The sequence below is a fragment of the Aegilops tauschii genome, chromosome 5 (genome assembly GCF_002575655.3).
Source record: "Aegilops tauschii subsp. strangulata cultivar AL8/78 chromosome 5, Aet v6.0, whole genome shotgun sequence".
Taxonomy (NCBI): Eukaryota; Viridiplantae; Streptophyta; class Magnoliopsida; order Poales; family Poaceae; genus Aegilops; species Aegilops tauschii.
This window is the reverse complement of record NC_053039.3, coordinates 349,332,142-349,404,230: the sequence shown is the minus strand read 5'-3', so window position 1 is coordinate 349,404,230 and position 72,089 is coordinate 349,332,142. Positions and strand designations below refer to the sequence as shown.

The 72,089-nt window shown below is 45.9% G+C and overlaps 1 protein-coding gene and 1 pseudogene across 1 annotated transcript; one reads left to right on the top strand and one right to left on the bottom strand.

The window, feature by feature from the left end:
- Positions 1–18,471: 18,471 nt before the first annotated feature.
- LOC120965709 (small nucleolar RNA Z247) lies at positions 18,472–18,603 on the bottom strand (annotated as a pseudogene).
- Positions 18,604–47,300: 28,697 nt separating this feature from the next.
- Positions 47,301–48,921, top strand: LOC141022855 (uncharacterized). The gene is made up of 3 exons (XM_073499128.1): positions 47,301–47,698; positions 48,095–48,371; positions 48,464–48,921. Exons 1-3 carry the CDS (start codon positions 47,669–47,671, stop codon positions 48,919–48,921), a joined length of 765 nt encoding a protein of 254 aa, XP_073355229.1. The 5' UTR covers positions 47,301–47,668.
- Positions 48,922–72,089: the final 23,168 nt, after the last annotated feature.

Below are 72,089 nucleotides of genomic sequence, written 5' to 3'. Positions count from 1 at the left end.
CAGCAACACCGTTTTGTTGAGGAGTATAAGGAACGGTGTAGTGTCTGACAATGCATTCAGACTTGCAATAATTCTTAAATTGCTTAGAACAGAATTCCATACCATTATCAGTGCGAAGTATCTTTACCTTCTTTTCAGTTTGTCTCTCAATCATAATCTTCCACTCCTTAAATGCTGAGAATGCTTCATATTTATGCTTCAAGAAATAAGGCCAAACTTTTCTCGAATAATCATCAATAATAGTCAGCATGTAACTTGCACCACCTAGTGACTTCTTGCGAGATGGTCCCCATAAATCAGAATGCACATAATCAAGAATACCTTCAGTTGTATGGGTCGAAGTATTGAACTTCACCCTCTTGTGCTTGCCGAAGATACAATGCTCACAAAATTTCAATTTACCAGGTTCATATCCATCAAGAAGACCTCTCTTATTTAACTCTGCTAAACCAAGTTCACTCATATGTCCAAGACGCATATGCCAAAGGTTAGCAGCATCACAATCAGAATTCTTTGAAATAGCTGGAGTAGCGTTACCTGAAACGGTAGAACATTGAAGGTAATAAAGACCATTGGTCGAACTCAAATCACCTTTCATCACAATATGGGAACCTTTGGTGACTTTCAAAACACTATCTCCACCTGAATACTTGTATCCCTTTGCATCAAGGGCACTCATAGAAATAAGATTTCTCTTCATCTTCGGAATATACCGAACATCTGTCAAAGTTCTGATTATGCCATCAAACATCTTGATTCGAATAGAACCTATGCCTTCAATCTTGTATGGTGAATTATCAAAACCCAAAACGGAACCAGCAGAAGTAGTGGAATCAAAAGTATTAAACCAATCTCTATGCGGGCACATATGAAAAGTACATGCAGTATCAAGTACCCACTCATCATTGGTCTCAGCACATCCAGCAATAACGACAAGAGCATCATCGGAACTATCATCACGAGCAACGTTAGCAGAATTTTCACCTTGTTTGTTACCTTTCCTCTTTTCCTTGTTCTGCAACTTGAAACACTCAGAGATGTCATGCCCGTCTCTCTTGCAATACCTGAAATACTTCTTGTCTCTGGATTGCGACCGGCCCCTGTAACCGTTTTTACTTTTGCCTCTGTTTCCATTATGTGAGTTCTTCTCCTTTGTCCTGCCACGAACAGACAATCCCTCGGCTTGGGATGAACTCGAACCATCATGAGGCACCATTAATTTCATCTTCTCCTTAGAGTTCAAAGCTTCATAAACTTCATTAAGCGTGAGAGTATCGCGATTGTATAATATGGTGTCTCGAAAATTGGTATAAGAACTTGGCAGTGAACAAAGTAACATTAAAGCAGTATCTTCCTCTTCATACTTAACCTCCATTGCAGTTAGATCGGATATGGTCTCTTTAAATTCTGAAATATGATTCAAAACATTACCTCCCTCGGGTAACCCGTGCAAGAATAATTTTTGCTTCAAATGCATCTTGCTGGTGAGATCTTTAGTCATGCAGAACCCTTCCAGCTTTATCCATAGAGCGGCGGCAGTTTTCTCGCTCAAAACTTCCTGCAAAATATTATTATGCAAATGGAGTTGAATTTGTGAGAAAGCCTTACAATCAATTCTTTTCTCCTCATCAGTCCAGTCCTCAATTCGGTTCTTCCCGAAACTATCCAGTGCTATCATAGTCGGCATGTGCCAACAACGCCCGTATCTTGACTTGCCATAGGGTAAACCTTGTGTCACGATCCAGCAGCGGAAAATCGTACTTCATGGATGCCATAAGTAGGTAAATCTATGTACACAAAGTAGTACAAGCCGATAGAAAATTCTTGACAGAATTAATATGCGGAGCAAAAAATCTGAGTAAAACAGATAGCACTAGTAGCTCTGGTAGACGTAGCAGTTGCCCAAGAAAAAAAGTATCCTTGTAGCCTTCACGTGACAGGAACATGAGTACTAGTAGAAACCAATTGATAAATCACCACGTACTAGAAGTAGTACTAGTTGATCAGGAAGTAGCAACTTTCTTCACGGGAGTAGCAGCGGATGGCTGCCTCGGGACTTGAATCGAGCAGGCCAGCAACCCGGTGGAACGGTTGCAAATTGATCTGACCGCGTGATCAGATGAGCAGTACTCGATGGAAGCGGCTATCATACAGCAGCTCGCACCGGAAACAGTCTTCAATCCGGAGATCGCAGGACGGCGGCGGCGCGCACAGCCGTAACCCTAATCTCCGTCGCAAATCTCGTATCTAAACCTCAGCTCTGTATACCACTTGTTAGATAATAACGAGAAATAAACGAGACAAAGAGACACGGATGTTTATGTGGAAACCCTTGCGGGAGAAAACCACGGACGCACGAAGGCGCAATCACTATGAGGAGGAGTATTACAAGCACGAGACGACAGGCCGTCTTAGGTGCGACTACATGGGGTATATATGAGGGCAATACATGAGAGTCCTTGGAGGATAAGTAAACGAGTTGTACCCGTACGCGTCGACGCCAATGCAATGGCCCACACTGGTTGTACTATGTCTAGTCCAACACGGTACTAGAATTTGGATCACAATTTAACAGAAGGGAAGGAAGGGAGAGAGGAGGAGAAGGAAAAAGGGGGGCGCCGCCCCCTCCTTGTCCAATTCGGACTAGAGGGGGAGGGGGTGCGTGGCTGCCCTAGCCGCCCCTCCTCTTCTCCCACTAAGGCCCATGAGGCCCAATTAACTCCCCGGGGGGTTCCGGTAACCCCCCGGTACTCCGGTAAATGTCCGAAACCTCGCGAAACACTTCCGGTGTTCGAACATAGTCATCCAATATATCAATCTTTATGTCTCGACCATTTCGAGACTCCTCGTCATGTCCGTGATCACATCCGGGACTCCAAACTACCTTCGGTACATCAAAACACTAAAACTCATAATACCGGTCGTCACCAAACTTTAAGCGTGCGGACCCTACGGGTTCGAGAACAATGTAGACATGACCGAGACATGTCTCCGGTCAATAACCAATAGAGGAACCTGGATGCTCATATTGGCTCCTACATATTCTACGAAGGTCTTTATCGGTCAAACAACATAACAACATACGTTGTTCCCTTTGTCATCGGTATGTTACTTGCCCGAGATTCGATCGTCGGTATCTCAATACCTAGTTCAATCTCGTTACCGGCAAGTCTCTTTACTCATTCCGTAATACATCATCCTGCAACTAACTCATTAGTTACAATGCTTGCAAGGCTTATAGTGATATGTATTGGCGAGTGGGCCCAGAGATACCTCTCCGACAATCGGAGTGACAAATCCTAATCTCGAAATACGCCAACTCAACAAGTACCTTCGGAGACACCTGTAGAGCACCTTTATAATCACCCAGTTACGTTGTGACGTTTGGTAGCACACAAAGTGTTCCTCCGGTAAACGGGAGTTGCATAATCTCATAGTCATAGGAACATGTATAAGTCATGAAGAAAGCAATAGCAACATACTAAACGATCAAGTGCTAAGCTAACGGAATGGGTCAAGTCAATCGCATCATTCTCCTAATGATGTGATCCCGTTAATCAAATGACAACTCATGTCTATGGCTAGGAAACATAACCATCTTTGATCAACGAGCTAGTCAAGTAGAGGCATACTAGTGACACTCTGTTTGTCTATGTATTCACACATGTATCATGTTTCCGGTTAATACAATTCTAGCATGATGATATAAGGAAATAAATAATAACTTTATTATTGCCTCTCGGGCATATTCCCTTCAGTATCGGGGGGTATGAACCATAGAGAAGTTGGAATACAGTAGGTTTAACACTGATATAAATAAATAATGAGTTCATTATAGTACCTTATGGTGGTGATTTGTTTTCTTATACTAACGGAGCTCATGAGATTTTCTGTTGAGTTTTGTGTTGTGAAGTTTTCAAGTTTTGGGTAAAGATTTGATGGATTATGGAATAAGGAGTGGCAAGAGCCTAAGCTTGGGGATGCCCAAGGCACCCCAAGGTAAAATTAAAGGACAACCAAAAGCCTAAGCTTGGGGATGCCCCGGAAGGCATCCCCTCTTTCGTCTTCGTCTATCGGTAACTTTACTTGAGGCTATATTTTTATTCACCACATGATATGTGTTTTGCTTGGAGCGTCTTGTATGATTTGATTCTTTCTTTTTAGTTTACCACAATCATCCTTGCTGTACACACCTTTTGGGAGAGACACACATGAATCGGAATTTATTAGAATACTCTATATGCTTCACTTATATCTTTTGAGTTAGATAATTTTGCTCTAGTGCTTCACTTATATCTTTTTAGAGCACGGTGGTGGTTTTGTTTTATAGAAACAATTAATCTCTCATGCTTCACTTATATTATTTTGAGAGTCTTTTAGAACAGCATGGTAGTTTGCTTTGGCAATAAAATTAGTCCTAATATGATGAACATCCAAGTTGGGTATAATAGAAACTATCATATAAAGTGCATCGAATACTATGAAAAGTTTGATACTTGATAATTGTTTTGAGATATGAAGATGGTGATATTAGGGTCATGCTAGTTGAGTAGTTGTGAATTTGAGAAATACTTGTTCTAAAGTTTGTGATTCCCGTAGCATGCACGTATGGTGAACCGTTATGTGATGAAGTCGGAGCATGATTTATTTATTGATTGTCTTCTTTATGAGTGGCGGTCGGGGACGAGCGATAGTCTTTTCCTAGCAATCTATCCCCCTAGGAGCATGCGCGTAGTACTTTGTTTCGATAACTAACAAATTTTTGCAACAAGTATGTGAGTTCTTTATGACTAATGTTGAGTCCATGGATTATACGCACTCTCACCCTTCCACCATTGCTAGCCTCTCTAATACCGCGCACCTTTCGCCGGTATCATACACCCACCATATACCTCCCTCAAAACAGCCACCATACCTACCTATTATGGCATTTCCATAGCCATTCCGAGATATATTGCCATGCAACTTACCACCGTTCAGTTTATTATGACACGTTCCATCATTGTCATTTTGCTTTGCATGATCATGTCGTTGACATCGTATTTGTGGCAAAGCCACCTTTATTATTTTTTCATACATGTCACTCTTGGTTCATTGCATATCCCGGTACACCGCTGGAGGCATTCACATAGAGTCATATTTTGTTCTAAGTATTGAGTTGTAAGTAAATAAAAGTGTGATGATTATCACTATTAGAGCATTGTTCCAAGTGAGGAAAGGATGATGGAGACTATGATTCCCCCACAAGTCGGGATGAGACTCCGGACGAAAAAAAAGAGGCCATAAAAAAACAGAAAAAGGCCCAAATGAAAAAAATGAGAGAAAAAAGAGAGAAGGGACAATGTTACTATCCTTTTACCACACTTGTGCTTCAAAGTAGCACCATGATCTTCATAATAGAGAGTCTCCTATGTTGTCACTTTCATATACTAGTGGGAATTTTACATTATAGAACTTGGCTTGTATATTCCAATGATGGGCTTCCTCAAAATGCCCCAGGTCTTCGTGAGCAAGCGGGTTGGATGCACACCCACTTAGTTTCTTTTGTTGAGCTTTCATACACTTATAGCTCTAGTGCATCCGTTGCATGGCAATCCCTACTCACTCACATTGATATCTATTGATGGGCATCTCCATAGCCCGTTGATACGCCTAGTTGATCTGAGACTATCTTCTCCTTTTTGTCTTCTCCACAACCACCCTTTTATTCCACATATAGTGCTATGTCCATGGCTCATGCTCATGTATTGCATGAAGATTGAAAAAGTTTGAGAACATCAAAAGTATGAAACAATTGCTTGGCTTGTCATCAGGATTGTACATGATTAAATACATTGTGTGATGAAGATAGAGCATAGCCAGACTATATGATTTTGTAGGGATAACTTTCTTTGGCCATGTTATTTTGAGAAGACATGATTGCTTTGTTAGTATGCTTGAAGTATTATTATTTTTATGTCAATATTAAACTTTTGACTTGAATCTCTCGGATTTAAACATTCATGCCACAATACATAAAAAATACATTGAGAAATATGCTAGGTAGCATTCCACATCAAAAATTCTGTTTTTATCATTTACCTACTCGAGGACGAGCAGGAATTAAGCTTGGGGATGCGTATACGTCTCCAACGTATCTATTTTGATTGTTCCATGCTATTATATTATCTGTTTTGGATGTTTAATGGGCTTTACTATGCACTTTTATATTATTTTGGGACTAACCTATTAACCGAAGGCCCAGTGCAAATTGTTGTTTTTTGCCTATTTCAATGTTTCGCAGAAAAGGAATATCAAACGGAGTCCAACCGGAATGAAACCTTTGGGAGAGTTATTTTTGGAACAAACGCAATCCAGGAGACTTGGAGTGGACGTCAAGAAAGAAATGAGGAGGCCACGAGGCAGGAGGGCGCGCCCCCCACCCTCGTGGGCCCCTCGTGGCTCCACCGATCTACTTCTTTTGCCTATATATATACTCATATACCCTGAAAACATCCAAGAGCACCACGAAACCCTATTTCTACCGCCACAACCTTCTGTACCCGTGATATCCCATCTTGGAGCCTTTTTCAGCGCTCCGCCGGAGGGGGAATCGATCACGGAGGGCTTCTACATCAATACCATAGCCTCTCCGATGATGTGTGAGTAGTTTACCACATACCTTCGGGTCCATAGTTATTAGCTAGATGGCTTCTTCTCTCTCTTTGGATCTCAATACAAAGTTCTCCTCGATCTTCTTGGAGTCTATTCAATGTAACTCTTTTTGCGGTGTGTTTGTCGAGATCCGATGAATTGTGGGTTTATGATCAAGATTATCTATGAACAATATTTGAATCTTCTCTGAATTCTTTTGTGCATGATTTAATTATCTTTGCAAGTCTCTTCGAATTATCAGTTTGGTTTGGCCTACTAGATTGATCTTTCTTGCAATGGGAGAAGTGCTTAGCTTTGGGTTCAATCTTGCGGTGTCCTTTCCTAGTGACAGCAGGGGCAGCAAGGCACGTATTGTATTGTTGCCCTCGAGGATAAAAAGATGGGGTTTATATCATATTGCTTGAGTTTATCCCTCTACATCATGTCTTCTTGCCTAATGCGTTACTCTGTTCTTATGAACTTAATACTCTAGATGCATGCTGGATAGCGGTCGATGTGTGGAGTAATAGTAGTAGATGCAGAATCATTTCGGTCTACTTGTCACGGACATGATCCCTATATACATGATCATGCCTAGATATTCTCATAACTTTGCGCTTTGCTATCAATTGCTCGACAGTAATTCATTCACCCACCGTAAATTATGCTATCTTGAGAGAAGCCACTAGTGAAACCTATGGCCCCCGGGTCTATCTTCCATCATATTATTTTCCCGTTAACTAGCCAATTTCTGCCACCGTTTATTTTGCAATCTTTACTTTCCAATCTATATCATAAAAATACCAAAAATATTTATCTTATTATCTCTATAAGATCTCACTTTTGCAAGTGGCCGTGAAGGGATTGACACCCCCTTTATCGCGTTGGTTGCAAGGTTCTTATTTGTTTGTGCAGGTACAAGGGACTTGCGTGTAGTCTCCTACTGGATTGATACCCTGGTTCTCAAAAACTGAGGGAAATACTTACGCTACTTTGCTGCAGCACCCTTTCCTCTTCAAGGGAAAACCAACGCATGCTCAAGAGGTAGCAGGCCCGCAGAGACGTGGCGGCGGGCGACTGGGCCTCTCCCGCATCTGGGTTGGCGGGCCTGTTATCACATGGGCGCGTGGATGCGGTAGGACCGGTGGGGTCCACCCGGTCGGAGCTGTCGGCCACTAGCCCACATGTGGCCACGCGCACGGGTGGAGGATCCGCCTGGGATCGCGCGCCGTCAGAGGAGGCAGGCCGAGCGGGCGAATTTTCCTGGGATCTGGCGCTGTTAGCCGGATCAGCAGGATTTTCTGCGCCTGCTTTGTTTGTTTCCTCATACATAAAATGACACCCTAAATTAGCATATATATCAACAGAATCAGAATTTTCTTTGGATTTTTGCACATGATCAGGTTCAGTTAATGCGCCCCCGTGATCAAGAAGCGAAACATAGTCTGGTAGAAGAGCGATTTCAGCACGAAGCAAGGCTACTGCGTTGGGATGAAGATTGGAAAATGGAAAGATAATTTCATCAAAAACAACATCTCGAGATATATAGATGCGTCCAGTAGCAATTTCAAGACACTTATAGCCTTTGTGAAGGTTGCTATACCCTAGGAAGACACATTGGGTGGACCAAAACTCAAGCTTGTGACAATTGTAAGGACGCAGATTAGGATAGCAAGCACATCCAAAAGTTTTGAGATAGTTGTAATCAGGTTTTTGATTGTACAATCGCTCTAAAGGAGTAGATTTGCCAATGACTCTACTGGGAAGACGATTAATAAGATAAGTGGCGGTGCTAAACACTTCATCCCAATATTTGAGAGGCATGGATGCATGAGCTAAAAGAGAGAGGCCAACTTCAACAATGTGGTGATGTTTGCGCTCAGCAGAGCCATTCTGTTGATGGGCATGAGGACAAGATGAAGGAAATATGCCCTAGAGGCAATAATAACATTATTATTTATTACCTTATATCATGATAAATGTTTATTATTCATGCTAGAATTGTATTAACCGGAAACATAATACTTGTGTGAATACATAGACAACCAGAGTGTCACTAGTATGCCTCTACTTGACTAGCTTGTTGATCAAAGATGGTTATGTTTCCTAGCCATAGACATGAGTTGTCATTTGATTAACGGGATCACATCATTAGGAGAATGATGTGATTGACTTGACCCATTCCGTTAGCTTAGCACTCGATCATTTAGTATGTTGCTATTGCTTTCTTCATGACTTATACATGTTCCTATGACTATGAGATTATGCAACTCCCGTTTACCAGAGGAACACTTTGTGTGCTACCAAACGTCACAACGTAACTGGGTGATTATAAAGGTGCTCTAAAGGTGTCTCCGAAGGTACTTGTTGGGATGGCGTATTTCGAGATTAGGATTTGTCACTCCGATTGTCGGAGAGGTATCTCTGGGCCCTCTCGGTAATGCACATCACTTAAGCCTTGCAAGCATTGCAACTAATGAGTTAGTTGTGGGATGATGTATTACGGAACGAATAAAGAGACTTGCCGGTAACGAGATTGAACTAGGTATTGAGATACCGACAATCGAATCTCAGGCAAGTAACATACCGATGACAAAGGGAACAACGTATGTGTTATGCGGTCTGACCGATAAAGATCTTTGTAGAATATGTGGGAGCCAATATGAGCATCCAGGTTCCGCTATTGGTTATTGACCGGAGACGTGTCTCGGTCATGTCTACATAGTTCTCAAACCCGTAGGGTCCGCACGCTTAACGTTTCGATGACAGTTATATTGTGAGTTTATATGTTTTGATGTACCGAAGGTTGTTCGGAGTCCCGGATGTGATCACGGACATGACGAGGAGTCTCGAAATGGTCGAGACATGAATATTGATATATTGGAAGCCTATATTTGGATATCGGAAGTGTTCAGGGTGGAATCGGGATTTTACCGGAGTACCGAGGGGTTACCGGAACCCCCCGGGGGCTTAATGGGCCATAGTGGGCCTTTGTGGAGAAGAGGAGAGGCGGCTAGGGCAGGGCCGCACGCCCCTCCCCCCTAGTCCGAATAGGACAAGGAGAGGGGGCGGCGCCCCCCTTTCCTTCCTCTCTCGCTCCTCTTTCCCCTCCACTCCTAATCTAACTAGGAAAAGGGAAGGAGTGGGAGTAGGACTCCAGCTGGCGCGCCCCTCCTGGCCGGCCGCACCTCCCCCCCTTGCTCCTTTATATACAGGGGCAGGGGGCACCCTAGAGACACAACAATTGATCGTTTGATCTTTTAGCCGTGTGCGGTGCCCCCCTCGACCATAGTCCTCCTCGATAATACTGTAGCGGTGCTTAGGCGAAGCCCTGCGTCGGTAGAACATCATCATCGTCACCACGCCGTCGTGCTGACGGAACTCTCCCTCAACACTCGGCTGGATCGGAGTTCGAGGGACGTCATCGGGCTGAACGTGTGCTGAACTCGGAGGTGCCGTGCGTTCGGTACTTGATCGATCGGATCGTGAAGACGTACGACTACATCAACCGCGTTGTGCTAACGCTTCCGCTTTCGGTCTACGATGGTACATGGACAACACTCTCCCCTGTCGTTGCTATGCATCATCATGATCCTGCGTGCGCGTAGGAATTTTTTTGAAATTACTGCATTCCCCAACAGTGGCATCTGAGCCAGGTTTTATGCGTTGATGTTATATGCACGAGTAGAACAAAAGTGAGTTGTGGGCGATATAAGTCATACTGCTTACCAGCATGTCATACTTTGGTTCAGCGGTATTGTTGGATGAACCGGCCCGGACCGACATTACGCGTACGCTTACGCGAGACTGGTTCTACCGACGTGCTTTGCACACAGGTGGCTGGCGGGTGTCAGTTTCTCCAAACTTTAGTTGAACCGAGTGTGGCTACGCCCGGTCCTCGCGAAGGTTAAAACAGCACCAACTTGACAAACTATCGTTGTGGTTTTGATGCGTAGGTAAGAACGGTTCTTTCTAAGCCCGTAGCAGCCACGTAAAATTTGCAACAACAAAGTAGAGGACGTCTAACTTGTTTTTGCAGGGCATGTTGTGATGTGATATGGTCAAGACATGATGCCAAATTTTATTGTATGAGATGATCAAGTTTTGTAACCGAGTTATCGGCAACTGGTAGGAGCCATATGGTTGTCGCTTTATTGTATGCAAAATAATCGCCCTGTAATGCTTTACTTTATCACTAAGCGGTAGCGATAGTCGTAGAAGCATAAGATTGGCGAGACGACAACGATGCTACGATGAAGATCAAGGTGTCGCGCCGGCGACGATGGTGATCATGATGGTGCTTCGGAGATGGAGATCACAAGCACAAGATGATGATGGCCATATCATATCACTTATATTGATTGCATGTGATGTTTATCTTTTATGCATCTTATCTTGCTTTGATTGACGGTAGCATTATAAGATGATCCCTCACTAAATTATCAAAGTATAAGTGTTCTCCCTGAGTATGCACCGTTGCGAAAGTTCTTCGTGCTGAGACACCACGTGATGATCGGGTGTGATAGGCTCTACGTTCAAATACAACGGGTGCAAAACAGTTGCACACGCGGAATACTCAAGTTAAGCTTGACGAGCCTAGCATATAACATATATGGCCTCAGAACACGGAGACCGAAAGGTCGAGCGTGAATCATATAGTAGATATGATCAACAGTGATGTTCACCGTTGAAACTACTCCATCTCATGTGATGATCGGACATGGTTTAGTTGATATGGATCACGTGATCACTTAGAGGATTAGAGGAATGTCTATCTAAGTGGGAGTTCTTAAAGTAATATGATTAATTGAACTTAAATTTATCATGAACTTAGTACCTGATAGTATCTTGCTTGTCTATGTTGATTGTAGATAGATGGCCCGTGCTGTTGTTCCGTTGAATTTTAATGCGTTCCTTGAGAAAGGAAAGTTGCAAGATGATGGTAGCAATTACACGGACTGGGTCCGTAACTTGAGGATTATCCTCATTGCTGCACAGAAGAATTACGTCCTGGAAGCACCGCTAGGTGTACCACCTGCGCCAGCAACTGCAGACATTGTGAATGTGTGGCAGTCACGTGTTGATGACTACTCGATAGTTCAATGTGCCATGCTTTACGGCTTAGAACCGGGACTTCAGTGACGTTTTGAACGTCATGGAGCATATGAGATGTTCCAGGAGTTGAAGTTAATATTTCAAAAGAATGCCCGGATTGAGAGATATGAAGTCTCCAATAAGTTCTACAACTGCAAGATGGAGGAGAATAGTTCTGTCAGTGAGCATATACTCAAAATGTCTGGGGTATAATAATCACATGATTCAACTGGGAGTAAATCTTCCGGATGATAGCGTCATTGACATAATTCTCCAATCACTGCCACCAAGCTACAAGAGCTTCGTGATGAACTATAACATGCAAGGGATGGATAAGACGATTCCCGAGCTCTTCGCAATGCTAAAGGCTGCGGAGGTAGAAATCAAAAAGGAGCATCAAATGTTGATGGTCAATAAGACCACCAGTTTCAAGAAAAAGGGCAAAGGGAAGAAGAAGGGGAACTTCAAGAAGAACAGCAAGCAAGTTGCTGTTCAGGAGAAGAAACCCAAGTCTGAACCTAAGCCTGAGACTGAGTGCTTCTACTGCAAGCAGACTGGTCACTGGAAGAGGAACTGCCCCAAGTATTTGGCGGATAAGAAGGATGGCGAGGTGAACAAAGGTATATGTGATATACATGTTATTGATGTGTACCTTACTAATGCTCGCAGTAGCACCTGGGTATTTGATACTGGTTCTGTTGCTAATATTTGCAACTCGAAACAGGGGCTACGGATTAAGCGAAGATTGGCTAAGGACGAGGTGACGATGCGCGTGGGAAATGGTTCCAAAGTCGATGTGATCGCGGTCGGCACGCTACCTCTACATCTACCTTCGGGATTAGTTTTAGACCTAAATAATTGTTATTTGGTGCCAGTGTTAAGCATGAACATTATATCTGCGTCTTGTTTGATGCGAGACGGTTATTCATTTAAATCAGAGAATAATGGTAGTTCTATTTGAGTAATATCTTTTATGGTCATGCACCCTTGAAGAGTGGTCTATTTTTGTTGAATCTCGATAGTAGTGACACACATATTCATAATATTGAAGCCAAAAGATGCAGAGTTGATAATGATAGTGCAACTTAGTTGTGGCACTGTCGTTTAGGTCATATCGGTGTAAAGCGCATGAAGAAACTCCATACTGATGGACTTCTGGAACCACTTGATTATGAATCACTTGGTACTTGCGAACCGTGCCTCATGGGCAAGATGACTAAAACGCCGTTCTCCGGAACTATGGAGAGAGCAACAGATTTGTTGGAAATCATACATACAGATGTATGTGGTCCGATGAATATTGAGGCCCGTGGCGGATATCGTTATTTTCTCACCTTCACAGATGATTTGAGCAGATATGGGTATTTCTACTTAATGAAACATAAGTCTGAAACATTTGAAAAGTTCAAAGAATTTCAGAGTGAAGTTGAAAATCATCGTAACAAGAAAATAAAGTTTCTACGATCTGATCGTGGAGGAGAATATTTGAGTTATGAGTTTGGTCTTCATTTGAAACAATGCGGAATAGTTCTGCAACTCACGCCACCCGGAACACCACAGCGTAATGGTGTGTCTGAACGTCGTAATCGTACTCTACTAGATATGGTGCGATCTATGATGTCTCTTACTGATTTACCGCTATCGTTTTGGGGTTATGCTTTAGAGACGGCCGCATTCACGTCAAATAGGGCACCATCAAAATCCGTTGAGACGACGCCTTATGAACTGTGGTTTGGTAAGAAACCAAAGTTGTCGTTTCTTAAAGTTTGGGGCTGCGATGCTTATGTGAAAAAGCTTCAACCTGATAAGCTCGAACCCAAATCGGAGAAATGTGTCTTCATAGGATACCCAAAGGAGACTGTTGGGTACACCTTCTATCACAGATCCGAAGGCAAGACTTTTGTTGCTAATTTCAGAATCTTTCTGGAGAAGGAGTTTCTCTCGAAAGAAGTGAGTGGGAGGAAAGTAGAACTTGATGAGGTAATTGTACCTGCTCCCTTATTGGAAAGTAGTTCATCGCAAAAACCGGTTTCTGCGACACCTACACCAATTAGTGAGGAAGTTAATGATGATGATCATGAAACTTCAGATCAAGTTATTACTGAACCTCGTAGGTCAACCAGAGTAAGATCCGCACCAGAGTGGTATGGTAATCCTGTTCTGGAAGTTATGTTACTAGACCATGACGAACCTACGAACTATGAAGAAGCAATGGTGAGCCCAGATTCCGCGAAATGGCTTGAGGCCATGAAATCTGAGATGGGATCCATGTATGAGAACAAAGTGTGGACTTTGGTTGCCTTGCCCGATGACCGGCAAGCAATTGAGAATAAATGGATCTTCAAGAAGAAGACTGACGCTGACGGTAATGTTACTGTCTATAAAGCTCGACTTGTTGCAAAAGGTTTTCGACAAGTTCAAGGGATTGACTACGATGAGACCTTCTCACCCGTAGCGATGCTTAAGTCTGTCCGAATCATGTTAACAATTGCCGCATTTTATGATCATGAAATTTGGCAAATGGATGTCAAAACTGCATTCCTGAATGGATTTCTGGAATAAGAGTTGTATATGATGCAACCGGAAGGTTTTGTCGATCCAAAGGGAGCTAACAAAGTGTGCAAGCTCCAGCGATCTATTTATGGACTGGTGCAAGCCTCTCGGAGTTGGAATAAACGCTTTGATAGTGTGATCAAAGCATTTGGTTTTGTACAGACTTTTGGAGAAGCCTGTATTTACAAGAAAGTGAGTGGGAGCTCTGTAGCATTTCTAATATTATATGTGGATGACATATTGCTGATTGGAAATGATATAGAATTTTTGAATAGCATAAAGGGATACTTGAATAAGAGTTTTTCAATGAAAGACCTCGGTGAAGCTGCGTATATATTGGGCATCAAGATCTATAGAGATAGATCAAGACGCTTAATTGGACTTTCACAAAGCACATACCTTGACAAAGTTTTGAAGAAGTTCAAAATGGATCAAGCAAATAAAGGGTTCTTGCCTATGGGTGAAGTTGAGTAAGACTCAATGCCCGACCACTGCAGAAGATAGAGAGAAAATGAAAGATGTTCCCTATGCTTCAGCCATAGGCTCTATCATGTATGCAATGCTGTGTACCAGACCTGATGTGTGCCTTGCTATTAGTTTAGCAGGGAGGTACCAAAGTAATCCAGGAGTGGATCACTGGACAGCGGTCAAGAACATCCTGAAATACCTGAAAAGGACTAAGGATATGTTTCTCATTTATGGAGGTGACAAAGAGCTCATCGTAAATGGTTACGTTGATGCAAGCTTTGACACTGATCCGGACGATTCTAAATCGCAAACCGGATACGTGTTTACATTGAACAGTGGAGCTGTCGGTTGGTGCAGTTCTAAACAAAGCGTCGTGGCGGGATCTACGTGTGAAGCGGAGTATATAGCTGCTTCAGAAGCAGCAAATGAAGGAGTCTGGATGAAGGAGTTCATATCCGATCTAGGTGTCATACCTAGTGCATCGGGTCCAATGAAAATCTTTTGTGACAATACTGGTGCAATTGCCTTGGCGAAGGAATCCAGATTTCACAAGAGAACCAAGCACATCAAGAGACGCTTCAATTCCATCGGGATTTAGTCTAGGTGGGAGACGTAGAAATTTGCAAGATACATACGGATCTGAATGTTGCAGACCGGTTGACTAGGCCTCTTCCACGAGCAAAACATGATCAGCACCAAGGCTCCATGGGTGTTAGAATCATTACTGTGTAATCTAGATTATTGACTCTAGTGCAAGTGGGAGACTGAAGGAAATATGCCCTAGAGGCAATAATAAAGTTATTATTTATTTCCTTATATCATGATAAATGTTTATTATTCATGCTAGAATTGTATTAACCGGAAACATAATACTTGTGTGAATACATAGACAAACAGAGTGTCACTAGTATGCCTCTACTTGACTAGCTCGTTGATCAAAGATGGTTATGTTTTCTAGCCATAGACATGAGTTGTCATTTGATTAACGGGATCACATTATTAGGAGAATGATGTGATTGACTTGACCCATTCCGTTAGCTTAGCACTCGATCGTTTAGTATGTTGCTATTGCTTTCTTCATGACTTATACATGTTCCTATGACTATGAGATTATGCAACTCCCGTTTACCGGAGGAACACTTTGTGTGCTACCAAACGTCACAACGTAACTGGGTGATTATAAAGGTGCTCTACAGGTGTCTCCGAAGGTACTTGTTGGGTTGGCGTATTTCGAGATTAGGATTTGTCACTCCGATTGTCGGAGAGGTATCTCTGGGCCCTCTCGGTAATGCACATCACTTAAGCCTTGCAAGCATTGCAACTAATGAGTTAGTTGTGGGATGATGTATTACGGAACGAGTAAAGAGACTTGCCGGTAACGAGATTGAACTAGGTATTGAGATACTGACGATCGAATCTCGGGCAAGTAACATACCGATGACAAAGGGAACAACGTATGTTGTTATGCGGTCTGACCGGTAAAGATGTTCATAGAATATGTGGGAGCCAATATGAGCATCCAGGTTCCGCTATTGGTTATTGACCGGAGACGTGTCTCGGTCATGTCTACATAGTTCTCGAACCCGTAGGGTCCGCACGCTTAACGTTTCGATGACAGTTATATTGTGAGTTCATATGTTTTGATGTACCGAAGGTTGTTCGGAGTCCCGGATGTGATCACAGACATGACGAGGAGTCTCGAAATGGTCGAGACATGAAGATTGATATATTGGAAGCCTGCATTTGGATATCGGAAGTGTTCCGGGTGAAATCAGGATTTTACCGGAGTACCGAGGGGTTACCGGAACCCCCCGGGGGCTTAATGGGCCATAGTGGGCCTCTGTGGAGAAGAGGAGAGGCGGCCAGGGTAGGGCCGCGCGCCCCTCCCCCCTAGTCCGAATAGGACAAGGAGAGGGGGGCGGCGCCCCCCCTTTCCTTCCTTTCCCCTCCACTCCTTATCCAACTAGGAAAAGGGAGGGAGTCCTACTCCCGGTGGGAGTAGGACTCCACCTGGCGCGCCCCTCCTGGCCGGCCGCACCTCCCCCCTTGCTCCTTTATATACGGGGGCAGGGGGCACCCTAGAGACACAACAATTGATCGTTTGATCTTTTAGCCGTGTGCGGTGCCCCCCTCCACCATAGTCCACCTCGATAATACTGTAGCGGTGCTTAGGCGAAGCCCTGCGTCGGTAGAACATCATCATCGTCACCACGCCGTCGTGCTGACGAAACTCTCCCTCAACACTCGGCTGGATCGGAGTTCGAGGGACGTCATCGGGTTGAACGTGTGCTGAACTCGGAGGTGCCGTGCGTTCGGTACTTGATCGGTCAGATCGTGAAGACATACGACTACATCAACCGCGTTGTGCTAACGCTTCCGCTTTCTGTCTACGAGGGTACGTGGACAACACTCTCCCCTCTCGTTGGTATGCATCATCATGATCATGCGTGTGCGTAGGAATTTTTTTGAAATTACTGCGTTCCCCAACACAAGATACATGATGGGCTATCCCAATGCTACGGAAAAAGGAGTTGAGTTTCTCATACTCCCCTCCCCAGTCACTTTGGACTGAAAGGATTTTTCTATCAAATTGTCGCTCAACAAGTTTCTGAAATTCTTGGAAGATAGAGAAAACCTCAAATTTATATCTAAGCAAATATATCCAAGTGAACTTGCTATAATCATCAATAAAACTGACATAATATTTTTTCTTCCAAAAGAATCTCTGTCATGACCCCATACATCACTGAAAATAAGTTCTAACGGAGCATGAGACACACTAGTTGACTTGGGATAAGGAAGCTGATTGCTCTTGGCACATTGACAAGCTTTACAAACAGACTCACTAATTTGACTATGAGACAAAGGAAGATTGTCTTAATTAACTACTTGTTTGACGATGATCGAAGATGGATGTCCTAATCGTTGATGCCACCGGGCCAAAGAGGGCTTGATGACGGAGTAGACTTGACGACGCTTGCAACCTAGTGCTCCAGATGGAGTGGGGTAGAGCCCTCCAACGCATCTACCGTGATGAAGGAGTTCCCTCGTTGCCCAATCCTTGATGAAAAAAATAACGAGGGTGAGTTTTAAAGAAGACATTATTGTCGGTGGCTAAACGAGACATGGATGCAAGGTTCTTGTCAGCTTGTGGAACATGAAGCACATCTCTAAGAACTAGATCACGTTTAAGTGTAGGGGGATTAATAGAACCTTGACCTATGTGACAAATATCCATACCTCCACCACTTGCGGTGTGAATCTAGTCGTTGTCGTGGTACTGCTCACGAAGGGCAAGCTGCTCGAGCTCATTGGTCACGTGGTCCGTAGCGCCAGAGTCAACGTACCAGACACCATCGCCGCCCTATTCACGCATGGCAGCAGCAACATGGCGGGCGTCGGGCACGTAGTCCTCGTCGAACCGATGCCAGCAATCGATAACCTCATGGCCAGACTTCTTGCAAAGCTGGCAGCGAGGGCGACCACAAGAAGGAGGGCGACGGCTGTTGTTGTTGTTGAAGCCGCCGCCACCGCTGGTGTTGTATCCGCCCCCGCCATTGGAGCCAGAGCCCCCACCAGAGCGAGCGCCATCGCCCTGGGGAGCACTGCATCCGCGCCCACCGCCGCGTTGCCCCTGGTGACAGCGCCCACGGCCGCGGCCACGGTAGGCAGAGTTGACGGAGGATTGCCGAAGGTCGCCGCCATGGAGGAGGGTGAGGCGGGCATCAAAACTCAGCAGCTGGCTGTAGAGCTCCTGGACGGTGATAGGCTCCACCCGGGCAGCGAGCGTAGAGACCACCGGGTTGTACTCCATGTCCAGTCCGGCGAGGATTTTGGAGACGATCTCTGGATCAGAGAGCACCGCAGCAGTGCTTGCAACTTCATCGGTGAGGCTTTTGATCCTGCCAAGGTAGTCAGCCATGGTCATATTACCTTTCTTGAGGTTGGTGAGCTCGATGCGAGTGTTGATCGCTTGGGCTTGGCTCTGAGCAGCAAACATGGCGTGGATGGTGCGCCACACCTCGGCCGGCATCTGGAGCGTGGCGACCTGTGCAAGAAAGGAACCCATCAAGTATCCTTGAAGTTGTTGCTATGCATACCAGAGGGATCTCGCAAAGTTGACGACTTGTTCTTCTTTGCCGTCCTTGGTGATGGTGAGAGTGGCCGGCGGTGACGGGCTCTTCTCGTCGAGGTGGTGCTCCATCTGTGCGCCTCTGATCTGAGGTAGCACGATGGCCTTCCAGAGCAGGAAGTTGCCCCTCGTAAGCTTCTCTTGTGGTGGCGATCCGAGGGAGGTGGTGTTGGTGGAGGTGGAAGATTAGGCAAAGGTGGAAGATGAGGTGGTGGTGAGTGCACCCATGGTGCTTGGCGTCATGGCAGCGGCGGTGGTGGACATGATCTCGGTCGCGGAGGTAGCTAGATGCAATCTCTTTCGATCTAATGAGGAAGAGGCTCTGTTACCATGTAAAATGATATAGGAAGCGTTGAACCCTTTGTCTCGGGCCGCACTTGTATATATAGAAAGGATGCCCTAGCTTACAAGACGAGATCGAGAGATCGTTACTGAGAATGATCGTTACAGGAGAATCATGAGAAGGGAGATAACAGAAGAAGAGATAGAGAAGGGTACAAATTTAAACAGATATCTATCCCTATACAACTCTATCTCTAACCAACTATTCTAACAACACAACCATCATTAACGTAGGACTAGGCGCATCCTTGCACTAGCTCTGCTCTTGCATCTCATATGCTATGCTACTATTGTGCAATGTATGACCATGGTTATTTCCAGTGGCGGAGCTACACCAAAATTCCTGGGGGGGCGGAACACAAAATGTGAAACTTTAAGAGGGCAAAGTACTGAATTTTCTCCCAACTAAGTTTTCTTCACAAAATTGTCCAAGGCTGGGGGGGGGGGGGGGGGGGGGGGGGGGCAGTGGTTATTTCCCTGGCCTTTCTTTTATTTATTGATTGTTTGTTTAGGAATCCAAAATAATTTTCATAACAATGTTTCATTTGTTATTCCATAGGCCGAACCATCGCCGACATGGACAACAAGAAGCTTAATCTACCATACGTGTTGTGCGCCAAACGACATTTATGCACCGGTGATTGCATCTGTTGCCTGTACATATTGCTTCGATTCTATTGATCTGTGCGTGTAATACTGTCGAATATTCTGATCTTCAGAAGGCATACTAGCGGCAATGCCGCTCCTTCACCCGCTCCTTTTCCAGCATAGTCAAATTGTCTTTCATATTAATCCGTCCCAGCATGTAATGGGTGATGCGAGCAAAAAGCAGCGTGGAATAAGAGTATTACCATAAGCTAGTTGTTTCGGTTCTATTTGTCATATTGCATTTAAACTATTACTTGTTATATGTCTCATCAAGTTTTTGCGACTGCTATATTAGACTATATGCAGAAAAGAGCCAGTGTGTTGCAACAAAAAAGTCCTTAAAAACCTAAAAAACAATTTTTGTCAGACACAACAGGGAATTTTAGATTTTGATTTTGATTCCGATCGATTTCTCCTCGTGTGTTGGATACGAGCGACAACTGGTCGAGCAAGGCGAGCATTTGCAAGGAGGAGCCTAGGATTGAAACATGTCGCCGTGTCGGTGACGGATGTCGACTGCTCGACATGATTGTCATTGAAGACGTGAGGCGCCGCCGCACACCACACACACCTTATACATGTCCTCCATTGGACGAGGACCCAATACTAAATGGGCAGGCGCTGGCACACGCCAGGCCCTGGCTCGAGGAGACCCAGGCGGCGTTGCTGCTGGAAACAGAGGCTGTCTTGTGCATATTTGGTGTACTCTGATTAAATAAAATAAGATGAACAAGAAAGGAGGAAGATCAGTTTATATTCTTTGAAAGGGTTCATGTGCACAATTTTCATGATCATGTTTCACATATAATAAATAATTAAAGTCTTAGAATATTAAAAAACCAAATTATACACTCAAGCTGATGAAGCATGATTCAGGTATCTATGCTATTTGTAAAATTGACAAAATAAAATAACAAGAAGTACTCAGAATTACAGAAATTAACCTCGAATCATGCTCTAGAAAATAATATATGCATATCACCCTTTGTCGTGCTAGAAAAATACTCCCTCATTATTGCTAGCCCGTGCACTAGTTAAAACTACCATCGAAGCATTATTTAATTAAATACCCAACAGGCTGGTTCTCTTCTTTAAAGATTAATTTTGCCGCACACAACCCCTCAAATTTTTTTTGCCGCACCCTATTCCATGAATATTTTTTCCACAATCCTGCTATTTTTTTACGAGAATCCCGGTTAAGTTAGAGCCAATCAGCCATGTATGTCCTCTTCTTTAAATATTTTGGCCGCAGCACCCCGAAACTAATATGGACCGTCTATTTCTCCCGATCCAATGGTGATAGTGATTTGGTACTCCACCACTAGTCACATGGAGTACTAACTCAAAAAGACACGGAGTACCTTGATCCAAGGGGCAAAACTGTAATCATAACAAATCTTTTTTGTGTCTTTTTTCTCCCACCGGTAACCTCCGAGTATTCAGCATCTAAACAAGTCATTCGTTTTTACCAAACCCTATTTTATTCATGGCGGCCGGTGCTTGGATTGCCGGCCACCACCACGGCACCACCACCCTGGGGTTGGAGCGACTTGCATGCCGTCCCAAGGCAGCTGCTGCATGTCCGTCGTGGGCGAGGAGCCGGGGATGAGCCTGAAAAAGACCCACGCCGTTCAGGTCCCCATGACTGATCGTTTCCTGGGAGAAATTTAAGTTGGATGTATGAACGAATTAGTAGAAAAATGTCTCGCCTGCTATTTCATCACAGCCATACTCGTTCTACAAATTATTCTAGTTCATCTATACATGAATTAACAACTTCAGTAGTATTCCGGAGCAATCAATTGAGGACGAATCTGCTGCCCCTGATTTCATCCGTACTCCTAGTTTTCCTGATCCAAACATCAGCGCGTGAGAAATCAATCTCAAGCAAGCGGCACGAAGACAAATCAATCGGCGCGCCCGGGGCAACACGATATGCCATATGAGCTGCGGAGTTGAGCGATCGGTGCTGGAGGGCAGAGCAGCGTGCGGCGGAGAAGTGTATTCGGCTGAAGGCAGCACCGCCACTCTTCCAGGATTTTCTTGTTCTGGTAGCTGAATGATCGGGATGGTAGCCACCAGAGGATGAAAAAAAAAATTACCATAGAAGAAATGACTAAACAACCCTCGACCATGGACAGCCAGATATGCTTGCACTAGTAGAAAACAGGGCTTAGGTCACAGGACAGTTTTCACATTAGTCCCGGTTCAGTCACGAACCGGGACTAATGTGAGCATTGGTCCCGGTTTGTGCGGCCAGGGACCTGCCGGGCCTCGTGGGGGCATTGGTCCCGGTTCGTCCGGACCCTTTGGTCCCGGTTGGTGGGACAAACCGGGACCAATGGGCCACGCTCCTGGCCCACCACCCTTTAGTCCCAGTTCCTACCACAAACCGGGACTAAAGGCCTGGTCCTAGTTGCGGCCAGTGTTTCGTCACACCTCGCCAACCGAAGGGCGCTCACATCAGTTTATAAGGCCGTCCCTCTCTGCCTTGTTGAGCTTCTCTTAAAGTGAAAATAGATGCCCTTATACAGGGAATTTGACCTAAATTCACAGTAAATTTCATAGAAATTTATTATGAATTTAGGTTGAATTTTCTCTATAAACGCATCTATGTTCATTTTTTTATATTTATAAAATAAATAAACCTTAATAAAATAAATAAAACTAAATAAGCCTTAATAAAATAAAATAAAATAAACTATAGTAACTACAATAAATAAACCTTAATAAATTAAGTAAAAATAGCAGCAGTAAAATAAATAAAAATAGCAGCAGTAAAATAAATAAAAATAAAATAATTAAAGTAAAATACATAAGTAATTAGAAATAAAATAAATAAGTTTTTTGTTGTAAGTAGAAACAAAACAAAACAAATAAAGAAAAAGAGAAAAAAACAGAGGAAACAAATTATGCCACCTACTGGGCCACCACGGCCTGAATACGACTAGAAACCCATCCATGGGCCAGGATTCAGGCCCGCAGAAGGCCCAGTAGGCCCCACAGGCAAAGAGAACAGTTAGGCCCGAAATCCTGCAGTTGAGAGGAGTTCGAGAGGGTGGGCGCAGCAGCGCTTATAAACCACTCTCGAGCTCTCTCAACTAGCGAGGTGGGACTAAACTTTTGACGCGGGGCAGCACAAGGCCTTTGGTCCCGGTTGGTGCCACCAACCGGGACTAAAGGGGGCATTGGTCCCGGTTCGTGGCACCAACCGGGACCAAAGGCCTTTAGTCCCGGTTGGTGCCACCAACCGGGACCAATGAGTTCCCTATATATACCCCATCGCCACAGCAGAGCACTCCAGAGTGCTCTGTTTTTTCTGGCCGGCGAGGGGAGGGCATTTGGGTGCTCTAGCTCACCTCCTATGCACATGAGGTGTTCGATGAAATGTCTGAGCCACACTAGTTAATCTTTGTCCTCTCGAAACTCGACCTCCGAGCTCCATTTTCCCCGAGATTTGTCTAGGTTTAGCGGTCCGTCACGTCCCGTCCCCGTCTTCACCGCCATCGATCGCCCGCGCCGATCTCGTCGCCAGCACCACCGTGGTGAGCCTCTTGTTCTTATCTTCTTTCTGAAAGAAAAAAATTCTTACTTTAGATAGTTACTTGTCTAATTTTGTTACTTTTATTATTCCTTCTTATTACATAGTGCGATGATTTTGGTATCCGCCCCCGTCAGCCCTCGTCCTGTCTATGATTCGGATGTGGTATATATTATCTTTTTATAACTATTTGGTTCATTTATTGTTTATGACAAATATACCGAACAATGTGACATAGATTTTATTTATCTAGGAGGTGGTTGAACCGGAAATTCTAACCGACCCTATTGTCGAGAGGTTAAATTTAGTTGAAGAAGAAAACAATTACTTGAAGGAAAAAATAAAAAAAATTGAGGAGGAGAAGATGATATTGGAGTTGCATGTTGCGGATGTCGTCGATGATCACAAGATCAAGATGGATGCAATGCGCTTGAAGATTAGAAAGATTAGAAAATATGCCATTCATACCGAGGCTTGGTATCATTATGCCGTTGGATCAATTGTTACCTTGGTTGCGATTATGATCGCATTTGTTTTCGCACTGAAATGTTTTACATAGTTTCAATGTATGGTTTAATTAATTAGATGCTCTAGAGAGCTATATATATGTTGTTAGATGAGAACTATGTATGTACTTTGGTTCTAATGTGATGATGAACTTCTATTAATTTGGTCACTTAATTATCTATTCATGATGTTCTGTAATGGTTTTTGACACACTTAATTATATATAATGCACGCAGATGAACCGGCAATGGATGTACGGTGACAGACACACCTCCGAGTACATTAAGGGCGTGCATGATTTTCTCGAAGTGGCTGAGGCAAACAAGCAGAATGATTTTATGTGTTGTCCATGCCCTATATGTGGGAATACGAAGTCTTACTCTGACCGGAAAATCCTTCACACCCACCTGCTTTATAAGGGTTTCATGCCACACTATAATGTTTGGACGAGGCACGGAGAAATAGGGGTTATGATGGAAGACGGCGAAGAAGAAGAGGACGATGACAACTATGTGCCCCCTGAATACGGTGATGTTGCAACGGGGGAAGCTGCTGAAGATCAAGAGGAACCAGACGATGTGCTCAATGATGCTGCAAGGGGGGAAGCTGCTGAAGATCAAGAGGAACCAGTGCCCGATGATGATGATCTCCGCCGGGTCATAGTCGATGCAAGGACGCAATGCGAAAGTCAAAAGGAGAAGCTGAAGTTCGATCGCATGTTAGAGGATCACAAAAAAGGGTTGTACCCCAATTGCGAAGATGGCAACACAAAGCTCGGTACCGTACTGGAATTGCTGCAGTGGAAGGCAGAGAATGCTATGCCTGACAAAGGATTTGAGAAGCTATTGAAAATATTGAAGAAGAAGCTTCCAAAGGATAACGAATTGCCCGACAGTACATACGCAGCAAAGAAGGTCGTATGCCCTCTAGGATTGGAGGTGCAGAAGATACATGCATGCCCTAATGACTGCATCCTCTACCGCGGTGCGTACAAGGATCTGAACGCATGCCCGGTATGCGGTGCATTGCGGTATAAGATCAGACGAGATGACCCTGGTGATGTTGACGGCGAGCCCCCTAGGAAGAGGGTTCCTGCGAAGGTGATGTGGTATGCTCCTATAATACCACGGTTGAAACGTCTGTTCAGAAACGAAGAGCATGCCAAGTTGATGCGATGGCACAGTGAGGACCGTAAGGAAGACGGGAAGTTGAGAGCACCCGCTGACGTGTCGCAGTGGAGAAAAATCGAGAGAAAGTACTGGGCTGAGTTTGCAGCTGACCCAAGGAACGTATGGTTTGGTTTAAGCGCGGATGGCATTAATCCTTTCGGGGAGCAGAGCAGCAATCATAGCACCTGGCCCGTGACTCTATGTATGTATAACCTTCCTCCTTGGATGTGCATGAAGCGGAAGTTCATTATGATGCCAGTTCTCATCCAAGGCCCTAAGCAACCCGGCAACGACATTGATGTGTACCTAAGGCCATTAGTAGAACTTTTACAACTGTGGAATGGAAACGGTGTACGTACGTGGGATGAGCATAAACAGGAGGAATTTAACCTGCACGCGTTGCTGTTTGTAACCATCAACGATTGGCCCGCTCTCAGTAACCTTTCAGGACAGGCAAACAAGGGATACCACGCATGCACGCACTGTTTAGATGACACTGAAAGTATATACCTGGACAAAAGCAGGAAGAATGTGTACCTGGGCCATCGTCGATTTCTTCCGACCAACCATCAATGTCGAAAGAAAGGCAAGCATTTCAAAGGCGAGGCAGATCACCGGAAGAAGCCCGCCATGCGTACCGGTGATCACGTACTTGCTATGGTCAATGATTTACACGTAATCTTTGGAAAGGGTCCCGGCGGACTAGCTGTTCCGAATGACGCTGAGGGACACGCACCCATGTGGAAGAAGAAATCTATATTTTGGGACCTACCCTACTGGAAAGAGCTAGAGGTCCGCTCTTCAATCGACGTGATGCACGTGACGAAGAACCTTTGCGTGAACCTGATAGGCTTCTTGGGCGTGTATGGGAAGACAAAAGATACACCTGAGGCACGGGAGGACCTGCAACGTTTGCACGAAAAAGACGGCATGCCTCCGAAGCAGTATGAAGGTCCTGCCAGCTACGCTCTTACGAAAGAAGAGAAAGAAATCTTCTTTGAATGCCTGCTCAGTATGAAGGTCCCGACTGGCTTCTCGTCGAATATAAAGGGAATAATAAATATGCCAGAGAAAAAGTTCCAGAACCTAAAGTCTCATGACTGCCACGTGATTATGACGCAACTGCTTCCGGTTGCATTGAGGGGGCTTCTACCGAAAAACGTCCGATTAGCCATTGTGAAGCTATGTGCATTCCTCAATGCAATCTCTCAGAAGGTGATCAATCCAGAAATCATACCAAGGCTAAGGAGTGATGTGGCGCAATGTCTTGTCAGTTTCGAGCTGGTGTTCCCACCATCCTTCTTCAATATCATGACGCACGTCCTAGTTCATCTAGTCGACGAGATTGTCATTCTGGGGCCCGTATTTCTACACAATATGTTCCCCTTTGAGAGGTTCATGGGAGTCCTAAAGAAATATGTCCGTAACCGCGCTAGGCCAGAAGGAAGCATCTCCATGGGCCATCAAACAGAGGATGTCATTGGGTTTTGTGTTGACTTCATTCCTGGCCTTAAGAAGATAGGTCTCCCTAAATCGTGGTATGAGGGGAGACTGACTGGAAAAGGCACACTTGGAGGGGGGGACTCAATAATATGCAGGGACGGATATTCTTGGTCTCAAGCACACTACACAGTTCTACAGAACTCTACCTTGGTGACCCCGTATGTCGATGAACACAAGAACAGTCTGCGCTCCAAACACCCGGAGCAGTGTGACGACTGGATTACATGTGAACACATCAGGACTTTCAGCAGTTGGTTGGAAACACGTCTCAGAGGTGACACCACTGTTTGTGATGAGTTGTACTCGTTATCCAGGGGACCATCTTCGACTGTATTGACTTACAAAGGATACGAGATAAATGGGAATACATTTTACACGATCGCCCAAGATCAAAAGAGCACCAACCAAAACAGCGGTGTCCGCTTTGATGCAGCAACCGAGAGGGGAAAGGACACATATTATGGTTACATAATGGACATATGGGAACTTGACTACGGACATGATTTTAAGGTCCCTTTGTTTAAGTGCAAATGGGTCAATCTGTCAGGAGGCGGGGTACAGGTAGACCCACAGTACGGAATGACAACAGTGGATCTGAACAATCTTGGGTACACTGACGAACCGTTCGTCCTAGCCAATGATGTGGCACAGGTTATCTATGTGAAGGACATGTCTACCAGACCGAGGAAAAGAAAAGATAAGGAAGCGAATACATCATACGATGAGCCAAAGCGCCACATAGTTCTTTCAGGAAAAAGGGACATTGTGGGAGTGGAGGGCAAGACAGACATGTCTGAAGATTATGAAAAGTTCCATGAAATTCCTCCCTTCAAAGTCAAGGCTGACCCAAGCATCCTGATAAACGATGAAGATTATCCATGGTTACGGCGCAATAAGCAAATGACACAAGCGAAGAAAAAGTGAAGACTTTCTCCCGCAACTATTATGATGATACCATGCCAACTTTGTAATAGACGAGTATGATACCATTGTCCGTTTTGTACAAGAAGTGCATCTAGTTTTTGCCGTAACCCTCTCAGCTAGCGAGGTGGGACTAAACTCACCACCACGCCGCTGTGCAAGGCCATTCGTCCCGGTTGGTGGCACAAACCGGGACCAATTCCACCCTTTGGTCCCTATTGGTGCCACAAACCGGTACTAATGAGGCTGTGGCCCCACGAGCACCTTTAGTACCGGTTCGTGGCACGAACCGGTACTAGAGTTTCTTACTAAGCAGTTTTTTAGTCCCACCTCGCTAGCTGAGAGGCACTACGAGCGGTTTATAAGCCCTGAGTGCAGAGACGATGAAGAAGAGGCGCAATGCTCACGTTGCTTAGCTTCAAGCCTTTCGGAATAGTGTAGACTGCACTGCAGTGCAGTCTACACTATTCCGAAAGGCTTGAAGCAAATCAACGAGCATTGCGCCTCTTTTTTATTTTTAATAACTTATTACAACTCCGGACTTCTTGTGTTCCGACAAAATAAAATAAACTTTAATAAAATTTATGAAACTAAAATTAACAAAGTATTTTCTGTTCAAAACATTATAAGAAACCTCTATTATTATTGAAACTAAAATCATATAAAATTGATGCAACTAAAATTATCGAAGTATTTTCTGTTCAAAATCATTAAAAGCAAAAAGAATTTTCATAAAGAACTTTTTTTGATAGAAACTTTAATAGCAAAAAGAATTATCATAAAGTAAAATAAATAAGTAATTAGAAACAAAATAAAATAAAATAAATAAATTTTTTGTTGTAAGTAGAAACAAAACAAAATAAATAAAGCAAAAAAGAAAACAAAAAAACTAAATACAGGAAAAAAAATTCATAAAGAACTTTTTTTGATAGAAACTTTAATAGCAAAAAGAAATTATCATAAAGTAAAATAAATAATTAATTAGAAACAAAATAAAATAAAATAAATAAGTTTTTTTTTTGCAAGTAGAAACAAAACAAAATAAATAAAGTAAAAAAGAAAACAAAAAAACTAAATACAGCAAAAAAATTGTTGGGGCGCTGCCCGCTTAGCCTTCCAACCCTCAGGTTTGCAAATACAGGCCCAGAAGGGCTAGGAGGCTAAACGGGCAGCGCGCCAAAGTTAGGCCCAGAAGCCTGCTATAGAGAGGAGTTCGAAACAGCAGCCGCGCCGCGGCATTTAAACTGGTGCGGGCGCCCCTCGGCTAGCGAGGTGGGACTAAACTTTTGGCCGCGATGCGGACAGCAAAAAAAATTGTTGGGGCGCTGCCCGCTGGGCCCTCCAACCCTCGGGTTTGCAAATACAGGCCCAGAAGGGCTAGAGGGCTCAACGGGCAGCGCGCCAAAGTTAGGCCCAGAAGCCTGCTATAGAGAGGAGTTCGAGACAGCAGCCGCAGCGGGGCTTATAAACCACTCCGAGCCCCTCTCAACTAGCGAGGTGGGACTAAACTTTTGGCCGCGACGCGGGCAGCAAGAGGCCTTTGGTCCCGGTTGGTGCCACCAACCGGGACTAAAGGGGTGCATTGGTACCGGTTCGTGGCACCAACCGGGACCAATGCCCCCTCTTTAGTCCCGGTTGGTGCCACCAACCGGGACCAAAGGCCGTCGCTTCCCGCCCTTTGCGCTGCTGAAAAGGGACCTTTGGTCCCGGTTGGTGGCACCAACCGGGACTAAAGGGTGGCATTGGTCCCGGTTGGTGCCACGAACCGGGACCAATGCCCTTGCTATATAACCAGGACTTGTGAAAATTTCACATCTCCCTCGCCTCCCTCGCCAGTTGCCCCCGCCGCCAGGCTGCCCAAATCGCTCGCGCGCTCCTCGTCGCCGTCGCCACCGCCGGCCGCCATCCCCGTCTCCCCATGCCCCTGCCCCGCGCCCGAGCCCACGCCGGCCGCCGCCCCGTGCCCCTGCCCCGTCCCCGAGCATGCACGGCCGCGCCCCTGCGCCCCGGCCCGCCCCCACCATTGTCGTCGTCGCCGGCGCCCGCCCCCACTGCCGCCCCTGCCTCGACGCCGCCCCTCCTCCCCGTTCGGTCCGGCTCCGGCGACCCCCTTTCCTCCCTATCCCCTCGATCCTCTTCATATAATTTTTTTTTCATATGCATATGTTGATTATATGGATGGATGGATGATGTATATGTTCATTATATGGATGGATGGATGATGTATGCTTTTTTCATATAATTTTTTTAGGCAGATTTTTAGAATTTTTTGTGTATGTATGTTATGTTTATATGTATGTATGTATGTTCATATGTATGTATGTTTATATGCAAAGCATATGCAAAGAAAATGTATGAATGGTCATATGCAAAGAAAAATGTATGTATGGTCATGTGCAAAGAAAATGTATGTATGTATGTTCATATGAAAGAAAAATGTATGTATGTATGTTCATATGCATATGCAAAGAAAATGTATGTTCATATGCATATGCAAAGAAAATGTATGTTCATATATATGATGATATGTTCATATAAAAAGGAAAATAAGAAGAGGAAGAAAGGAGAAGAAGAGGAGAGGAAGAAGAGGAGAAATAAATAAGAAGAGGAAAACAAAAGAAAAAGAAGAGAAGAAGAAGAAAGGAATAGAAGAGAAGAAGAAAAAATAGAAAAAATTCTATTTTTTCTTCTTCTCTCCTCTATTCCTTTCTTCTTCTCCTCTTTTTTTTTCTTCTTTTTTTTCTTCGATCTTCTCCTCTATTCCTTTTCTTCTTCTCCTCTTTTTATTTCCTCTTCGTTTTCTTATGTTTTATCGGGTCTCTCGTCGTCGATATACCCCTCTCCCGATAACTTCAACACGAGGGGGGGTCGATATACCCCCTCCCCGCCGATAATATTATTTTCCCATGTACGTATGTCGTCGTTGTCGATATAACCCCCTCCCGATAACTTCAACACGTGGGGGGGGGTCGATATACCCCCTCCCCGATAACATTATTTTCCCATGTATGTATGTCGTCGTTGTCGATATATATAACTCCCTCCCAGATAACTTCGACATGATGGACGGTCGATATTTATACCCCCTCTCGACCATGATAACTTATACCACGGGAGCACCCCCGGCCCTCTCGCTCGACCAAAACTCTCGAGGACACCCAAACCCTAGAAAAAAACGATGTCGGTCTCCTACCCCCTCCCGCCGCGCCCCTACCCTTGAAGCGTTGCCTAGGCCACCCCAAACCCGGAATAAGCTAGGTCTACGTTTGCACTAATATATCCACCTGCTGTCATGTTTGTGTAATAATTGCCATGTTGTAATATTTGCAGAAACAATGGAGCACGGACGAGACGAGCAAGCAGAAGAGGTGTTGGGGGACATAATCTTAGCCGGAGGTGATATCTTGTCGTATCTTAATGACAATGATGGTCTGGAAGAACAGGGTGAAGAAGCAGGCTACGGTGATCGAAGAGTGGAGGAGGAAAGACATGATTATGATGGCTCCGGTGACCCAATGCTGGTGCAAGAAGGAGCCCGTGGTGACGGCTCCGGTGACCGAACAGAGTCCGGCCAGGTAAATATATTAGTTAAGCCTGTGCTGACTAGCTAATTGATGCATTCATTGTTTTGGTATGTACACATATTAATTAACACTCGTCTTTCTTCTTTTTTTAGCCCTCCGGATCGAGCACAACTTCGGTAAAGAGACGAGGCCCAAAGAGAAAGTTGCGCTCGGATGAAAGGTTTGAGATCACAGCAATCGCGCGCGACGGCCAACCGATTGAACCCATCCGGATAAAGGATGCATGTGCTGCTCAGTGCGGGGTTCTAGTTAGGGACAAGATCCCGATCAGCATCCAGCAATGGTATAAGCCTAAGAAGGAAGACCCTGAGGTGTCTTATGTCAATGATATGCAGAAAGATGATCTTTGGACTGAGCTGAAGGCAAATTTCACCCTACCGCCAGAGGAGGATCCGGAGAAGCCAGTTATAGAGCAATTAATCAAGTCTCATGCTCTTAAGAAGATGGCAGACCTATTCAGGAGGTGGAAGAATGAGCTGAAAACGTTTGTCGACAAAGAAGAGACACCAGAATTCATCGGCCGGTATGAGAAGATCAGAGATCACTGGCCCGCATTTGTGGCCCACAAGACATCGGAAAAGAGTAAGAAGATGTCAGCGACAAACAAGAAGAATGCTGCAAAGAAGAAGCTTCACCATCGCACGGGGTCAGGTGGCTACCTCAAAGCCCGACCTAAGTGGGCCAAGGCTGAGAATGATCTGCTTGAAAAAGGGATCGAACCACAGACAATGAACTGGACAGACCGTTGCCGGACTTGGTTCTTCAGGGCTGGCGGAACCTTGGACCCTGTATCAGGGAGGTGCGTTTGGACAAACGAGCTTTTGAGAATACTAGTCAAGAAGATTCAGCAATATATCGATGCAGCGCAACAAGGTTCCTTCGTTCCAGACAGAGAGAACGACGAGCTCATAATGGCCTTCGGGAATCCTGAGCACCCTGGACGGACACGAGGCACGCTAGGCTCCGTTCCGTGGAAGGCTGGTTTTTCGGACGCGGGCGGTTACAAAAGCCAGGAGAGGAGGAAAAAAGTGGAGCAGATCCAAATTCAGAAGCTGCACGAAAGGGTTCAAGCTCTAGAGGAACGAGACGGCAATCGACATGCCGAAACTGCCCCCGAAGCTACACCGCCATCTCAGCGGAGAAGCAGCGTGGCTTCCACCGAGCTGCTTCAGCTGGAGCATGCGGCTCCTGCTAGCTACCCCGTGGATGCTATCACGGAGTCTCAACATTGCCACCTTATGGCGGAATGGCAGAACTTCAAAGTCAAGGCGGCTGTTGGCTCTGTTTTACCTCCTGAACCCGGTGCAACCTACCACTGCCGGCCGATTCCAGAAGGATATGCTAGGGTGATGGTGGATGAAATAATGGAGGGATTTGAGGAGCTCCAGCTTGACCACCCTACCGGTGAAGGGGAGACTCGGCTGGGTTCTGCTCTGAAGACTCCATGCCTATGGCGGAAGGAGCTCATCAAGCTTCCGAACTGGACGGCTCCGGCGAGTAAGGGCACTCCGCCTCCTCCTCCACCTCCTCCTCCGGCGAGTGATCAGGGCACTCAGCCTCCTTCTCCGGCGCGTGGCGGCACTCCGCCTCCTTCTCCGCCTCGTCAGCAAGGGCGGAAGAGACCCGCCGCCGCTGCGGCTGCTCCGGCGCGTCGTAGTCCTTCTCCTCCGCCTCGTCAGCAAGGAAAGAAGACAGCCGCAGCCGCTCCATCTGCTCTGCCGGCGTCTAGCAGTACAGCTGCCAGAGGCGGGAGGCAATACAGATTCGGTCCTTCTTTGAAGACTCCAGAGAAGTTACCATATGAGAGAACCGAGGAGGAAACCAGGAAGATCGTGCGAGCCAAAGTGACAAACTTCTTTGAAGGGGTGAAAGCAAAGAAACATCCACCTCCGGAGGAGAAGGTAGATCCGGTGAAAGCAAAGCGCACTCTGGCTGCCCTGACAAAACCACCAAAGTCTCCGCCGAGAGGCAACTATGAGCGCATTCTTGCAAAGACATATGCCGAAGCGGAGCGGTCGGGAAGTACTATCAGTGATCAAAGGTTAAAATAACGACGAGCTGGGAAAAAAATTGCCCAGCTCGGCAAACAAGCGAACCAATCGTGCCCCCCGCTCAAGGTGTCAAAAGACATCGTCGCTAATGATCCGAGTATGTTGCCCGGTTATAGCAATCTTGGAGATTACCTGCCCGACGATGTACATTATGAAATCATGGAGGTGGACGAACACAAATACCATTACGGGAAGCCTCTCGTCAAAGATGAAAGATCTCTAACAACGATGATGCGAAGACTACATGATTGGTACATGAAAACCTGCAGAGAGTCTGATGGGATGGATACTTTGACGCTGAGAGTTAAACCGGAGCATGACCTCGTTGGAATTGATCTGCTGAATGTTCCATTTGAGGATTTCTTCCAGTTTTACAATCAAAAGGCCCTCGATAAAACAACGATCACTTGCTACTGAGTAGTACTACTTCTGTCATTAAGTCTCTCTATATAGGTCAGCTCTTTCATTGCATGTATTTATAATTATCCTCACTATATTATGCAGATTGAAGATCGCCGAATTGAAGAAAAGACAAATCGGTGATATTGGGTTCATTAACACAAATCTCATAGATGCATATACGGTTGAAAAACATCCCAAAGAAGCCGAGGCCAACTTGCTACAATTGTTGGTATTAAATCAAAACAAAGATATAATACTCTTTCCTTACAACTTCAAGTGAGTGTTACTGTCTTGTGCATATTCGGTTTCCCTTATTAGTCCAGGTTATGGTAATGTAATTGATGACTTATGCATGCATGCGCAGCTTCCACTATATTCTCCTAGAGATTAAGCTTGAGCAGGGAGTAGTAACCGTCTTAGACTCGAGATGAAAAGATCCCCAGGACTATGCGAACATGACTCAAATGCTCCAGAAGTAAGTTAAATCGATCATTATCCACCATATCAGCAACTTTGTTCATTTCCTGATATCAAGTAATTGTTTTCTTTGTCTGGCAGGATTTGGAGAAAATTCACCTCAAAAGCTCCGGGACTGCCGAAGAAGCTGCAATTTAATCACCCAAAAGTAAGTACTATAGTAGCATGTTCTGCGCATCTCCTAGTGATTCAAGCGCTAGTTTCATCAATACCATTTAGCATGCTTGCTTATCAGTTTGATTGACCTCTATTTCTTGTAAAGTGGTTGTGGCAGGAACCCGGGAATAATTACTATGGATACTACGTTTGCGAGTCCATCCGCTACACGACCTGCGAGCGGGGCTACACTGAAGAACAATATGAAGTGCGTAAGCAATAATATTCACAATTTTATTTTATTACCATCATTTGTGTTGAGTTTCATTTATTCATATATATATGTATTGACCCCCTTCTTCAAATTAGATGTTCCGGAAGCGGCATGAACTCCTAGCACCAGATCGTATGCGAGGAATTCAAGAGGAATTGGCGGCATTCTTCCTTGACCACGTGATCGCTGAGAACGGAGAATACTATGTGGACCCTGTGTTCCTACAATTTAATTAGGAGATTGTATTGTAAGAGATAATTATTGTATATATGTAGCCGGTAGTGTCGGATAGATATACGAGAACTTGTTGTTCGACCAATATCTCGGAGAAGGAGAGGTGGTCGATATCACTTCTCTCTGTATGCATATGTTCATGACGATCTTCTGTTTCCTTCATTTGATTACTAGCTAGCGTGTCTAGTCCTCTCCATACGTATATAGTACGTAGCGTCGACCAAGCACGGAGATAAGACAGGACACTTCTCTCTATTAATTAGCTAGCTAACACAATATATGAAACACCTAAATTAACCCCCCAAAACCCCTAAACCACCCCCTTTAAAAAAACAAAAACCTCAGCTCCTGCCAGCTGCTGACGCGTGGATGCCTATTGGTCCCGGTTGGTGACACCAACCGGGACAAAAGGCCCTGCCTATTGGTCCCGGTTGGTGGCACCAACCGGGACCAAAGGCCCCCCTGCCTGGGCTGGCAGCAGCGGCCACGTGGAGGACCTTCTGTCCCGGTTCGTGTAAGAACCGGGACTAAAGGGTTAGGGCTTTAGTAACAACCCTTTAGTCCCGGTTCGAGAACCGGGACAGAAGGCCCTTACAAACCGGGGTAAAAGCCCCTTTTCCTACTAGTGTTGGTACTCCGGTGTATGGTTTTGGAGTACCAGGGTACTGTAAAAGAGCTCGTACCATCACACAAATATATACATTTTCCACAACCTCTCTTAAATTAGAACCAAATCAGCCATATGTGTTCGATGAATTTAGTTCTGCAGCCGAGCAACGTCGAATCGATCAGCTGACGGATGGATTAGTACCACCTCGGACAACTAACTTTATAGAATGCATGATTGTTGGCAACGAACGAAGAAACCCTATGTGTGGGACGAATGAAAATTTCGAAGAAACGCGGAGTCATTTATTAGTACTAGTAAAACGCCCGTGCGTTGCCACGGGCTTTTGAAAAAATTTAAGATGCTACTCATGGAGCTAAAATAACCAAGAATAAGGCCGTCTCAACTAACTCACATCTTTTTCTTGACAATCAGCTAAGACACATCATACTATCATACTATCGAAGCCTTCCCCACCTTCGGCCATCAGTTGGCCATTCACAAGAGGGCGGCGGGCGCGGGCACGGGCGCTAGACTTGGTCATCTACGGCGTTGCGGCAGCCGAAGATCGAGTTGGACGTGGGGGTGTAAGGAGGGAAACAAGCACGCAAGGAGCAGGGGCATTGCGACGGGCAGTCGTGCCACGGCCTTTGCCTTTTCCAGGGCAACAGCCAGAGGCCACCACGCTCCTCGGCTCTCCCTCCTCTCTTCCATGCCAGGCAACAAAATGGGCGAGATAGAGAAGAGGCAACCAAGATGTTTTTCTATATGGCGACCATGAAATTAAGTGGTTGCAATGAAAAAGGAAATTGAATTAGATTACTTCACTATATCATACCACTAATCTATTCTAAGTAGATTCAAAGATAATATAATAGAAAACTCTAAAGTACCAAATTCTTCGAAAACACACATAAGAGAAACTTAGATAACTGTGAACTCCAAATGCCTGAACAACGAATCAAAATTATAGAATATGCACAAGCATGAGCACAAAAACGTTGTTCAAAATTATAGAATATGCACAAGCATGAGCACAAAAACACAATTTATGGAGCCCAGGAAAGGTTTCATGGAGCAAAAATATTCTATTCTACATAATGATCTTTTCTCCTTGGGACTCATTTATACGGGTTTTTGCTTTGCTCTGACCTAGCATGTTGACCAGTCCCCCATATTTTTGTTTTAGCTCTTTATCTAGTTGTTTTTATCAGTTCGATGAAAATATATTGTCATGCGAGTAATATTACAAACCGGTGGGGTGCTACCCCCCAGTTATTCTTCAACAAAAATGGCTTTATTAATTCTTTTCCAAAAAAAAATCGTTGACAACAACAACTAACAGTCATGGATACATTTCCACTTCAAACATCAAAGGGTATAGATGTTTTCTACTTCAGAAACCATATGAGCAATGAGCTTGTTATTATACTTCTGAAACCATATGTAATGTAGTATTTATACTTTCCAATACTCATTGCCAGTTGGAACGGTCCTTTCTTAGTTGTACGGATACAGCAATTGCAAATGCCATGTCGAACTGGACATATCCAATTAGGATTGCCCTTAGTTTCTAACACACTCTCAACATACTTGCAATAATTTATAAAGTCTCAGCCCAAATATGGTAATCAAGTGAAAAGGAAAAAAAACTTCACACACATATAATAACCCAGTTGTAGGGTACATGCATAAAAAACATATTCATGGATAATATGAAACAAAATGTATATGAAAATTAGTCACCATGTACAGGACAGCAAACACAAAAGTACATGGATGGTATTAATATTACCTTGTATTAAAAGAAAGACTGCAACATGATATACAAAATGACCAAGCAGTAGAACTGATGGCCAAACTTCTCAAAATTCTAGTAAGAAAATTTTGGGCAATCATAAAACAAATAAACAAGGCAGTAGCTAGTCCTTTGCAATGCTTGATTGTATACATGATACCTTGCCCTCTTACAATATTATTCTTATCTGAATCCACGAAGACGCTATCCTCTGTAGTCCCCAGCTCTGAGGTAAACCATGTCTTCTTCTCATCGTGTGCTGTCAATCCTGCAAAAGATACATATAAATCTCTCTTTTAAGGTGTGTGTGTGGTGTGGACCTGATATTTAAAGGTAACAAATTAGCCTTGTTCAAAAGAGTATTGTTCTCTTGTCAAGTTCCTTTGCATGTACCTACTATGGATAAGTTCATGCCATCAGACATGAAAAGGTTAAAGAATCCGCAATAGTACCATCTGTTCACATACTAAACTTTTCTGCTAAATGTGAAATATATAAAGATCTATCCAAACGAAATAGTATGCACTTGTTATGGATCAGTAGAAGTTAGAAGCAGCAACACCACTGACATTACGGATCACCAGAAGCAAACCATGCATGAACAGAGAGAAGAAGAAAACCCATAATTTGAGAAAAAACTATATGTTGAGGCCAGCCAAGATGTATACTGCAAAAAGGGTCCAACAGTTAAGTGATACTTCCAAATAGTGCCAATTCTAATATCTATATATATAAAAAGCCTGTAACAAAAAAGTATATCAATGGATTTAAGATGGAGGAGGTATTTTAGATGGTTGGCCTCACCGGAAATAGAGGCGTCGGCTTGTGCTTGACACGGATATGACAGTAAGATCAAGATCTAGCTATAGCTTCAGCTCCATAGATTACATCGTACTATTTGACATAGCAAGATCAAAATACCAACATCCATCAGTTCAGCCTGTGAGGTAGGTACTCGTGACATGGTGTCTAGGAAAATATGGGCATCGAGGTCAGCAGAGCACATGGTCGAGTGTAGTGGCCAAACCGCTGTCAGCCCGATCACGACCTAAGATACGCTGTGGACCTGCTGGAGGGAAGCCCAAGCGCAACTTGGACGATGGCGTACTTGGAGCCGGCGCCGGCTCTCCCGTCCCTGCCGCAGCGCACGACCTGCTCCTCGGCAAACTTACACAAAAAAGAGCATCACGCCTTATCAAAGTACAACCTTGTGGAGCAAAGATCATATGCTTGTGGTCAAATCGGACACCAATTTATCCTTTCTGGACAGAAGACGTACTTGCATCTCCTGTGAACCTTATCATCACAATCTGGAATGTTGAGGAACCGGTTCATTAAGTTTGCAACCAAACTATAGAAAATCCGTTCATGATCTTAGGAAGAATTTGATTTCCTATTTGACTATTAAACTGGCAAGCTAATGATGTATGCAATCAAAAGAAAAATCAGGCTCTTCTAGGATGAAGGCATGTACCTTTAGCAATGGCAAAATATAAAGATCTGTGGAGGGTAGGAGGAGCCACCAATAGATCTGCACATGAAGAAGCAGAAGGAGGAGCCACCACCAGATGTGCACAGGGAGGACCCGAGTAGGTTGCTGGCAACATACTTCTTTAATATAGGAAATTAAGAATAATAATACCATTCTCTTCTACTCCCTCTGTTCCGATTTACTCGTCGTGGTTTTAGTTCAAAATTGAACTAAAACCACGACGAGTAAATCAGAACGAAGGGAGTAGTTAGCTAACTGAAAATAGAGTGCTAGATGGACCCTTACTTCTACAAACCATGCATGTAAGATGTAACTACAAAACAAGAAACAATTCGAGAGAACTGAAGATAGATTGCTAGATCGGTTAAACGATGAACACAACTGCCATAAATCACATCAGAGCATGTAACATACTATGAGAAATCATTCATAGATTGGCTATTGGTACTTCATTCAGACTTCACAAGCACCAAGAGTCAAATCACGGGCGTTGGTAAGGTTCAAAGCTTCAGACTAATCTAAAATATCAGCTCCATATCTTTTGTGAATGTGTGATGCGTGCCTTAGGACTTCCTGCTGTCCTGTAGGTATGCCCTTGGTCAGAAAGTTCGTGTTTCTGTCAGAGAGGTAGAACTGTCATCTGCATCATCTACTTACTCTACTAAAAAATGAAGCTCATGTGTCAGCAGTTGTCACTGAATTTTCAGATGACTGGCAATAAAGTTTGCTGCTTAATTTTGGACTGCTAAGTTTAAGTTTTCCATGTGTGTAGGTGTAGCAGGTAATAGCTCTGAACCCTGAAAAAAAGATTCAAAAATCGAATCCTTTCTCCATGCCCTCACAATGCCTATGAATTTCACATGTGATCGTTTAAACAGCACACACGTTGTCCATTCAAAATGAGGTGGAATAAAATTAAATCTAAACTGAACATTACAAAATTTTAAAATCAGAACCTTTGTATAACTGACAATGGATCATCGTATACAACAAGATCTATTAAGTAATGCAAGAGCACACACGTACATAAGAGTCAAAAGACTAATCAGAAGGCATGACCTACATGGATAGACTAAGGTCTCTGTAGTGCAAGAATTAGAAAAATGGCAGCAACACACCAAAGACAACGACAGTCAAGGATGGCATCTCCTTCTTCCATACGGTGGTCCATGCTCTCTGCAATCCCTGAAGAAGAACATACCTTAAAAGGCTGAAATCAAGAGTAAGGAACATATCAAAAGGGTTCGGAAATAGAAAGCAGAAAATTCAAGAGTCAGTACAAAAACAAAATAGGTCTAAATAGATCTGAGACTTGAGGAGAGAAGAACTATCATACTGACTATTTTAAATTTATTTACTTACCAATTAGTACACCGTAACTTTTTTTATGTAACGAAGATATCCGTATATAGAAGTAAATAATTGCGTATACACATCAATAGTTAAATACACAGTAGGTTATTTAAGTCGTACATGGACCAAAACAATTTTGCGACTGGTTTTAAGGTTGCAATTGAGCACTTGCAGAAGACGGCTCAAGTCAACCTAGCTCATCAATAAACAGCCAATTTGAAGATATGGAAAAGAATCTAACTTTCTTGTGAGGCTTCATGAAGAAACATGTGGCACCACTTAGATCACAAACACATGAGCTAGACTATCCACGAAACGTGATTAAACGGTCTACCACATCAGATGCTAAAGAATGAAATCGCAGAGACTAATAACAAATGAAGAGAGACAAACACTGCAATTTGGGACCCCAGATAAATGGCGGGTTTACCTTGTGGGGGCAGTATGACGCCGGTAGCTGATCTATGAAGGTTGATCCCTCATAGTGGGACTCAGATCCTACTGCCCCACAGTATGGAAACAAACCCTTAAAGGATCTGAGTCCATACTTCCTCAACTTCCTCAACTTTGCAGAATCACACCTTCCAAGCAGTATTCAGTCACACGTCTGGTTCCAATCCCTAGAACAATTGGACTGCAATGCCTGCGGATTTTCACTTGATGAGATTCTGTTTTCTAAGATTAAATACAAGCAAGAAAACAGACATTCACCTCCAATTACATCGATCGGGCTTTGCGTTGGTCTTCAAATTTAAAATGCAGAACTGTAATATGTATGTATGATGTTGGTATGGTTCTTCCTATTCTGGAAATTGAACATACATGAGGAATCTGCAGACTTTATATTTCAGCTTGCATTCTCTTTTTACAAGAAGAAAAATGAAGTAAATACTTGTAAGTAATAAGTGTTACCTTGGATTCCTACTCGTAGATCTGGGCGTATTTCGTGTAGCAAGCAATTTGAATGCATGAGATTATGTGGCTGTGCCAGCGAGCCTGTCAGCCAGAATGCAGAAGTCTGGGTCGTGAAAATGCATTGTTGATTAGTTGTGTACTTACTGCTGGAGCTAAAATGGTCATAGTTCTTGTGCCTTAACTCATCACATGCAGTCCTCCTGCATAGTTCGAAAAAAGAAATAATTCACAAATCAATACTGAGGAAGACATATAATAGTAAGATAAGAACAGCTAGCTAGCCAGCGGCCGAAGGACTCTTTCGGTTACCTGGCTTGTAATCATCATCACCCAGTCGCTCACAAAATTATTCAGTACAGGGCCAAAATCACAATCGTCAGTCTCATGAAAATCTTTAATCTCCCATGCCGTTGGATACACATCAGGCCTAAAAAAATTATGCAAAAAAATTCAAGTATGAGATGTAAGATTCAGAGTACAGTCTTTAGAAAGATAAGTTTTCTTTCACAACAAAAGCCATCTAAACCAAGTCTGACGCCCACTAAAAACCATCTAAAGAGGCAATGTAATTGACCAATGGATTGTTATCTTACTTCATTCATGGAGTCCACAAGTGGGATCAGATGAGAAACTGAAGGTGGTGTTCCACTCTCTGTCCGTGCAAGAATGCAATCTTGCATTCAATACATTAATTACTCAGTAAAAAAACTTGCTGGTGCTTTCCGAACGGTTTGAGGCATTAGACATGGGAAGGGGATCTCACCAGATGAGGAGGTCCTGCCGAAGGAGGGGATCCCACGGGTCTCCGCGCCTTGATCCGGCCAGAAGGAGCCGCCGTTGCCGCCGATGGATCAGGACGTCGGTGACAAGGCGGCGGCAGCGCGCTCACCGTGCGTCAGAGCGGACAGATCGCGCGCGATGGGGAAGGTGCTGGCGCGCGGAGGGCCCTGGCTCGAGGAGATCCAGGTGACGCTGCCGGCGCTTGACGCCGCCGCCATACAGAGCAACCCCTCCTCTGAATCCAGATCAAGCGAGGGTGGGAAAAGGAAAGGAAGATACAGATACCTACGAACGAAAAATCTGGACGTGGGTAGGCCTCACCGGTGCAGGAAGGTCGGGCGAAGGGGCGACAGCAGGCGGGCGAAGACGGTGGGCGGCGTAGGCGGGCAAAGACGGTGGGCTGCAGATCCGCGACGTATCCGAAGCGCCTGCGGGGGCGGCATCCTGGTGATCCGCGACGGCGGCGGCGGCGGTTGCCGGCGTCGCGGAGGCGTGTCCCCGGATCGGCGGCGGCGTCTGCGGTTGCGCCTCGTCCGCATGGTGGCCGACGCGAGAGCCGGATGGCGTTGGCCAGAATCAGAGGAGGGGCGGCGGAGATTTAGACGAGAGAGAGAGAGTGGAGACGAGGAGCGACGAGAGGAAGGGTGCGAACAACTGCGGGTCGGGTTTTTTTCGGGTGAAACAGGCGGTGAAAGCAGACGAAAAAAACCTACGAAAAAAAAGGACGAAAAAAAACCGGACGAAAGTGGTGGGACGAAAATAAACCCGGAACGCGGACTACCAACTGAGACATTAGGAGTAGAGATATATGTATAGTACTCCTAGGTAGGTTTAGACATAGATTGCGGGATGTTTATTTGGCTAGGAAAAAAACATTGCATAGCATCTGACCGTCAGCTAAAATTCGACTTTGGAGTGTCAGCCTTGTTAGAAGTTAGAACCAGGAGATGCGTGAAGATCTATCAATACAATACAATTTGGTAATCACAAGGTGACGAGACTAAAATTTGTGAACAAGCTTCGGCGAGGTCCCGGCGACAATGGCTACGAACCCTACTCATGGATATTGCGGAAGAATCTCGAGCATTCGATCGATCTGCTAAACCGAACGGGAGAGATGCCGGCCGGACGCGACAGCCGAACCAAACCGCGCGGCACCACCAGTCCACCACATGCATGCAATGCAAACCACTCCCCCACTAACCCTTATCAGATCACGTACACTCACCTTTGCCGCACCACCACCACCACCGCTTGCCCGGTCGATGGCGCCTGCGCGCGCACCGCCAGTGCCAAGACGACACGAACACGATCGCGTCCTGTTCCTCTTGGCATCGCGCACTCGGCTTGCCCTATATAACCAGCCAGCCGCGTCCACTTTCTTCATCTCACAAGGCAACCACCGAGACACAAGGTAACGGTGGTGAACAACTGGCGATCAGCCATTAGCAGCTAGCCACAGGTGTTCGAGCTTGTGCGTGTGGTGCGAGGCGAGGATGGCGAGCTGCCGGAGCAGCGCGGCCGTCGCTGCCGCCTTCGTGCTGGTGGCCGTCGGGTGCGGCGTGGTGGAGAGCCGGCGCGTGGCCAGGATGGGCCTCGGCATTGACCTGGGCGGCGGGGAGGGCGCCGGGCTCGGCCTCGGCCTTGGTCTCGGCGTTGGGGCGGGCACGGGAGGGGTGTCCGCGTCCGGATCAGGTTCTGGCTCCGGCTCCGTGGCTGGAGCGGGCTCGACCTCTGAGTCGAGATCCGGCTCGGTTTCTGTTGGAGGTGCCAGCTCGTCTGCTGGGTCAAGCGCTGGGTCCAACGCCGGATCGGCCGGGTCAGGGGCGGGGTCTTCCGCCGGTTCGGGGGCGGGTTACGGTGGCGGGCAGGGCTATGGCGGTGGAGGTGGCGGTGGTTCTGGTTCCGGGTCTGGGTATGGCGAGGGCGGAGGGTATGGTCGGGGAGGATCGGGGAATGGATCGGGCTTCGGGTTTGGGGAGGGCCGTGGTTTTGGGTCTGGTTCAGCTGGAAACCCTTGATTCGTTGCCATATCTTTGTTACCGCTGTCTAAAACAAAGGTATCTTGTTACTGTATGACACTATTACTCGAGTGCTCTGAGTGGGAGATGAAATAAAAAGAGGAAAACTGTTTGAGCCTAGAGAGTAATTTCCTTGAGTCTATTGGAACTTTGCTGCCTCTTTTGACTCATTAGTTGATCTGATATGTGTTACCTGTAAGTATACAATTACTATGTTCATGAATTAAGTGAGCAATTTTTGTTTGTGTGATGAATCACTCGTACTCTTGTTTACCGCCTTTCATTGCTTTTTTTGAACCTCTCAACACCCCCTTTATTAACCGTATCACTTAGAGCATTTCCAGCCGCGCCCCCAACAAGGCCCCCCAGGCGACTTTTCGGCCGCCGGCGCTAAAAAATCGGCCCAGTCGCGTCCCCAAGGGCCCAATTTTCGCTGGCTCGGGCCGAAATTGGCGCCGGCGGACCCAACCTGTCGTGAAATTGTCACGGCAGATGTCCTCGTGCAAGGACTTAGTCGTGGAGCCATCGCCGCTAGGAAGCTTAAAGGGGTTAAACGGGACAAAGGACGCGAGGATTATACTGGTTTGGCCCCTTACGTTGAAGGTAAAAGCCTACTCCAGTTGAGGTGGTATTGCTTAGGGTTTCGATGACCAGGAGCTAAACCGCTCTGCCTGACTATCGATCTGATCTTACTTGTCCTGAACCGCCGCCGGGTCGTCCCTTTATATAGAGAGGTTAACGCCCAGCGGCTCTCAGAGTCCCGGCCGGCTTATAAACAGCGTCCGGCTCGGACTCCTAACTATTCTTGCCTTACACTACAAGTCACGCCTTACGGCGGTTTACCACTACGGGCCTTAAGCCGCCTCTGGGCCTTAAGCCTATTACTGACCCGCCATCTTCCAGCTTGACTCTGGGCTTCATGCGATGATCGTCTCAATGTAACCCGGCCCCTCCTGGGCGGGTGACACCAGTAGTTATATCCCCAACATTAGGCCCCAGATTGATTTGAACCGGTTCATGTCAATCTTCAATACCTTAAGAGAAAATCTTCCGGCTTCTGTTTGCGCGAAGGTCATAACCCGCCATGACGTCATCTTCTGGATTCTTGGTAACCCGCCGTGACGTCATCCGCCATTAATGCACGTTCCATCCAACGTATCTCAACGGATCCTTATCTTAATAATTATCCTGAAAATCGAGGCGCCTCTGCAGCTGGATAATCATGTCTTCAGCCTCCTCGTTTCTCGCGCCCACTCATCAGTCGTCCCTTATGAATAGGCCCGGCCCTCAGGTCTTCGTCACTCTTCCCTTTCCATCATCTTCCTCCTCTCGACACCCCAGAGCCCGAGCTCCGCCGCCGCCGCCGCGCATCCCGTCTGCACCAACCAAGGCCGCTGCATCGACCTGTCTTGACCAGAGAAACGCGACGCATCTCCGCTGCTCGTCAACACCAGTAAGTCCTCGCCGTCCCGTATACTAGATCCACATTAGGGTTCGCAAGTTCTTCGGTGTTCTTCGTGGTTCCTTGCGATTCCTTCGCAGTTCTTCCACAACGGCTCCCTTTGATCCAAGAGTAAGGCACAACTCCGGCGGTAGTCGTTTCACGCCCATTTTCAATATTAGCAGACCCCTTTTGCTTGCAAAAAGACCTCATTTAGAGCTTATGAACCTCTCCGTATCAGTTTTAGGTCTAGAAATTTTTCTTTTCTAGACGATTGTTTGATCCAAAATAATCCCTGTAATCTGTGAAACTTGTTTGTGCAATACTTAGGCAAAAACTGCATCTGTTAACCATGGCGGGTCATATCGCCGGTTTAAAAGAAGCCATGCTTTGTGAAATTTCTGGATCATTCATAATAGAATTAAATAACTTAATTGCTCATGATATCCACGGCGGCTTAAATAATCTGACACAATTAACCATATATCATTAGGCCCTTTCATAAGCCGCCATCTTGAATACTGAACTGAAATTTTCCTCCGGCTTAAATTTGAACCGGAAATTTTATTTTGTCATAGGCTTCCATCTTTCACAATGCCACCTAAGGCTCCCAAAGCACCCATCACATGCAACTGGGTTAGATCCAACGTCACCGACAGCATCGTAGCTGACTTTGTGAAAACGGGTTATCTGCCAAAGAAAGAGGTCATGTCCTATCGTGCTCCTGACCCGTCAGAAGAGAGGCCTCAACCCAAGGATGGGGAAGTTGTCATATTTACTGATCACATGAACCGGGGCTTTGCTCCTCCCGACTCAAAATTCTTCAGAGATGTCCTGCACTTCTTTGACCTACGACCTCAAGACATCGGACCCAATTCCGTGTCAAACATCTGCAACTTCCAAGTGTTCTGTGAGGTGTACCTCGGAGAAGAACCCAGCTTGCTGCTCTTTCGGGAGTTATTTTACCTGGACCGCTAGAATGAATGTGCCAACGGGCCTAGCTTGGAACTTGGCGGAATTTCAATCCAACGACGGAGAGATTGTCTTTTTCCTTATGATGAGCCGCCAAGCCACCCGAAAGATTGGAACCAGACATGGTTCTACTGCCAAGACACTTCTCCGGCTGACGAGAACCCTCTGCCCGGCTTTCGCGCCCTGCGTCTGGAATCAAATCACCCCCTGCCAGACAAATTATCTCAAGCTGAACGTCAACCACTTACACCCACCATCAACAAAATCAAAGCTCTTCTGGGGAACGGCTTGAATGGTATTGATCTGGTCCGGGTCTGGGTTGCTTGGCGGGTGATTCCTTTAAGCCGCTGCCCCGGCTTGATGTGTGATTACACGGGCCAGAAAGATGATCCTCTACGACACAGTCCAGACGACTTACCTGAGGACGTCATTGATGATACAACCAAGTCGCTTCTGAACGAGAGCCTGGCAGATTGCGGGAGAGTGGGCTTAAGCCCTTTCTGCAAGACTAACCCGGCTCCAGCGGTAAACCATTGACCTGAATGCTTCTCCTTCCATTTTAACGATTTGGTCTTAACTTACTAACCTTTGTTGTATTTTACAGGCTAATGATAAATTCTGGAAGGTCAAATATGACCATGAAGCTGCCAAAAAAGCCAGGAAAGTTAAAAAAGCCGCCAGGAAAGCCGCTCCTCATAAGAAGGGGAGTAAACCTAGCGCCTCGGACCTGCTTCGTCTGGAAGACACCTCCGAGTCAGAGGTAGTTCTTGACTCTTTAGGCTCCTTTTTTAACCATCTTATTGACACGGATTATCAGCAGGAGGATACTGGAACAAGTCACGAAGTGAATGAAGAGGTAACTATAATCTCATCCGACTCCGAGCCTTTGCCGAGATGGAAAGTTCGAAGAGTAACCCGCAAAGTAAGATTTTCACATCCTTTAGCTTATCAAGATCCTCAATTTCTTTTGAAGCGACAGATTCATGAGAGCCGGAGGCAGACCCGGACCAGCAAAGACGCAGACCTCTCCTCCGGCTTACCCGAAGCATCAAGGAAGCGCCGGACTGAGGTTATCTCCGACTTATATCCTTTTCATCCTTTGGCGGGCGTCACTCGTCAACCACTCAATTCTTCTGATTCAAACTACCAGGGAAATTCACCTTCCTCCGGCAACTCAATGCAGTCTAGCTTGCCGGCCTTCAAGACCGCACCCGGGTAATAATGATCAGCTTAATTTGTGCATATCTTACTCATTTATTTGCACTAACTCTTTGACTTTCAGTGTACAAGTAAAGCCCAGCAAGAGGGCGAAGAAAAATAAGCCGGCCGAAGAGCCGGTCCTGACTAAACCTGAAGCTTCTGCTCATGAGCCGCCGTCTGTACCAGCTCCTGAAACCACCACTGCTCCGTCTGATGAACAAGTTATGGAAGGTTCTGATAACCCGGAGAACCCCAGCCCGGCTCATCCAGATGATCCGGACGTTGTAATCACCCGGACAGAGGAAGACCCACCGTGTTAGCTAGATGCTCTGCCAAGGAGGAACTTCTGGAACGCCGTAGGGCCAGGCTGGACGTCACTGACTATGCCAATCTGAGCATTGGAGATATTGTCTCTGGCTATGTTAATCAAGTGCACAACAGCCGGGACTTGGAAATTGACATGGTGAAGCAAATACAGCCAAAATCTGAGGTATGACTCTCTTGCTTACTCCATAGTTATCCTTACCATGCCAGCCCCCAAGTCTATGACTTATGATAAAATATGTTGTAGACTTAATACCGGCTTAATAATCACTGCAAGAAAACCGGCTTTACCTGGTAACACTCACAGGCCGGCTTAAACAACATAATTGACCCGGTTCTTTCCTTACTTTAATCAAGTAGTTGAGCAACTTTACACATTAGCCCCCAAGTGCCAAGTACCTTTGCCTGCAAAGTACTTGGGACTTATTTTCATGAACCGGCACTGTAAATAGAGCTTTTCAGCATACATTAGCCCCCAAGTGCCAAGTGTCTTTGCTTGCAAAGTGCTTGGGACTTAATGTTGCATTATAATCACCCTAACTGTAACCCGGAATTTGTACAGGCCGCCTGTAAGAAATTTGAATCGGAAATCTCTGATCTAAGGAACCGCCTGAAGACCCAGGAAAGTGAGACCCAAAAGGCTAATTCCAAATTTGAATTCAGTGTATCTGCACAAGAGAAACTGAAGAAAAAGTTTGAAGCAGAAAGAAAAGCCTGGGCGGATGAGAAAACTGCCTTGCTCAGCCGGGCCGAACAAGCGGAAGCCGCTCTTACTGAAAGAACCGCCGAACTTTCCGGCTTAAAACGCCATGTATCTCAGATGGTCTCCGCAATCTTCGGTAAGTTACTCTGTAAGTTTCTAACTAGTTTACATCGTTCATTTCCCATAAGTATCACCATTGCCATCAGCTCACCTGACTTTGTCATGCAGGCCCCAGGAGCTCCAATCTTAATCAAAATGTGCTGACCAAATTGAAGGCGGTTTATACTTTGGTAGAGCAACTGTACACCGGGTCACAGCGTGCCTTAGCCGTTGTGGCTCTGTCAAATGAGGTTCCCACTCACCTGGCAGATGTACTCAGGCGGCTTGCCATACTTCCTCAACGCTTCCAAGATTTGAGACGGGCTTCTGCAAGAGCCGGAGCTATAGCCGCTCTGAGCCGGGCCAAGGCGTTTCTACTGGAGCTAGACCCGGCCGACATCGCTCTTGGATACCCCAGCTTGAAGGAAGACGGCACCCCCTTTGACCAGAAAGACTTCGCCGCCTGTGTGAAGAGCGTGCGCCCGGTGGCCACCTTGATTGGTAATGATACATACCTTACCAAGTATCAACCGGGCTATGACGCGGAGAATCAGAGGATCCCTGTTGGGAATCGTAGCATAATTTAAAATTTTCTTACGCTCACCAAGATGCATCTATGGAGTCTACTAGCAACGAGGGGAAAGGAGTGCATCTACATACCCTTGTAGATCGCGAGCGGAAGCGTTCCAATGAACGTGGATGACGGAGTCGTACTCGTCGTGATCCAAATGACCGATGACCGAGTGCCGAACGGACAGCACCTCCGCGTTCAACACACGTACGGTGCAGCGACGTCTCCTCCTTCTTGATCCAGCAAGGGGGAAGGAGAGGTTGATGGAGATCCAACAGCACGACGGCGTGGTGGTGGATGTAGCGGGTCTCCGGCAGGGCTTCGCCGAGCATCTACGAGAGAGAGAGAGGTGTTGCAGGGGAGGAGGGAGGCGCCCAAGGCTGTAGGTTGCTGCCCTCCCTCCCCCCACTATTTATAGGACCCCTGGGGGGCGCCAGCCCTTGGGAGATCAGATCTCCAAGGGGGGCGGCGGCCAAGTGGGGGGGAAGGGGTGCCTTGCCCCCCAAGGCAAGGGGGAAGCTCCCCCCACCCTAGGGTTCCCAACCCTAGGCGCATGGGGAAGGCCCAAGGGGGGCGCCCCAGCCCACTAAGGGCTGGTTCCCTTCCACTTTCAGCCCACGGGGCCCTCCGGGATAGGTGGCCCCACCCGGTGGACCCCCGGGACCCTTCCGGTGGTCCTGGTACAATACCGGTAACCCCCGAAACTTTCCCGGTGGCCGAAACTTGACTTCCTATATATAATTCTTCACCTCCGGACCATTCCGGAACCTCTCGTGACGTCCGGGATCTCATCCGGGACTCCGAACAACTTTCGGGTTTCCGCATACATATATCTCTACAACCCTAGCGTCACCGGACCTTAAGTGTGTAGACCCTACGGGTTCGGGAGACATGCAGACATGACCGAGACGCCTCTCCGGTCAATAACCAACAGCGGGATCTGGATACCCATGTTGGCTCCCACATGTTCCACGATGATCTCATCGGATGAACCACGGTGTCGAGGATTCAATCAATCCGTATGCAATTCCCTTTGTCAAACGGTATGTTACTTGCCCGAGATTCGATCGTCGGTATCCCAATACCTTGTTCAATCTCGTTACCGGCAAGTCTCTTTACTCGTACCGCAATGCATGATCCCGTGACTAACGCCTTAGTCACATTGAGCTCATTATGATGATGCATTACCGAGTGGGCCCAGAGATACCTCTCCGTCACACGGAGTGACAAATCCCAGTCTCGATCCGTGCCAACCCAACAGACACTTTCGGAGATACCCGTAATGCACCTTTATAGTCACCCAGTTACGTTGTGACGTTTGGCACACCCAAAGCACTCCTACGGTATCCGGGAGTTGCACGATCTCATGGTCTAAGGAAAAGATACTTGACATTGGAAAAGCTCTAGCAAACGAAACTACACGATCTTTTATGCTATGCTTAGGATTGGGTCTTGTCCATCACATCATTCTCCTAATGATGTGATCCCGTTATCAATGACATCCAATGTCCATAGTCAGGAAACCATGACTATCTGTTGATCAACGAGCTAGTCAACTAGAGGCTTACTAGGGACACTTTGTGGTCTATGTATTCACACATGTATTACGATTTTCGGACAATACAATTATAGCATGAACAATAGACAATTACCATGAACAAAGAAATATAATAATAACCATTTATTATTGCCTCTAGGGCATATTTCCAACAGTCTCCCACTTGCACTAGAGTCAATAATCTAGTTACATTGTGATGAATCGAACACCCATTGCGTCCTGGTGTTGATCCTGTTTTGCCCTAGGGATAGGTTTAGTCAACGGATCTGCTACATTCAGGTCCGTGTGTACTTTACAAATATCTATGTCTCCATTTTGAACACTTTCACGAATGGAGTTGAAGCGACGCTTGATATGCCTGGTCTTCCTGTGAAACCTGGGCTCCTTCGCAAGGGCAATAGCTCCAGTGTTGTCACAGAAGAGAGTCATCGGGCCCGACGCATTGGGAATCACCCCTAGGTCGGTAATGAACTCCTTCATCCAGACTGCTTCCTGTGCTGCCTCCGAGGCTGCCATGTACTCCGCTTCACATGTAGATCCCGCCACGACGCTTTGCTTGCAACTGCACCAGCTTACTGCTCCTCCATTCAAAATATACACGTATCCGGTCTGTGACTTCGAGTCATCCAGATCTGTGTCGAAGCTAGCGTCGACGTAACCCTTTACGACGAGCTCTTCGTCACCTCCATAAACGAGAAACATATCCTTAGTCCTCTTCAGGTACTTCAGGATATTCTTGACCACTGTCCAGTGTTCCTTGCCGGGATTACTTTGGTACCTTCCTACCAAACTTACGGCAAGGTTTACATCAGGTCTGGTACACAGCATGGCATACATAATAGACCCTATGGCCGAGGCATAGGGGATGACACTCATCTCTTCTATATCTTCTGCCGTGGTCGGGCATTGAGCCGTGCTCAATTGCACACCTTGCAATACAGGCAAGAACCCCTTCTTGGACTGATCCATACTGAACTTCTTCAATATCTTGTCAAGGTATGTACCCTGTGAAAGACCAATGAGGCGTCTTGATCTATCTCTATAGATCTTGATGCCTAATATATAAGCAGCTTCTCCAAGGTCCTTCATTGAAAAACACTTATTCAAATAGGCCTTTATACTTTCCAAGAATTCTATATCATTTCCCATCAATAGTATGTCATCCACATATAATATGAGAAATGCTACAGAGCTCCCACTCACTTTCTTGTAAACACAGGCTTCTCCATAAGTCTGTGTAAACCCAAACGCTTTGATCATCTCATCAAAGCGAATGTTCCAACTCCGAGATGCTTGCACCAGCCCATATATTGAGCGCTGGAGCTTGCATACTTTGTTAGCATTCTTAGGATCGACAAAACCTTCCGGCTGCATCATATACAACTCTTCCTTAAGGAAGCCATTAAGGAATGCCGTTTTGATGTCCATCTGCCATATCTCATAATCATAGTATGCGGCAATTGCTAACATGATTCGGACGGACTTCAGCTTCGCTACGGGTGAGAAAGTCTCATCGTAGTCAACCCCTTGAACTTGTCGATAACCCTTAGCGACAAGTCGAGCTTTGTAGATGGTCACATTACCATCTGCGTCCGTCTTCTTCTTAAAGATCCATTTGTTTTCTATGGCTCGCCGCTCATCGGGCAAGTCAGTCAAAGTCCATACTTTGTTTTCATACATGGATTCTATCTCGGATTTCATGGCTTCTAGCCATTTGTCGGAATCCGGGCCTGCCATCGCTTCTTCATAGTTCGAAGGTTCACCGTTGTCTAACAACATGATTTCCAGGACAGGGTTGCCGTACCACTCTGGTGCGGAACGTGTCCTTGTGGACCTACGAAGTTCAGTAACTTGATCTGAAGCTTCATGATCATCATCATTAACTTCCTCCCCAGTCGGTGTAGGCACCACAGGAACATTTTCCCGCGCTGCGCTACTTTCCGGTTCGGAAGGGGTGACTATCACCTCATCAAGTTCCACTTTCCTCCCACTCAACTCTTTCGAGAGAAACTTCTTCTCCAGAAAGGACCCGTTCTTGGCAACGAAGATCTTGCCTTCGGATCTGAGGTAGAAGGTATACCCAATAGTTTCCTTAGGGTATCCTATGAAGACGCATTTTTCCGACTTGGGTTCGAGCTTTTCAGGTTGAAGTTTCTTGACATAAGCATCGCATCCCCAAACTTTCAGAAACGACAGCTTAGGTTTCTTCCCAAACCATAATTCATACGGTGTCGTCTCAACGGATTTCGACGGAGCCCTATTTAAAGTGAATGCGGCAGTCTCTAAAGCATAGCCCCAAAATGAGAGCGGTAAATCGGTAAGAGACATCATAGATCGCACCATATCCAATAGAGTGCGATTACGACGTTCGGACACACCATTTCTCTGAGGTGTTCCAGGCAGCGTGAGTTGTGAAACTATTCCACATTTCCTTAAGTGTGTACCAAAATCGTGACTTAAATATTCTCCACCACGATCTGATCGTAAGAATTTTATTTTTCTGTCACGTTGATTCTCAACTTCACTCTGAAATTCCTTGAACTTTTCAAAGGTTTCAGACTTGTGTTTCATTAGGTAGACATACCGATATCTACTTAAATCATCAGTGAGAGTGAGAACATAACGATATCCTCCGCGAGCCTCTACACTCATTGGACCGCACACATCGGTATGTATGATTTCCAATAAGTTGGTTGCTCGCTCCATTGTTCCGGAGAATGGAGTCTTGGTCATCTTACCCATGAGGCATGGTTCGCATGTGTCAAATGATTCGCAATCAAGAGACTCCAAAAGTCCATCTGCATGGAGCTTCTTCATGCGCTTGACACCAATGTGACCAAGGCGGCAGTGCCACAAGTATGTGGGACTATCGTTATCAACTTTACATCTTTTGGTATTCACACTATGAACATGTGTAACATCACGTTCGAGATTCATCAAAAATAAACCATTGACCAGCGGGGCATGACCATAAAACATATCTCTCAAATAAATAGAACAACCAATATTCTCGGATTTAAATGAGTAGCCATCTCGAATTAAACGAGATCCAGACACGATGTTCATGCTCAAAGCTGGCACTAAATAACAATTATTGAGGTTTAAAACTAATCCCGTGGGCAGATGCAGAGGTAGCGTGCCAACGGCGATCACATCGACCTTGGAACCATTCCCGACGCGCATCGTCACCTCGTCCTTTGCCAGTCTCCGTTTATTCCGTAGTTCCTGCTTTGAGTTACAAATATGAGCAACCGCACCGGTATCAAATACCCAGGAGCTACTACGAGTACTGGTAAGGTAAACATCAATTACTTGTATATCACATATACCTTGGGTGTTGCCGGCCTTCTTCTTGTCCGCTAAATATTTGGGGCAGTTCCGCTTCCAGTGACCACTTCCCTTGCAATAAAAGCACTCAGTCCCGGGCTTGGGTCCATTCTTTGACTTCTTCCCAGTAACTGGTTTACCGGGCGCGGCAACTCCCTTGCCGTCCTTCTTGAAGTTCTTCTTACCCTTGCCCTTCTTGAACTTGGTGGTTTTATTCACCATCAACACTTGATGTTCTTTTCTGATCTCCCCTTCCGCTGATTTCAGCATTGAATATACCTCGGGAATGGTCTTTTCCATCCCCTGCATATTGTAGTTCATCACAAAGCTCTTGTAGCTTGGTGGAAGCGACTGGAGGATTCTGTCAATGACCGCATCATCCGGGAGATTAACTTCCAGCTGAGACAAGCGGTTGTGCAACCCAGACATTCTGAGTATGTGCTCACTAACAGAACTGTTCTCCTCCATTTTACAGCTGAAGAACTTGTCGGAGACATCATATCTCTCGACCCGGGCATGAGCTTGAAAAACCAGTTTCAGCTCCTCGAACATCTCATATGCTCCATGTTTCTCAAAATGCTTTTGGAGACCCGGCTCTAAGCTGTAAAGCATGCCGCACTGAACGAGGGAGTAATCATCAGCACGTGATTGCCAAGCGTTCATAACGTCTTGGTTCTGTGGGATTGGTGCATCACCTAGCGATGCTTCTAAGACATAATCTTTCTTGGCTACTATAAGGATGAGCCTCAGGTTCCCGACCCAGTCCGTATAGTTGCTGCCATCATCTTTCAGCTTGGTTTTCTCTAGGAACGCGTTGAAATTGAGGACAACGTTGGCCATTTGATCTACAAGACATAGTGTAAAGATTTTAGACTAAGTTCATGATAATTGAGTTCATCTAATCAAATTATTTAATGAACTCCCACTCAGATAGACATCCCTCTAGTCATCTAAGTGAAACATGATCCGAGTATAACTAGGCCGTGTCCGATCATCACGTGAGACGGACTAGTCAAGATCGGTGAACATCTCCATGTTGATCGTATCTTCTATACGACTCATCCTCGACCTTTCGGTCCTCCGTGTTCCGAGGCCATGTTTGTACATGCTAGGCTCGTCAAGTCAACCTAAGTGTATTGCGTGTGTTCCGAGGCCATGTCTGTACATGCTAGGCTCGCCAACACCCGTTGTATTCGAACGTTAGAATCTATCACACCCGATCATCACGTGGTGCTTCGAAACAACGAACCTTCGCAACGGTGCACAGTTAGGGTGAACACTTTCTTGAAATTATTATAAGGGATCATCTTACTTACTACCGTCGTTCTAAGCAAATAAGATGCAAAAACATGATAAACATCACATGCAATCAAATAGTGACATGATATGGCCAATATCATCATGCTCCTTTGATCTCCATCTTCGGGGCACCATGATCATCTTCGTCACCGGCATGACACCATGATCTCCATCATCATGATCTCCATCATTGTGTCTTCATGAAGTCGGCACGCCAACGATTACTTCTACTTCTATGGCTAACGCGTTTAGCAACAAAGTAAAGTAATTTACATGGCGTTATTCAATGACACGCAGGTCATACAAAATAATAAAGACAACTCCTATGGCTCCTGCCGGTTGTCATACTCATCGACATGCAAGTCGTGATTCCTATTACAAGAATATGATCAATCTCATACATCACATATATCATTCATCACATCTTCTGGCCATATCACATCACATAGCACTTGCTGCAAAAACAAGTTAGACGTCCTCTAATTGTTGTTGCAAGTTTTTACGTGGTTTGTAGGTTTCTAGCAAGAACGTTTCTTACCTACGTATGACCACAACGTGATTTGCCAATTTCTATTTACCCTTCATAAGGACCCTTTTCATCGAATCCGTTCCGACTAAAGTAGGAGAGACACACACCCGCTAGCCACCTTATGCATCTAGTGCATGTCAGTCGGTGGAACCTGTCTCACGTAAGTGTACGTGTAAGGTCGGTCTGGGCCGCTTCATCCTACAATGCCGCCGAAACAAGAAAAGACTAGTAGCGGCAAGAAGAATTGGCAAACTCAACGCCCACAACTTCTTTGTGTTCTACTCGTGCATAGTAACTACGCATAGACCTGGCTCATGATGCCACTGTTGGGAATCGTAGCATAATTTAAAATTTTCTTACGCTCACCAAGATGCATCTATGGAGTCTACTAGCAATGAGGGGAAAGGAGTGCATCTACATACCCTTGTAGATCGCGAGCGGAAGCGTTCCAATGAACGTGGATGACGGAGTCGTACTCGCCGTGATCCAAATGACCGATGACCGAGTGCCGAACGGACAGCACCTCCGCGTTCAACACACGTACGGTGCAGCGACGTCTCCTCCTTCTTGATCCAGCAAGGGGGAAGGAGAGGTTGATGGAGATCCAACAGCACGACGGCGTGGTGGTGGATGTAGCGGGTCTCCGGCAGGGCTTCGCCGAGCTTCTACGAGAGAGAGAGAGGTGTTGCAGGGGAGGAGGGAGGCGCCCAAGGCTGTAGGTTGCTGCCCTCCCTCCCCCCACTATTTATAGGACCCCTGGGGGGCGCCAGCCCTTGGGAGATCAGATCTCCAAGGGGGGCGGCGGCCAAGTGGGGGGAAGGGGTGCCTTGCCCCCCAAGGCAAGGGGCAAGCTCCCCCCACCCTAGGGTTCCCAACCCTAGGCGCATGGGGAAGGCCCAAGGGGGGCGCCCCAGCCCACTAAGGGCTGGTTCCCTTCCACTTTCAGCCCACGGGGCCCTCCGGGATAGGTGGCCCCACCCGGTGGACCCCCGGGACCCTTCCGGTGGTCCCGGTACAATACCGGTAACCCCCGAAACTTTCCCGGTGGCCGAAACTTGACTTCCTATATATAATTCTTCACCTCCGGACCATTCCGGAACCTCTCGTGACGTCCGGGATCTCATCCGGGACTCCGAACAACTTTCGGGTTTCCGCATACATATATCTCTACAACCCTAGCGTCACCGGACCTTAAGTGTGTAGACCCTACGGGTTCGGGAGACATGCAGACATGACCGAGACGCCTCTCTGGTCAATAACCAACAGCGGGATCTGGATACCCATGTTGGCTCCCACATGTTCCACGATGATCTCATCGGATGAACCATGGTGTCGAGGATTCAATCAATCCGTATGCAATTCCCTTTGTCAAACGGTATGTTACTTGCCCGAGATTCGATCGTCGGTATCCCAATACCTTGTTCAATCTCGTTACCGGCAAGTCTCTTTACTCGTACCGCAATGCATGATCCCGTGACTAACGCCTTAGTCACATTGAGCTCATTATGATGATGCATTACCGAGTGGGCCCAGAGATACCTCTCCGTCACACGGAGTGACAAATCCCAGTCTCGATCCGTGCCAACCCAACAGACACTTTCGGAGATACCCGTAATGCACCTTTATAGTCACCCAGTTACGTTGTGACGTTTGGCACACCCAAAGCAGTCCTACAGTATCCGGGAGTTGCATGATCTCATGGTCTAAGGAAAAGATACTTGACATTGGAAAAGCTCTAGCAAACGAAACTACACGATCTTTTATGCTATGCTTAGGATTGGGTCTTGTCCATCACATCATTCTCCTAATGATGTGATCCCGTTATCAATGACATCCAATGTCCATAGTCAGGAAACCATGACTATCTGTTGATCAACGAGCTAGTCAACTAGAGGCTTACTAGGGACACTTTGTGGTCTATGTATTCACACATGTATTACGATTTCCGGACAATACAATTATAGCATGAACAATAGACAATTACCATGAACAAAGAAATATAATAATAACCATTTATTATTGCCTCTAGGGCATATTTCCAACAATCCCAACACCACGCTATGAAGCAGTCAGCCTGATTCCTCCGACTCGTAAGCATACCTTCGCCCCTGAAGTTGACCCGGCCGGGTTAATTGATGATGAGGCTCAATTTGAAGCCTTGAGTGGCATTGACTGGAAATCATCCACCTTCCAGGTCATGGACATAGCCGGAGGAGCGGAGAGGGATGACCCGGAAACCTCAGGCCAACAATGCCCTTGATCTCGCAGGCGGCTCATATGATGTCTTAAAAAACGATGCCTCACCTTTCGGACTCGGGGAGTCATGTAATAGAGTAGGATGAACACTTAATTTTGTCGTGCCATCGTGCACGTGTGTAGTGCTTAACTCCATTTAAACTGCTCCTTTATATTCTTCAGGGTTATGTTTGATCCTCTGCTTTCCTTAAGTTTTAAATAGCTGTCTCTAATTGTCCTGCATAGAAAACAAGTCACAAGTCTCTAGGCGGCTTACCGCACGGAGAGTCATATAACCCAGAATATGAATCAAAGTCATAATAAACCGGCTCTCAATTATATCTTCGAGATACCATAATAGCATACCTGTGAGCCTTCAAATACACTTTCGGTTTATGTAACCCGAATAATGAGGTTGAGAACTCCGGCTCACCAGCACTTATAATACTTATTATGTGCCATCAACATTATTAATCAAGGTTAAGCCGGTGGAATTAGAACCACTCTTGAATACTTTTGACATGATCAAAAGAACTGGTTTGCAAACCAAGAGATCTCAAAAATTTAGGGGCTTCTGATTCGAATACGACCAGAGAACCGTCCCAAAGGGGTTAAGCTAAGATTCGAATGCGATCATATAGCCCCCAGTGGCTTTGGCGTTGCCGATCAAGAGGGTACTGACAGCTATGTTCTCTTTGGTTCGAATACGACCCATGTTTGAACAGGAAGCCCCCAAATGACCTTGAGAGTTGTTTAACGACGCTGATTCGAATACGATCCACGTCGGTTCCCAAAGGGGGTTGAGCTATGATTCAAATATGATCAAGAAAAACTCCCCAATGAGCTCGGCAATATGCCAATCAAATGGGTATCGACAGCTATGTTCTCTTTGGTTCGAATATGACCTATGTTTGAACAGGAAGCCCCCAAATGATCATATTTTTAACGGCTAGATTCGAATACGATCATAAGCCGGATCAACCTCCAAGTGACCATGTAATATTATAATGAAAATAACAATGATACATTTACCTTTGGAGGAAAAAAGGACAGAGGTCCTGCTTTATTATTTATCACAATATATACATAGCTATAGAAATATATACATTATGAGAGCCGGTGGCTCAAGTGTAGTAAGGCCGAAGCTGAGCTATGTTCCACGGACGGCGGGTCTCCTCCTCCGACTTACGTGAATCTTTGTGCTCCCGAACATCGATAAGGTAATATGACCCGTTGTGCAAGTTCTTGCTGACCACAAAGGGCCCTTCCCAAGGCGGGGATAACTTGTGTGCGTCTGTTTGATCCTGGATGAGCCAGAGCACCAGATCACCTTCCTGAAAGACCCTGGACTTAACCCGGCGGCTGTGATAGCGGCGCAGGTCTTGTTGGTAAATCGCCGAGCGAGCTGCTGCTATGTCACGTTGTTCGTCCAACAAGTCAAGAGCATATTGACGCGCCTGCTCATTATCCGCCTCGACATAAGCCGCCACTCGAGGCGAGTCATGACGGATGTCACTAGGGAGGACCGCCTCCGCTCCATAAACCATGAAAAAAGGCGTGTAACCCGTAGACCTGCTAGGAGTAGTATTGATGCTCCATAACACGGAGGGTAACTCCTCCACCCAACAACCCGGCGTCCGTTGCAAAGGGACCAAAAGCCGGGGCTTGATGCCCTTCAAGATTTCCTGATTGGCTCTCTTAGCTTGACCATTGGATTGAGGGTGAGCCACTGATGAAACATCAAGCCGAATATGCTCTCGTTGACAAAACTCCTCCATGGCGCCTTTAGACAGATTGGTACCATTGTCAGTTATAATGCTGTGTGGAAAACCAAAGCGAAATATCACCTTTTTCATGAACTGAACCGCCGTGGCTGCGTCACACTTACTAACGGGCTCTGCCTCAACCCACTTTGTGAACTTGTCAACCGCCACCAAGAGGTGGGTCTTCTTATCTTTGGACCTTTTGAAAGGCCCAACCATATCAAGCCCCCAGACTGCAAATGGCCAAGTGATTGGAATCATCCTCAACTCTTGAGCCGGCACGTGAGCACGTCTTGAGAACTTCTGACAACCGTCACATTTACTGACTAGGTCCTCTGCATCAGCATGAGCCGTCAGCCAATAAAAACCGTGACGAAAAGCCTTGGCCACAAGGGATTTTGAGCCGGCATGATGGCCACAATCCCCCTCGTGAATCTCACGTAAAATTGCTTGACCTTCCTCAGAGGAAACACAACGCTGAAAAGTTCCAGTGACACTGCGATGATGCAACTCGCCATTGATAATTATCATTGACTTAGATCGCCGGGTTATTTGTCTGGCCAAAGTTTCATCCTCAGGCAATTCTCCCCGGGTCATGTAAGCTAAGTATGGCACTGTCCAATCTGGGATAACATGGAGAGCCGCCACCAACTGTGCTTCTGGGTCAGGAACGGCCAAGTCTTCCTCTGTAGGCAACTTGACAGAAGGGTTATGTAGAATATCCAAGAAAGTATTAGGCGGCACCGGCTTTCGCTGAGAGCCCAGCCGGCTTAATGCATCAGCTGCTTCGTTCTTTCTGCGATCGATGTGCTCTACTTGGTAACCCTGAAAGTGTCCAGCAATGGCATCAACTTCGCGGCGATAAGCCGCAATGAGGGGATCCTTGGAATCCCACTTGCCTGATACTTGTTGAGCCACTAAATCTGAGTCGCCAAAGCACCTTACCCGGCTTAAGCTCATCTCCTTAGCCATCCGAAGACCATGGAGCAAGGCCTCGTACTCAGCTGCATTGTTAGTACAGGGAAACATCAACCGTAGTACATAACGAAACTTGTCACCTCGAGGGGAAGCTAACACAACTCCAGCCCCCGAGCCCTCCAATTGCCTGGACCCGTCAAAGTGAATAGTCCAGTATGTATTATCCGGTTTCTCTTCAGGCACCTGCAGCTCTGTCCAATCGTTGATGAAATCCACCAATGCTTGAGATTTGATAGCAGTGCGTGGCACGTATTTTAGACCATGAGGCCCAAGCTCTATAGCCCACTTAGCAACTCTTCCTGTGGCTTCTCTATTTTGGATGATGTCTCCTAGGGAGCAGAACTGACCACAGTGATAGGGTGGCCCTGGAAATAATGCTTAAGCTTCCGGCTTGCCATGAACACCCCATAAATAAGCTTCTGCCAATGTGGATACCGTTGTTTTGACTCAATGAGTACTTCGCTGACGTAGTAAACTGGCCGCTGAACCGGATGCTCCTTACCCGCTTCCTTACGCTCCACCACCACAGCTACACTGACGGCTCGTGTGTTAGCGGCGACATACAGCAATAAAGGCTCCTTGTCGACAGGAGCAGCAAGGACTGGCGGCTCAGCTAGTTGTTTTTTCAAATCCTCAAAAGCAGCATTAGTAGCATCATTCCAGACAAAGTCATCTGTTTTCTTCATCATCTGATACAGTGGCATGGCCTTTTCACCCAACCGGCTTATAAACCGACTCAAAGCAGCGACGCGACCCGCCAAACGCTGGACGTCATTTATGCACGCCGGCTTAGCCAGAGAGGTGATTGCCTTGATCTTCTCCGGGTTAGCCTCAATGCCTCTGTGAGAAACCAGAAAACCCAAGAGCTTGCCTGCAGGGACACCAAAGACACACTTGGCCGGGTTAAGCATCATCTTGTAGACCCAGAGATTATCAAAGGTCTCTCTCAGATCATCTATCAAGGTCTCCTTCTTTCTGGATTTGACCACGATATCATCCACATAGGCATGAACGTTGCGCCCAATCTGATTATGAAGACAATTCTGCACGCACCGCTGGTAAGTCGCCTGTGCACTCTTGAGCCCAAAAGGCATAGAGACATAACAGAAGGCTCCAAAAGGAGTAATGAACGCCGTCTTCTCTTGGTCCTTAACAGCCATTTTGATCTGATGGTAACCAGAATACGCATCCAAAAAACTCAAACGCTCACAACCCACCGTAGCATCAATAATTTGATCAATACGAGGGAGAGCAAAAGGATCAGCCGGACAAGCCTTGTTTAAATCCGTATAATCCACGCACATACGCTAGGTGCCATTCTTCTTGAGCACGAGCACCGGGTTAGCTAACCATTCTGGATGAAAGACTTCAACGATAAACCCGGCCGCCAAGAGCCGGGCTACTTCCTCACCAATGGCTTTCCGCCTCTCCTCATTAAACCGCCGGAGGAATTGCCTGACTAAAAGGAGGGAAATATTTGAAATATTAACCAACTAATGTGAACCCGCCAAACAAGGGACAACTATATAGCATGCATAAGCATGTTACTGACGGACCATTAAATTACATGATAATCCACTCAAACTTGGTTGAGCCAAGCACCATCCAGATGGATAAAAGAACCATAATGTTTTGAGTCTCAAGTGTGTTTTTTGCCAAGATTCTGAAAATAAGTCCAGCTCGGCTTTGAAAGTTCTCTCGCACATTGTGAGGTCAACTTTTTAGGACAGTTCATACTACAAGTGAAACTGGGCCACAAAAAGGATAATTTGGTTCCAAATAGGACTATATACTGAAGGAAATATGCCCTAGAGGCAATAATAAAGTTGTTATTTATATTTCCTTATATCATGATAAATGTTTATTATTCATGCTAGAATTGTATTAACCGGAAACTTAGTACATGTGTGAATACATAGACAAACAGAGTGTCACTAGTATGCCTCTACTTGACTAGCTCTCAAAGATGGTTAAGTTTCCTAGCCATAGACATGAGTTGTCATTTGATTAACGGGAGAGAATGATGTGATTGACTTGACCCATTCCGTTAGCTTAGCACTTGATCGTTTAGTATATTGCTATTGCTTTCTTCAAGACTTATACATGTTCCTATGACTATGAGATTATGCAACTCCCGAATACCGGAGGAACACTTTGTGTGCTACCAAACGTCACAATGTAACTGGATGATTATAAAGGTGCTCTACAGGTGTCTCCAATGGTACTTGTTGAGTTGGCATAGATCAAGATTAGGATTTGTCACTCCAATTGTCGGAGAGGTATCTCTGGGCCCTCTCGGTAATGCACATCACTATAAGCCTTGCAAGCAATGTGACTAATGAGTTAGTTGCGGGATGATGCATTACGGAACGAGTAAAGAGACTTGCCGGTAACGAGATTAAACTAGGTATTGAGATACCGACGATCGAATCTCGGGCAAGTAACATACCGATGACAAAGGGAACAACGTATGTTGTTATGCGGCTTGACCGATAAAGATCTTCGTAGAATATGTGGGAGCCAATATGAACATCCAGGTTCCGATATTGGTTATTGACCGGAAACGTGTCTCGGTCATGTCTACATAGTTCTCGAACCCGTAGGGTCCGCACGCTTAACGATCGGTATTATGAGTTTATGTGCTTTGATGTACCGAAGGTTGTTCGGAGTCCCGGATGTGATCACGGACATGACGAGGAGTCTCGAAATGGTCGAGACATAAAGATCGATATATTGGATGGCTATGTTTGGACATCGGAATGGTTCCGGGTGAGTTCGGGCATTTACCGGAGTACCGGGAGGTTACCGGAACCCCCCGGGGAGTATATAGGCCTTATTGGGCCTTAGTGGAATAGAGGAGAGGAAGGCCAAGGTGGAGGGTGCGCCCCCCTAGCCCAATCCGAATTGGGTGGGGGGCCGGCCCCCCCTTTCCTTCCCTCTCTCTCCCCTTCCTTCTCTCCTACTCCAACAAGGGAAAGGGGGAATCCTACTCCCACCGGGAATAGGACTCCCCCCTTGGGCGCGCCTAGGAGGCCGGCCCTCTCCCCCTCCTCCACTCCTTTATATACGGGGGAGGGGGGCACCCCATAGACACACAAGTTGATCATTGATCTCTTAGCCGTGTGCGGTGCCCCCTCCACCATAATCCACCTCGGTCATATCGTTGCAGTGGTTAGGCGAAGCCCTGCGCCGGTAGCTTCATCATCACCGTCATCACGCCGTCGTGCTGATGAAGCTCTCCCTCGACACTCTGCTGGATCGTGAGTTCGAGGGACGTCACTGAGCCGAACGTGTGCAGGTCGCGGAGGTGTCGTACTTTCGGTACTAGGATCGGTCGATCGTGAAGACGTACGACTACATCAACCGCGTTGTCATAACGCTTCCGCTTACAGTCTACCAGGGTACGTGGACAACACTCTCCCCTCTCGTTGCTATGCATCACCATGATCTTGTGTGTGCGTAGGAATTTTTTTTAAATTACTATGTTCCCCAACATATACCTCATGGCCCATTGAGCCATTTCCCAATCAAACGGAGTAAAAAGTCACAACTGTATATGGCAAATTCCTATTCCGGACATAGGGAGGGGAACACGGAGCAAACTCTCACCCAACCCCCTCCCTTCCACCCAGGAATGTATCCAGAGCACCCACACTTGGAGCTACCGGTGCACCGGATGCCGTAGAACATTTCAAAAAAAAAATCTAGTACATTGACACAACATCAATGTATGATGTCATAAAAATTTCAAGTCAAAATTTAAAGTATTCCTTGAGATACAAAAATAAAAAATTTGACATTAGTGTGATAATGGGCCAAATCTAAAGCCCAACTTACGTTATGTACTATTCAGTGTTGAATTTGTCATTTTGTTTTCTGAACTATGTTTCAAATTTTTGACTTACAATTTTGTAACAACCTACATTTATGTTGTGTGAATGTGCTAAATTTCTTTCAAGAATTTTTGAACATTCTAAAATGTGCAACATGATTTCGGTGCACCAGTATCACCGGTGCACCTGATATTCTCCCCCTCCCATCCACGCCCCGCGTGCGTGCGCGCTTTTGGACCGGCCCACTACAGCGCATGAGGCCATGTTTTTTTCATTTCCTTTCTTCTGTTTTTTCTTTCTTTCATTTCTCTTCTTCTATTTCATTTTTATGTATTAATTGCTTCTTATTTGTGTTTTGAAATTTTGTTTAAAATTTGAATTCTAGAATGTATGCAAAATCCATAACTTTTCAACATGTATGATTCATGAACATTTTCTGAATTTTGTTTTTTTAATGAAAAGTTTGAATCCGATATTTATTAAAAAAAACTGGTTACATTTAAAAATTTGAAATAAATTCCCATCAATAGCCAGTTTTACACAAAAACCAACTCAACTGGTCGTTTCAGCCTATCTAGCCTTGCCATGGCGACCAATCCCGCCAAACCGAATAAAAATCAGATCACTAATTAAGCTAGCCCACTACACGCAAGGTGCGTGTTTGGTCGCTTTCCAGTGCGGTGTGCACAAAACATGGCCTCTCTTCCATAGGGAGCGATTTGGTACCACCTATTGCAGGACAGAAGGAGCACTCGCATGTCTCTATCATGGCTGGGTTTGTTAGAGTTGTGTCGAATATTGTGTACAAGGTAGGTTACAGTTGGACTCTGAGTGGTATTGTCTTTAGATAGGATATAGAGTCGTGTCCTAGTAGGACACTTGTATCCTAGGCCTCTCATATATAGCGAGGATAGACACACGATGTAACCTATGCCAACATAATAGCACAGGAGCGCAGGGGAAGCCGGCGTCCAGGGCGACCGGGTGCGGTATTGTAGCGGTGTCATGGGAAGGAGCGCCCATAGTCAGGCCCCGGGGATGTAGCCATATCGATGAACCTCGTTAACAAATCTCGGTTCTTTTTTCTTGGTTGATCACTACGTTCGGTAGCTTTGAGTGTTTGTTCTTTATTTCATTTTCATTTTATCCTTTTATATATTTCAAAAATGATTATATATATATATATTAAATATTTTTATATGCTAATTTATAAAGATATACACCACCTATTAAAAAAATCATCTCGTACTAAAAATGTTCACTGTGAATTAAGAAAGTTGTTATCTTATGTTAAAAATGTTAAGCGCATATGTAAAAACTGTTCAGTGTGTATCTTGAAAAATGTTCAATGTATATAATATCCACCATGTATGGAAAAAATTGTTTGACTTCTATTTGAAAAATGCTCAACATGTGTTGACACAATGTTCAGCGTGTATTAAAAAATGTTACACGTGTATACAGAAATTGTTCATTGTGCTGTCGATAAATGTACAACATATATTCAGAAAAATGTTTAATGTGTATTTAAAAACATTCAATGTGTATCTAAAAAATGTTCAATCCATACACAGAAAATGTTGAAAGTGTATTTAAAAAGTCAACACTTATCCAAAAAAAAGGAGGAGAGGATAAAAAAATAATAAATAGAAAACACATTAAAAATGAGAAAAGTGATAAAGCTACAGAAAAAAAAACAACCAGACCAAAATCTTCCTAAAATTGTATGTAAGGTTCCCTAAACCGATGTAAATTTTTTGTTTGTCTGGCCCAGCAGAACGCGGTAAGGAAAACGCTTGAGGAGACGCGGTTGTTTATCTCGAGACCTCCTATTGGACACCCGCGTAAGTCTAGTAGACATGATTTCGCAGAAGGGGCGCGGCAACGGGTCGGCCCATTCGCAGGCCTCGAAATAATCAAAAAATGAGACGAAAATAATAGCGCGGGCAGGGAGACGAACTCCCAACCTCAAGGTGAAGAGCAGTGTCGAAAGCCAGTCAAGCTAACAGCTGAGGTCTTCTAATGGCGAAACACTAATTTTAAAGTACTTAGTTAAGCGGTGGGTCCACTTTTTCTTTCTTCCAATTTTCCAACATTTATTGGAAAAAATGTGAACAATTTCCTTACAAAAATATGAATAATGTTTTAGAAAAAACATGAACAGACATTTGAAATTACAAACGTTTATTGAACTTATTTATATGCAATAAAAAATTAAAAAATATACATTAAACAATTTTTTCATATGTGCTAAACAATTTTTAAAATACATGCTAAACATTTCTGTGATATAGGCTGAACAATATTTAGATATACATTAATTTTCTTGTGATATACACTGAGCATATATGCAAATGCACATTGAACATTTTTGTGGTGTACACTGAATTATTTTAAAATACAAAATGAACATTTTCTAAAAGTATGTTGATCGTTCTCTTAATATAGTTAACATTCTCTTAATATACTGAACATTTTCACGGAATTATTCTTAAATATACGATGAATATTTTTGTATTTAAACCATAATGAAATTTTTATAATTCATATAAAAATAAATAAGAAAGGAAAAAGGGAAAATTGAAGAAAAGAAATACAAACAGAAAGTGAAAAAAGAAAAAATAAGAAGAAGAAAAAGAAACAGAAAAGAGATGAAACGGCACAGCAGTGGGAGCTCAATTTTCAGCGAAGCCAAGTCATTTTGGCGCTCGAGCGCGTCAAATAGGTATTGCCTTATATCTCGTAATAAGAGTGTGGCTGTTCGGGTCATATTTTTCCTTATTTTATCTTATTGTCTTCGATTTTTAGTTTTATCCCCCCCTTTCCAATTTACTCCTCGGTTCAATTTTAATTATTTCGATATATTATTTTATTTTAGACATGTTTTCTACTATTTACAATTTTTTTCCTTCTGTTGCCTCTTTCAATATATTGTTTTACAGACAAACTAGCATTTTTTTTAGAATACAATAACATTTTTTAAAATACTATGACAATTATGATCATAAGACGTTATCCCTTTAAATAAAATATGTTTAAAATAGAAGAACATTATATAAAACCATATGAAATAATTATTAAATGATATAAACACTATTTATAACTACACGGTGTTTATAAAAAATAACGTTTATAAACTGCATGATTATCTAAAATATTTCAGCACATATTTTTAAAATAGATAGCTTTGTAAAAAAATATGTAAGCACTTCTAAATCTAATTCAATATTTTAGAATACCAACACCAATTTTAAGTTATATGAATATTTTTTGAGAAATACAAAATTATTTTTCATAGAGAATATGTTACATATAAATTTTAATATAGAAATACATTTACTTATTTTATTATACCAACGTATTTACTTTATGTTTTTGTTCAAAAATTTAAATAGAAAAGAAATAAAATTTACTTATGTGTTAATTTATTTTTATAAGATTCCCCATAATTTGCACCAATTGCGACCCATGAAGCTGCATTCTTGGCGGTGGGCGGTGTTTTATGAAGTATATGAACATATTTTTAAACATGTAATGACTGTTGTTATGGGGACATTCTTACAAAAAGACATGAACATTTTGTAAAATTGATCTATTTTCCAAACTGCATAAACACATATTTTAAAATACTTGAATTAAATGTAAAACAAGTAAGCACTTTGAAAATCCATTGGATTTTTAAATTATACCAACAACATTCCAATTTTATTTTTATTTTATAAAATAAAAAGGAATGTTTCTAGTGGTTGTAATATTGAATTTATTATACGAACAACTTACTTTACTAATTTATATTATTTAAAAAGATTTATTTTATTTTGTGATTTGAGGAAATGCTAGAGAGAGAAAAAACATGTACCTCTTTTCTAAACGGCTGAACAAATTGCAACCTATTAATTTGCACCGTGGGCGATGGATGGTCTAGTGCTAAGGAATTTTCTATTGCACACGAAGTACAATATAGCAGTACTCGTACAAAGTTTGTGGGCTGGAGCGGCGGTTGGGAGGTCACGGGCGAGGGTGATAGAGGGGCGGACGGAGGCAGTGGTCTGGTTAAGGGCAATAGGCCGAGTGACTCAAGCCGGAGGTCACTGGTGAAGGCGGCAGAGGCGGCCGGTTGGGCGCGCGGCCTAGCGGCACACTTGCCGAGCGGGTGGCGGCTATTGGGTCGCTGGAGAGAGTAGGGATCGAGCAGAGGCTCTCCCAGCGTTTAACGGGGCATCGAATTGGCCTAGGTGGGCTGTGGGAATTGGGCTGGTTTGGCGTAGCGTTGGAAGAACAAGAGGTGGATGGTTGGGCATGCCTTCATGGTTTGTGGGCCGCGGATGGCCTCTCTCTCTCTCTCTTCATTTTCTGCCTTTTCTGAGTGATCATGCTTTAGGAATGGGCGGCATTGGGAAAAATAATTCAAGTGACGAGGCAACACTCGGTGCACAAATTCAACGTGACGTGGGGGGCGATTAGCGGCACGACCGCCGGGATCCCCGCGGGGCCGCCGCCCATCTCCTCCGGTGATCGCCGGAAGGTGGGGGGCCGGTTCTGGGCCCTAACCGAAGATGTTGACGGCGAGGGAGACGAGGATGCGGATGCGGCGGCGCCGCCGTCTCCACCATCGGCGACTCCCTCGGACTTCCTTTGCGATTTTTTGAGCGCCGGGTACGACGAAGATGAGGTGGCTTCAACCGTTGACAAGATCCTCCCCGTCGATGATCCGGCGAGAATTGGGCTTCATGCGGGGGAGACAACGGAGATGTTGCGCCGAGTTGTTCACCGGCGAACGGCGGCGGCGGCGGTTCGACCCTGGAAGGGTCCATTGCCTAAGGTATGTCTTCCGAATTTGACCCTTTTTGATATGATTCGGCCGGATTCATGGACTTTGGTGAAGAGACATAAGTATGCATGCCGGAAAAGCTCTCGATCGGCGCCGGAGGTGACCGCGGCATCGTCGCCGACGGTCAGGCGATTCAGATCAGAGACGCTCGCCAGGAGCGTTTGAATTTGCTTCTGGGCTGAGCCGAGTCGCAAGCTGTTGGGCCAGTTGGCATTATTGGGCCGAGGTCTGGTGGGTATGAGGCCCGGCCGGAATCGGTTCCAATCGATACTAAGGGGGGGCGCATGCACGTACCGATCGTCTCCGCCTACTCCGTAGCCGCGCCCTAGGGTTCTGTTGCGTCGAGCGCCGCGCCTGCGTACTGCGGGACCTGGCCGGGCTCGCCGCATTCCTCCTCTCGGCGCGATGGCTGGTTCTGGAGGTGCGCCCCCTCCCGAAAAGCGGCCGCCTCCGCCCAGCGGGGCTAATCGGGCTAATGGGGCGCCGCCGCCGGGCCAAGGCAGTGGCCGGGGCGCGCTGCCGGTGCCGGCATCGGGTGCTGGACGTGGCGGCGTAGCGCTTCCCAAGGCCGCTGCGGGACGCGGGTCGGGTGGCCCTGGTGCGACGCACTTTGCTGGCGGGGCGCCCGTTCGGAGGCCGCCGGCACCGGCCTTGCCGTCGGGCGGGCGAGGCGGGCCGGGCTCCGGTCCTCGGCCGGTGGCTTCCGGCGGTGCTGCGGTGGCCGCTGCGGGCCGGGGCGCTGCGCCACCAAGGCCACCTGTGTCTTCGGGTCCGCTGCCTAGACCGGCCCCTCCACCCCACGTCGTTGCTCGCCCATCTCCGCCGTCGCAGTCCAACGTCGGTGGTACTGTGGCTGCGCCCCGGGGTCAATGGGAGGATGACGGCTACGATGCCTATGGGGATGGCCAGCACCGTGGTTCTTCGTCCACGGGTGGAGGTCGTGGTTATGCATGGCAAAGCGATGGTTCGGCTGAGAGGCCGTTCTTGGGTCCTTCCGGTGGCTTCGTTGAGGGGCCTTCTGATCCGGGTAATCGGCAGCGGGGAGGTTTCCGTGGCCATCGTGGTGGTCGGGGCGGTCGAGGGGGCCCGTACCGTCCACGACCACCGCCCCCACCTGTTGTTGTCGAGCAGATGACAGATAACGGGGCTGCCAAGGAGCCAGTGCTGACCGGTCACGCTATGGAGGTGGTGACGGCTCTTGCTACTATTCAGGTTCCTGAGAACGAGGTTATGGCTGATGTGTCTGTGGACATGACGGATAGGGCTGAGTCTGATAGGGCGTCCAAATGGGCGCGCAAGAAGGAAAAGATGCTTTGTTATCGATGTGGCGACAAGGGCCACTTCATTGCAGAGTGTGTGGCTCTGCTTTGTGATACCTGCGGTAAGCCGGCACACGACTCTGGGGACTGTCCGATTCTGTGAGATCAGGCACCGTCGCTTATGATGTATGGAGTTTATTGTGCTGAGCTAACGTTTTTCGAGTCTCCGAATGAGCGAGAGGTTTCTGATGAGACCCCGAGCATGACTACGGGGATTGTCAAGGTCACCAGAGGGGAGGTCTCTGAGACACAGATCGTGCAGAGGCTTCGGGAGCTGCCCCTTGGGGATTTCCAGTGGGACCTCGTCAGCCTCGCTGATAAGATGTTCAGAGTTGAGTTTCCTTCGGTGGAGGATCTGCAGAGGTTGCTGAGTTTTGGGATGTGTAAAGTGCCGGGAACTGAGTGCATCCTTGAGTTCCAGGAGTGGAAGCAGGTGGAGCCTCAGGGTAAGCAGCTTACTCAGGCGTGGTTGCGATTTTCCGGGCCCCCCTCCAAGCCGTTGCAGGATGCTCGGGTTGTGGCCAGTTTGGGCATTTTGGTGGGGAAGCATGAGCAAGTGGATATGGCGTTCACCAGAGCTCACGGGATTGCTCGGGTTCTGGTTAGAATTCTGAACGTTGAGTATGTGCCGGAAGTGGTTAAGTGGGCTTATCGAGGCAGGATTTATAATCTGGTTATTGAGTTTGAGGATGAGAGCATTTTGGCTGCGGCGGCTCACGGGTCCGACGTGGATATGCACGAGGGTGACGGCAGCGCGGGAGCAATGGAGCCGCCGGTCGAGGACTCTGGACGACAGATGTCCAAGGGACCGGGGTCCGAGCCCGCGATGACCGGGGATAGAGCGGCTCCACCCTCCTCGGTGCCTACGACGAATATGAGATTTGGGTCCTTCGAACCCGCTTCTGCACCCCCGAGGCTGTGGAGTGATCGGGTTGAGTCCGAGGAGGCTTTTGAGCTTGCGTTGCCTCCCTTGGGGTTTGAGGATTCTGTGTGTTCTATTCCTGGGGTTCCTGGGGCTTCGTCAATCTCGGTCTTGGGAGAGGAGGAGGTGAGTCGGCAGGTGGCCACTCCCTCTCGTGCTCAGCACGCTGTCCCTCCTCAGGGCGTGCCGCCGGTGTTCGTGGTTGGTTTGTCGGGAAGGGTCCCGGGGCAGGCGGCCTCGGGTTGCTCTTCTCCTACGGAGGTAGGGGATTCGGGGCAGGTGGCACCCGTGTCCTTCTCTACGTTGGGAGGGGGTCTGGGGCAGGTGGCCTCGGACACCTCCTCTCCCGTCGCGTCTACCTCTCTGCTGGTGGCGACTGTGCCATCGGGAGGGGGCTTGGGGCAGGTGGCCTCGGAGCCCTCTTCTCCTGAGGCGCCTATGGTGGTGGCCTCTCCGGTGCTGGGTGGGGAGTTAGGGCAGGCGGCCCATGCACTCCCTTCACCCCGTTCGCCGCCGGCTCCATCCTGTGGGGCGTGCCAGACGTCTGAGGCCATGGTGAGTGCCTTTCCACTTCCTGGCGAGTCTGCTGG

Coding starts and splice junctions, on each gene's coding strand:
- LOC141022855 (XM_073499128.1), top strand. CDS start 47,669: ATGGTGAAGCAAATACAGCCAAAATCTGAG. Junction 47,699..48,094: donor AAATACAGCCAAAATCTGAG/GTATGACTCTCT, acceptor GAATTTGTACAG/GCCGCCTGTAAGAAATTTGA. Junction 48,372..48,463: donor GATGGTCTCCGCAATCTTCG/GTAAGTTACTCT, acceptor TTTGTCATGCAG/GCCCCAGGAGCTCCAATCTT.